The sequence below is a fragment of the Gobio gobio genome (genome assembly GCF_949357685.1).
Source record: "Gobio gobio genome assembly, contig: scaffold_104, whole genome shotgun sequence".
Lineage (NCBI taxonomy): Eukaryota > Metazoa > Chordata > Actinopteri > Cypriniformes > Gobionidae > Gobio > Gobio gobio.
In genome coordinates this window covers 43327-115415 of record NW_027645713.1, presented here as the reverse complement: position 1 = coordinate 115415, position 72089 = coordinate 43327, and the positions used below count along the sequence as shown (strand labels likewise).

General features: G+C 39.0%; 2 protein-coding genes and 1 long non-coding RNA gene across 3 annotated transcripts; 2 read left to right on the top strand and 1 right to left on the bottom strand.

Moving 5' to 3' along the window:
* Nucleotides 1-2210: 2210 nt before the first annotated feature.
* LOC307122390 lies at nt 2211-6300 on the top strand. The gene is made up of 3 exons (XR_013816037.1): nt 2211-3778; nt 4258-4350; nt 5260-6300. It is a non-coding gene; the product is annotated as an uncharacterized lncRNA (long non-coding RNA).
* A 23370-nt stretch (nt 6301-29670) lies between these two features.
* On the top strand, nt 29671-33760 carry LOC307122387 (uncharacterized protein). The gene is made up of 5 exons (XM_079846372.1): nt 29671-29689; nt 29822-29949; nt 30187-30349; nt 30533-30825; nt 32574-33760. The coding sequence occupies exons 2-5, from the start codon at nt 29823-29825 to the stop codon at nt 32663-32665; spliced, it is 675 nt and encodes a 224-aa protein (XP_079702498.1). The 5' UTR covers nt 29671-29689; nt 29822; the 3' UTR covers nt 32666-33760.
* A 6265-nt stretch (nt 33761-40025) lies between these two features.
* LOC307122389 (piwi-like protein 1) lies at nt 40026-57932 on the bottom strand (the record flags this gene model as incomplete). Its single annotated transcript, XM_079846376.1, has 20 exons — nt 57836-57932; nt 57653-57758; nt 57430-57558; nt 51445-51659; nt 51225-51346; nt 51060-51140; nt 50780-50977; nt 50309-50417; nt 50100-50226; nt 49233-49350; nt 49029-49143; nt 48750-48937; nt 48600-48672; nt 48321-48521; nt 48141-48244; nt 47766-47836; nt 43085-43238; nt 42874-42999; nt 40240-40387; nt 40026-40142 (listed from the first exon to the last, which is right to left on the bottom strand). Exons 1-20 carry the CDS (start codon nt 57902-57904, stop codon nt 40026-40028), a joined length of 2571 nt encoding a protein of 856 aa, XP_079702502.1. The 5' UTR covers nt 57905-57932.
* Nucleotides 57933-72089: the final 14157 nt, after the last annotated feature.

Sequence of the window (72089 nt, the reverse complement as noted above, 5' to 3'; positions counted from 1 at the left end):
GTTTATTCAACCTGAAGAAATGTTAGTTGCACTTTATTTTTGATATTAATATTGTATTTGTATTATTTTAATGTTGAAAAACAACAGCAAAAGTAGCAGGTAAACCTACTATTAATTAAACCTGAAGAGAAGTTAGTTGCACTTTATTTTTGATATTAATATTGTAATATTTTTATGTTGGAAAACAAAAGCAGAAGTAGCAGGTTAACCTACTGTTGAAATGTTGGTTGCACTTACTGTGCTTTTATTGAAAATGTATTGAATATTGAAAATGAGAGCAGAAAAGGTTAACTTCCTGTTAATTCAACCTAAACTGTTGGTTGCACTTTATTCAGATAAAATTTGAATGCATTTGCCATTAATTGTTGTTTACTTGTTTGTTTATATCCATAATTAATTGATACCTGATTCCCTTACAAGAAACAAAAGGAATCCAGGAAACTTCACCTGCACTGACCAGTATCCAGATATTTATTTCAGTCACACAATTTTTGACTAAAAAGTTACTGAATCGATTTCAAGTCACTGAATCGTTTTGGATCGTATCGTTCTAAATGAACCAATATCGTCCTTGAATCGTATCGACAACCTCAAATCGTGATACGAATCGAATCGTTGTTAAAACGAATCGTTACACCCCTAGTAGATACCCCATTAGCGACTGTTTCTATGGCGGCGCGTCGACGTGCCTGGAGCGGTCGAATGAGACATCTATGTGTACACATCTATGGGTTTAACTTGCAGCCGGCCTGTGACCGTGACGCCGGGGCGCGTCTTTTAATCACACAAATCAATCGTTTGACCTCGGAACAGTTGGAATACTTGAACTTTTTCAATAAAGTGTGCCCGTTGTCTGTAATATTCTGTGTTGTATCTCATATAACGCACATGGGCAGGTTTAGGGGCGGGGTTGGGCTACTGTTTGTGTCTGAATAGCATAAATAAAAATAAATAAATGTAAATAAAACTATGCTGGCTGATTAAATTGAGAATCATACTCCAACATGTCATAATGGAAAAATGATAACCCAATAAATAATTTAATCATGATAACATTCACGTTGATAGCAGCGATAGCAACCAAAACGTTACAATTTCACATTTTTCTGGAGAGATCTGAAAAATCTTCGCAACAACGAGCAAGCGAGTGATTATGTACATTCACTGAGTGAATATTATGAAAATAAAATATATATTTCTCGCTAGAAATGTAATCAAAACTTATTTTCATGCAGAAACTAACTCAAAATACTGATTTTTTCCACTAAAATGAGAGAAATGTCCGCCATGTTTTTTGTTCTCACGGCTGGAATCTTGAAAGTCACGTGACTTGGACGCAAAACAAGAGGAAAAGAATAGGCAAAAAAAATGTAACAGTCATACAATTCAAGGGCCATTATTGCAACCCCTCTAAGTTTTGCACTTTGGACCAATGTAGTCAGGGTACGTTTTTATATGAGACTGGGTTGTCATTTTATATATATTTTATGTTTTTCTCTAAATTGAGATTGTCAGCCAAAATGTATTCATTGTTAGCTCATGTGTTTCATTTAGTTCATATTGCACTCTAAAGGGAGATTGTTGTAACTAAAGCAATTCATAAATTCATATAGGTAATTCAGGCACTTTAAAAGAAATTTGTCAATTGTGCATTAAAGATTGCTACTGTCAATGTTAAAATTTATTCAGGCTTACTACAGAACAGTAATGCAAAGTTATTACATTAGCCTGTATATTAAAAATATGCTTATTGTCACACTATTTATGGTGTAGGCCTTCTAGATTGCAAATGTGTATTTATTAGTGTATAGGTTTATGGACATTTGTATACAATTTGCGCAGATGTCTAATGTGTGTTTGTTTGTTTGTTTTATTCAGCTCTTACGGTGTTTTTTCTGGAAATTAAACCCTTTACAAACATCAGTTCCTGAGAGTAATTGCATCTGTTCAGCCGGGAATGCTACAGTAAGAGCTTCACCCAGAAGAACAACAGCTTCACCTCATCCATCCTACCACACATCTGAAAGCTGTCTAATGTAATAAAAGAACTTGATGCTATGATTTAGTCTGTGGCACTCCTGTTAAGAAAATGGATGCATCTGAAAATAAAGACCCAGACCAGCAGGTAGAGGCTCCTCATAATGGAACGGAAGAGGAGGAGCTTCACCGTTCTGGTCGTCAACGGAACCTCACGGAGAAGATGCGTGCATATAAACAGGAGGAGGCACTGAAAAGGGAGAAAAGATTGATTCAGCTGTACGAACAATGGAAGGACCATGCTCGCAAGACAAGGGAAGAGCTAAAAACAGACATTAGTGAAAGCCAACTGGTAGTTCTTATTAATACACTTGAGAAGGCAAGGCAAAGGCAAGTTTATTTGTATAGCACATTTCATACTAGGGGTGTAACGATTCGTTTTAACAACGATTCGATTCGTATCACGATTTGAGGTTGTCGATACGATTCAAGGACGATATTGGTTCATTTAGAACGATACGATCCGAAACGATTCAGTGACTTGAAATCGATTCAGTAACTTTTTAGTCAAAAATTGTGTGACTGAAATAAATATCTGGATACTGCTCAGTGCAGGTGAAGTTTCCTGGATTCCTTTTGTTTCTTGTAAGGGAATCAGGTATCAATTAATTATGGATATAAACAAACAAGTAAACAACAATTAATGGCAAATGCATTCAAATTTTATCTGAATAAAGTGCAACCAACAGTTTAGGTTGAATTAACAGGAAGTTAACCTTTTCTGCTCTCATTTTCAATATTCAATACATTTTCAATAAAAGCACAGTAAGTGCAACCAACATTTCAACAGTAGGTTAACCTGCTACTTCTGCTTTTGTTTTCCAACATAAAAATATTACAATATTAATATCAAAAATAAAGTGCAACTAACTTCTCTTCAGGTTTAATTAATAGTAGGTTTACCTGCTACTTTTGCTGTTGTTTTTCAACATTAAAATAATACAAATACAATATTAATATCAAAAATAAAGTGCAACTAACATTTCTTCAGGTTGAATAAACTGGCTGAACCTGCTACTACTCTCAGTTTAATAAACAAACAATATTTAACAAAAGATAAAATGTAACCAACTACTCTTCAATGACTCTACAGATTTTTTTTTCAAAAATATCAACTGATCAACATGATCTGACCGCAGAACACTTCTCTGTGCGTTCACTATGTCTCCAGCTGTACTAAAACTCGCTCTGCTGGCACACTGCTGCCAGTAATGCACAGGTAACATTTAGCCAGGGTTGATAGTACAGGTAGCGCTTTCTCCTGGTGGCTTGATAATGTCTCGCTGGTTGGTTTCTCCTCTGCCATCCGCCATGCTATGTTTTGTTTTCTTAGCGCTGCTGCTGGTGCGTGGCGATGATGTCACAGATAGGCAGACTGAATCGAGTAACGTTTAACTCCTTTATTATTAAAAGTGCTAAGAAAAAACATCCATATAAAGTCTGACGTGCTTAAATCCAATGCGTTATTTCCTATTATCGATACAATCGATTGATTACCTTTTAAAACGATGTTAGATCGATATATGTCGTCCGGAAGGCCAACTTGCCGAGCACAGATCGATGTAGTTAGATCATAGGAATATAAATCGATACATCGATGTAGTAGATGAATCGTTACACCCCTAGTATCTACGTATACATTTCTATGGGCTTACCCCTCGGCGTCATGAAATCGCGCTGAAGAAGTCTCGTTCAGAACACATCGCGATGCTTGCCATCAGTTCACGTGTCCCACGTGTTGGTGAGTAGTCATAAATTATGTCCTAATGTTTGATATAAAGTATTTTCTGCTTGTTGTTATTGATCAGATTATGTTCAGTCACTGCATCATATCTTTCATCTCCACTCAGGCTTCACATTTCTTTGCTTTCTAAATCAACACACCTTAGGGTGATTAAACACTGTCACGTGACGTGCTATAGACCTTGCTATAAAACATATTTCATATTTTTAATATTTAATAATAACTACTTGTGTAGTTCCAACGTGGCATTTGTAGTAGAAGCACAATAAAAACACTTGCAATGCTTTTACCACAGTATTGGTAGTTTTAATGTGATGTTTGTTGTAAATAGACAGTAAACACAACACTTACCATGCTTGAAATGCCTTTTAATGTTAAATCCAAATATTGTAATGTAATAGTACTTTTTACTGTATATAATATATGTATTATATATTATGACTTTTTTTCTCTCTTTCTTTTTTTTACCTGGAAAGAACAAAAGGGCCTTTCGGACTCAGTCAGCCCATTCTTGTTCATGGAGAAGTAACAGAGAAGACCGAAAGAAGCAACAGCAAATATTTGCAATGGTAAGTAAGTGTTGGTTTGAACTCTTTATCAAGCATTTGTGGTTACTTAAACATATTCTTACAAACCGCATGGCTCAATCAGTAAGAACATATTCTCTAAGACTTAATAATTCACAAGATTTAACAAGTTGTCAAATTCATATGATACTCGTACATATACTCGTACATAATCCTGCAGCTTTTACTCCGACTTCTGCCATTGGCTACTGCCTCAATTCCTGTACATATTTATCATGATTTTTGTAAATCAGTTGCGCCCCTTCTTGGAAAGTAGTCGGATGTCCCACACACTGTCAGAAAGTTTATATTAAGTCCAATGTTTTCTTTAAAATTATTACAAATTGGGCCCTGTCTGTTCATGCAATATTAGATGTCTCTTCAGACCTCATAACCTACCTCTGTTTGCAAGAATGCTCACATGACATCAGATATTCGATTATTTTGTCATAATCAGATCAGTTGTACTGAAAAGTGTGAAGTGACGTGTGGCCAAGTATGGTGACCCATACTTGGAATTTGTGCTCTGCATTTAACCCATCCAAGTGCACACACACAGTAGTGAACACACACACACACACACACACACACACCGTGAACACACACCCAGAGCGCTGGTATTCACTCCCCCCACCGACAATTCCTGCCGGACCTGAGACTCGAACCCGCAACCTTTGGGTTGCAAGTCCAACTCTCTAAACATTAGGCCATGACTGCCCCATAGCGTACTGCTGATAATGTCCTGTTTGCATGTAAATCATTTACGTGATCAAAAGATCAAGTGAATAATCATGAATAATCAACATTTTTAAACAAATTCATATGTGCTATTAAAGATATACTTTCAATAATGGAAATGCACACATATCAGTGAACTGTATTTAACATTTAATTATGCAACACTTTTTACAGAAGGAAATCCTACAGTTATGTAAAGGGACATCATCATCATGTCCTGTCCTGGGCACACTGGGCAACATGTGTCCTCCAACATATTCGATCTGTGGCCACGTTCTTCACATCTTCTCATGGAACACCTGCATTCTTCAGGTCTTCACGAAACATCTGTCTCATGTCTTCCTTGGTCTTCCCTGTCTCCTGCGTCTTCCTGGTGGTGTCCACTTCATAACTGTTTTGGGGTGTTGTTGTTTGGGCATGCGTAGGATATGTCCAGTGAGGTGCACCCTTTGCTATGTCACAGTTTCTCAAAGTCTTCACGTGGAGTACCACTCCTCTTCATGATCTCTTCGATATATGCAGAACCAATATTCATAAACTGTACTTGATGTCTGCTTATGCCTTTATCAAAAAAGCATCAGTGCTCATCAGGAGTTTTAGTAAAGGACAAATGTATTGCCATCCACTAGTTCTAGTCATGCAGCGACTTCATGATGCTATAGTCCAATGTATATATCTGCATTTGTATATAGCGGGTGTTTGTTCGAACAAATGAAGATAGTGAGAGTGAATACCTTTTGAAATCAATGTTTATTCATTAAACCTTTTATTACAGTGGTCACTATAGTAAATCACTACCTTGTTAATGTAAATGTAATATTAATGTATTTTATAGAAGAATTTTCTTACTGAAAATGGTTAACATTTATAATAATCTTTAACTATTTGAATTGGCCTTTCATTTATTTACAATAAAAGTGAACAATAATCACAAGGAAATAGTATTAAAGTTGAGAATGTACATTTTTTTTTTTTGCCTATTTATTTTTTTAAGGGAAGAAACAAATATATTTTCAGATAATAAAGTCGCACCTCATGTCTTGGTTTGTACTTCATAATGGTTATTTTTTTGAAAAGTTATGTTTCAATATATTTCTCTCTCTCTCTCTGTATATATATATATATAAAACTGATCTTCTTTATACTGTTGTGGAGTAGTTTGGGCACTACATTTGTCTTTGAAATGATTGACATTAAATATTGGAATATGCTTATAAAATTGTGTGCATTCATTATGCTTTTGTTACATTTATTTTAATTCAGTTCAGATGAAGAATGGCATAAAGAAGTGATTCAATATACATATATATAATCACTTCTTATTTATTCACATATAATACACACACACACACACACACACACACAATAAATGTATATTAGTAGATGCATTTATCTTTAGTTACAAAAACTGCAACTACCCGTGCTGTTGTAGCTTATAAATATTTAAGAAATAAATATTTAGCAGCCTAAATAGTAAATATTTAAGGAATCTAGCCCTTCAGTTGAAACCGGATGAGATCTGTCATCATTTACCATAAATGGACAAGTAAGTGTGACGCCTCTGTTCTGCTGCGTTGTCATTGGCTGTGACTTTATCGCAGAACTCGCTGTGATTGGGCTGTCTTTTAACCCATATAAAACGGCGTTTCACGTTACAAAGTATGTTTTGATGTTTTTATTACGTTAATAATGCGTTAAGTTAATTATAAAGTGTCGCTATGTTGTGAGAAATTACTCCTTTACCGAGATCCCAACCCTAACCCTAAGCATTTCTGCACACTTCAATGAACTACAGCGCCATGTTTCCCATTGCATTTGTACAATGACAGAGATGTATGGGTAATGTAGTTTAAAACGTTTAATAATGAAACAATAAATGCTAAGTAAATGACATCTTTAATGGACAACTGGATATCTAAATATGTTCATTGTGTAAACCTTTATGACATATATGAGGGGCAGGTTGAAATTTTATATTTTACTGTGAGCACTTTTAGAAAACCTTTATGCCAGCTTTCCATATCTGTCTGAAAACTGTGCCCAACATTATTTAGAAAACATAGCATAAGCAGTTGTCCTGACAATTTTCTCTGTGATACAATAACCAGACTTTGAGTAACAGCCATTTGAAATGTGCTTTTTTTTGCTCTTCCAGGGGCCTCTACTGGGTCCCTGAGGGCGGAAGGGCAGTACAACATACACAGATCTATTTTCCTCATCATGGACAACAAACTTTGAGTCACATTTAAATATCAGAGTATTTTCTCTTTTCTATTCTAACATCATGCTTGTATTAGGTTTTGATGGGTATTGTGAGACCATCTGATGAAATGCAGAAATATTTGAAAGAAATGTTGTAATATAATTTATTAATATTTATTTTTTCTTTTATGGATAAACACCAATAAATATAATGTATGAACCCGCAACAATTTGCAATTATCCAGTTTCCAGTGTAAACAAAAACTATTCATATGTACACTTCACTATTATTATTAAATATAGGACAATGCACCAATAGCAAAAGAGACATTGCCAAAATTTCATGTATTTTCACATACCTGACATCGGTAATGTGCATGCTTTAATTTTTATTGCAGTACTAGATGTACCAGATTTATCAACATGGATCATCTTCAGTTAAGCTTGAAGTGTTTGTAATCCTGTCCTTTATTTCTGGCATTTAAAACTGGCATAATTGTCACAGCATGCAAGTATATGCAACTTTTTGGTGCATTGTACCAAATATAATATAACCAGATAAAAAAGGTTTATGTCTCAAGTAAAAGAATCTTGGTAATTAATTAGATAACCTAAATAAACTTGTGAAATGTGTATTTACTTTCCAAACACCATACACAATATTCACCATATTTTATCACTCAACTCTTTATTGGAGGATACAGTATACAGTTGATAAAGTAGCATAAAGACAAATGAGATTCAAGATAAATAAAAATGGGTCTTCAAAAATACATTAAGATCATATTAATCCATTCACAGCTGCTGAAGCCACACAAATAAGTGCCACAGAATCCAATACAGTCAACTATGATACAGAAAACAGATTTGATATTGTGTTGAAAAATAATGATTCATTATCACAGCTAGACTGGTTTCTTGCTCTTCCCTCTATCATGTTCATGTTCTATCTTGTTCTTCTTCTTCTAAACAATTAGCTTACTTGTACCCTACAGTGTATAATTGATAAACAGATGATGTGGTCACTGATGTGGTGTAGCCTTTTCTCAACCAGAGGAAGAAGTTCTAACATCCCATAGTCAGGCATTCTCCAGTCCTGGTCTAAAAGTAAAACAAAAACACAATTCAAAATAAGTTTAATGTACAGTCAGGTTAGCATATATTCTATATGATTTAAGCAGTGGTGGGCTACTCTGGCCCTCAGTGTCCACTGTCCTGCAGATTTAGCTCCAACCTCAAACCCCCCTGCCTATAATTATCTAGAAGTAAACATGAAGACTTTAGTTACAAATTTTCAGGCGTGCTCGATTAGGCTTGGAGGTAAACTCTCCATTTCAAAAGGGCCAGAGTTGCCCATTCCTGATTTAAATTTACAAAGCCGCAGTCAGTACATTATATAATATACACATTGAAGCATTATGTATATAATATTGCAGCACATAATATTAGCCAAGTACTGAACAAAAACTATTTTACCCATATCTACAGCAACCTTTTAAACAGCAGATCTTTAAAAATATATTTTAGAAAGGCATGGTCTCTACTTAGCCTTTGCCAGTGATGCTAGATTTCTTTTAAGACAACATACTCTTCTGTCACTTGTTTCAAGAGCATCACTTGTGATAGCCTGGACATTGTAAAATTGTTAAAATATAGCAATACAAATTTCATGGAAAAATTAAGAAATAGGTACAGAGGCACAAGACTTACCATGCTTATGAAGCACCCATGGCCATGCACAGTTCTCAGAGACTGGAGTTTTTGCCTCTTGTATTCCTCCTTGGCTGCACATTAGTCTTTTCCTGTAGAATCTTCTGAAGTGTGTGCCTTCTCTTGCTATCCATCTTAAAACACAAATGCAATGTGTTTTAGTCTGTGGAGTATAAGAAATAAGTATAAAAAAATTAATAATAATTCAAAGAACATCTACTATTTGATTCCTAATATATGCCACAACTCAATATCTTCCAAAGCTACCCAGAACCACCCATGGTCTACAAAACAGAGAAAACCCAGGGCCCGTATTCATAAAGATTCTAAGAGTCCTCTCAGAAAACTCCTAATTTAGCTTAAAAACTTTTACGTAGGAGTCTTAGCTTAAGAGCTATTCGGGACCGATCTGAGAGCAACTCTGAGCAAGGAGAATACAAAAACTTTTATCTTAATGAAGAGGCGGGGCTGACCCCGTTGCTACGTATGACACAGTCTTTTGAAGACTGTGATTGGTTGGTTGTCCAAAAAGGGGAAAAAAGGAGTGCTTTTAAGTATAGGGTCTATTCTAAGCCTTCACTTTGAAATTACAAGCGCAAATTGTCCTATTTTACCGTTCTCTCTCACTCACACACACACACACATACACACACACACACATTATATATATGTACACTGAAAAATTAAATTAAGCATAATTAATTTGTGCTCGTTTAAATAATTTAAATTTAGTTTTTTGATTTTAATTTTAAAAAATGAATTGGTTTTATGGGAATTGCATGTGTTTTTGTTTAAATTGAGATCAAATAAATTGATTGCGACCACTTACGATAACATTTTTTAGTAAATTCAACAAATCATTTTTTTCAGTGTATATAAATCCTTTTATTATTTACCATGCTGTTAATTTCCTATAAGGTATTTGATTGGCTTAGAGGTAAAAACATTGTTCCACTCTTTCCAGTTCCACTGATTGCTGGCATGTCTATTTAATTGGTGGTTTGAAAGTTGGATTTAATGCAACAAACATGATCCCTGCACGATCGAATCTATAGCGTCTTATTAAGTCACTGTCATCCATTGTCTGCAACACATTTCTTCTCCCTCTTCGTCTTTCTGCCATTTTCTCCGCTGCTAAAGAAACTCTAAAGCCTCTTAAAAGTCCTCGTCTGTGCTCCTAACAAATTTGACCTTAAGACCTCTTTTAAGGGTTAAGATGCTTTCTGAATTACTTTTTTCTTTACTAGGATTTTTTAGTTAATTTTAAGAGTAAACGCCCACATTTCTAAGAATTTTCTTAGAATTTTGTCACTAGGAGCTACTCTTTGCATTAAGATTCTTTATGAATACGGGCCCTGGAGTTTATATCAACTAAATGCTTTTTATCACACTTTAAGAATTGAAGGCCAAAAGTCCAGTTCCAGCCTTTATGCTAAAAGGCAATCATTGTAATAATAATTGTATCAAAAAGGGAAACAGATATTTACCATTTTAGATAAATCCAAGATACAGAACCTCATTTGCTCATTTTAGGATTTATAAAAAGATTTACACATGAATAATAGTGCATATTTTATCAGAGTAGAAAGAATGATCACTGCTGAAATAAATAGTTCTTTAAGAAATCAACATCAAATTCTGTACTACATATTACAGCATTGCTTCAATACAAGACATACCAATGGACTTGCGCACTTTTCTGTCGTCTTTGGGCACAAGATGGCCATGTTCCTTCCTCACCCTAAACAAAGGACTTATTCGATTAGCTTCCTTCGATATAAGGTCTGGTCTTTCTTCTCTGCTGTAAAACAAGAAAGCCTTACTTACTCTATGTGCAATTACTATTGTTTTTGAAACATATCAATTAAGACAGTTACAATACGATTCAGGGGAGCATTTGATGAGTAAATACTGATATAGTAAAATATTCTAGAAACTTTACCTGAAGGGCTGATTCGCTGCGACTCACTAGTAGCTCTTGTGAGGGTTGGCTCTTAAAAGAACTGTTGAGTTTGATATTGTAGAGATCTAAAAAAAAATAAAAAAATAAAAGTAATCTGCAAGTATTCCTGCAAGACAGAAAGAAAGGAAATTTCATTACATTGCATGCAAGTTGTGAGTTCATGCATAACTCTGTTTCTTTCTGTAAAAAGTGTTGCATAATAATGTTAAATACATTTATATAATAAGTTCACTGATATGTGTGCATTTCCATTTTTGAAAGTATATCTTTAATAGCACACATGAATTTGTTTAAAAATGTTGATTATTCTCTTGATTTTTTTGATCACATAAATGATTTACATTATCAGCAGTACAACTGATCTGATTATGACAAAATAAACGAATATGAAGAGACATCTAATATTGCATGAACAGACAGGGCCCAATTTGTAATAAATTTAAAGAAAACATTGGACTTAATATAAACTTTCTGACAGTGTGTGGGACATCCGACTACTTTCCAAGAAGGGGCGCAACTGATTTACAAAAATCATGATAAATATGTACAGGAATTGAGGCTGTAGCCAATGGCAGAAGTCGGAGTAAAAGCTGCAGGATTATGTACGAGTATATGTACGAGTATCATATGAATTTGACAACTTGTTAAATCTTGTGAATTATTAAGACTTAGAGAATATGTTCTTACTGATTGAGCCATGCGGTTTGTAAGAATATGTTTAAGTAACCACAAATGCTTGATAAAGAGTTCAAACCAACACTTACTTACCATTGCAAATATTTGCTGTTGCTTCTTTCGGTCTTCTCTGTTACTTCTCCATGAACAAGAATGGGCTGACTGAGTCCGAAAGGCCCTTTTGTTCTTTCCAGGTAAAAAAAAGAGAGAGAGAAAAAAAGTCATCATATATAATACATATATTATATACAGTAAAAAGTACTATTACATTACAATATTTGGATTTAACATTAAAAGGCATTTATAGCATGGTAAGTGTTGTGTTTATTGTCTATTTACAACAAACATCACATTAAAACTACCAATACTGTGGTAAAAGCATGGTAAGCATGATGTAATGTCCTTTTACTGCACCTGCATCACATTAAAACTACCAATACTGTGGTAAAAACATTGCTGTTTTTATTGTGCTTCTACTACAAATGCCACGTTGAAACTACACTAGTAGTTATTATTAAATATTAATAATATGATATAAAAATATGAAATATGTTTAACGGTCTATAGCACGTCACGTGACAGCACTCCCGGCGCTATGGGCGGGCCTTAGGGGGCCGGGCCCGCCCACAGAGCTCCTGTGCCCCCCCCTCCATCAAATTTACATTTAAAAATTATTTTAAAAATAATAATAATTTACGTGTAGTATGTATATATTTATTGATGTGTGTATTTAAGTGTAATATTTGACTCATAATCTTATTTAAAAAAACACCCGCGAAGTTTGACTGATTGTTTACAAAAAAGGGGTTTCCCACTGACCCGCTCTAACGGCAGCATCTCGGTAAAGTTATAGCGAAGTGACGTGCGCTCGGTTTTGCCTAAGCTAGCTAGCCAGGTTAAATTTAAATTAATCGTGAAAGTGAAAATGTTAAAATATGGATATACGAAGCTTTTTCAAATCGTCAGCTTCTGGAGGGAAGAAACTGACACCTGTGGCGCCTGAAACACCTGCTACAACGACAGAAGGTGGTGGAGCCTCGGCTAGCAGCACCAGTCATGATCCAAGCTATGTTTTTTTTGAATGAGATTCCACTCCCAAAAACGTCGACTTCAGCTGTATTAAGAACGTGAGTAGGGAAGTTGGTTTTATTACTCTTCTTAAGTTGCACCAGCTGTGGTGTAAATTATGCATTTGACACTAGCCGTGTTTACATTACCCTTCAAATTGCGCAAATTGAAATTGCGAATTGAAAATATTTCGAAATAGTTTTTTATCGATATTTAGATAATAGCGCAAAACAGCTGCGCAAATCTGTAATGGAAACGCAGCTACTGATATGCTATATGTGTGTGAGTGTGTCGTAGTTGATTATGCATGGTTGATTTAATACTTAACTTGAGATTTGTGACTATTAGGCTGTTATTAGGAAGTTGGCTTATAGCATGCTGTGTTCACGGAACAATGCAGACCAAGGCTCTAACTGTAACATGATATCTTCAGTAACCGAAATATGAGTGGGCAATAGGCTAATTGTAGTTAGGATATTGAAATCGCCGTGAAACTGTTGTAGCAATAGTTGGTTGTTGTCCTATAGAAAAATTTATTGGATGTCATAATTAGGCCCCCCCAAGAATATTAAATGCCCGTCCATTGATTTGTTTCTGCCGCCGGCTCTGCGTGACAGTGTTTAATCACCCTAAGGTGTGTTGATTTAGAAAGCAAAGAAATGTGAAGCCTGAGTGGAGATGAAAGATATGATGCAGTGACTGAACATAATCTGATCAATAACAACAAGCAGAAAATACTTTATATCAAACATTAGGACATAATTTATGACTACTCACCAACACGTGGGACACGTGAACTGATGGCAAACATCGCGATGTGTTCTGAACGAGACTTCTTCAGCGCGATTTCATGACGCCGAGGGGTAAGCCCATAGAAATGTATACGTAGATACCCCATTAGCGACTGTTTCTATAGTGGCGCGTCAACGTGCCTGGAGCGGTCGAATGAGGCATCTACGTATACACATCTATGGGTTTAACTTGCAGCCGGCCTGTGGCGTCTTCTTCATTGTGACACCGGGGCGCATCTTTTCTTCACACAAATCAATCGTTTGACCTCGGAACAGTTGGAATACTTGAACTTTTTCAATAAAGTGTGCCCGTTGTCTGTAATATTCTGTGTTGTATCTCATATAACGCACATGGGCAGGTTTAGGGGCGGGGTTGGGCTACTGTTTGTGTCTGAATAGCATAAATAAAAATAAATAAATGTAAACAAAACTATGATGGCTGATTAAATTGAGAATCATACTCCAACATGTCATAATGGAAAAATGATAACCCAATAAATAATTTCATCATGATAACATTCACATGTGTTGATAGCAGCGATAATAATAATAATAATAATAAATTTTATTTATATTGCACTTTACATTTAAAACAATCTCAAAGTGCTACAGAGTCAAGAGTTAAAATTAAGTTTAAACAAATTAAAAGTAAAAATTAAACATGTCAGTTGTATGCTTTTCTAAAGAGATGTGTTTTTAAGTCTTTTTTAAAAACATCTGTAGTCTGTGGGGCCCTCAGGTGGTCAGGGAGGGCGTTCCACAGCCTGGGGGCAGCAGAAGCAAAAGCCCTATCACCCATACTGCAGAGCTTGGTTCTGGGGGTTTGGAGGGTGTGTGAGGTTCCAGACCGGGTGCGTGAGGAGGTCTGGGGGGTGAGGAGTTCCTGTAGGTAAAGGGGGGCATGTCCATGAATGCACTGGTGAGTGAGGAGTGAGACCTTGTACTCAATTCTGAGTGGGACTGGGAGCCAGTGTAGGGATTTCAGAATGGGGGTGATGTGGTCATGCTTGCGCACCCTCATCAGGATCCTGGCAGCGCTGTTCTGTATGTACTGGAGTCTCTGGATGCTCCTGCCAGAGATCCCGATGAGGAGTGCATTACAGTAGTCCAGCCTGGAGGAGACAAAGGCATGGATGAGCTTCTCTGCATCTGGTAGGGTGAGTGTTGGACGGAGTTTGGCGATGTTCTTGAGGTGGTAAAATGATGTCTTACTGAGGTGTTTGATGTGGGTGTCAAAGGTGAGTTGTTGGTCCATTTTAACACCCAAGTTGGTGACAGATGTGGAGAGGGAGATGGTTTCGCCGTAGAAATTGATATTGGTGATGGTGGAAGAGCGGAGCTGATGTGGTGTGCCAACCAGGATGGCCTCCGTTTTGGAACTGTTGAGCTGTAGAAAGTTGAGCTTCATCCAAGCCTCTATCTCCTCCAGGCAGTTAGTCAGTGTAGAAGTTGGCAGAGGAGCAGAAGAAGTGGGGGTTGTCTTGAGGTAGAGCTGTGTGTCATCCGCATAGCAGTGAAATGCTATGCCATGGCTGCTAATGATATTGCCAAGGGGGAGCATGTAGAGAGAAAAGAGGGTGGGGCCCAGCACAGAGCCCTGAGGAACACCGCAGATGACGTTGTGGGTGTGTGATTTGGCTTTGCCCAGGGCGACATGCTCAGTTCTGTCGGTCAGGTAGGAGGTGAACCAGTTGTGAGCGTTTTCTGAGAGTCCAATGGTGTATTGCAGATGGTGGAGAAGGATGTTGTGGTCTACTGTATCAAAAGCAGCTGTGAGGTCCAGGAGGATGAGTAGTGATGGGGAACCAGTATCTGCTGCCATCAGGAGGTCGTTGGTGACTCTGACCAAGGCTGTTTCTGTGCTATGACCAGGGCGGAAACCAGACTGAAATTTTTCATACAGTTTATTGTGTTTGAGGTGATCATGGAGTTGAGCGATAGCAACCAAAACGTTACAATTTCACATTTTTCTGGAGAGATCTGAAAAATCTTTGCAACAACAAGCAAGCGAGTGATTATGTACATTCACTGAGTGAATATTATGAAAATAAAATACATATTTCTCGCTAGAAATGTAATCAAAACTTATTTTTATGCAGAAACTAACTCAAAATACTGATTTTTTCCACTAAAATGAGAGAAATGTCCGCCATGTTTTTTGTTCTCGCTAGCTGTGTCCCAATTCAAGGGCTGCGTCCTTTGAAGTGCGCGGCCGACGCAGCCTTCAAAGGACGCTCCGAGACTCTTTTACAGTGGAACGTGTAGAGGATTGCGTCACCGCGGCGCGACGAAGGCTGTCCCAATTCGTAGGTCCTTCGAAGGCTCCTTCAAAATACGGCCTGCAAATGCGTCCTTCTTTTCCCATGAAATGAAGGATACTCGGATGGATGCTTCGCAGCCTTGCCTACCCCAGAATTCCTTGCGCGCCGCGACGTCAGATTTTTGAAGAGAAATTGCCAGATTACACTTTTAAATGCAATTATTGGGTTTCAATTTACACCAGTAATCTAATGTATCTACAGATAAAAATAAAATGTTGACTAATATGTTACCAACATATGATTTTATATAGTTTATATTCTTTATTATGCACATAAATGGGCCGAGGTAAACATCTTTAGTTGTTTTGTTTTTAGGCAGTTGAATATAACTTTAAAGTCCAGTATAAATGTTCATTTCAGTTCTCTTCAACGGCAGCTGTCAACAGTTGCTAAATATTACAAATAATGTAACGAAATACATTTACTCTGTATTTGAGTATAATTGTGAAGTACCTCAGATTTTTATTCAACTTCATCTCAGAGGCAAATATTGTGGTTTTATGAAAAACTGACTTTTAACACATGGATATTACATTTTGATATTAGTTATAGTTTAAAAAAGAATCTAAAAATAAAATACACTAGAAATAGGTCTTATAGATCAGGGATAGGCACCGTTGGTCTTGGAGGACCACTGTCCTGCAGAATTCAGCTCATAGAACAGTTTTGCATGTTAAAATATTTTGTTGTTTGCTTTGAGGATGTGAGTTAATTTAATTTATTCTTCCCTCTTTCTGAAAACATCTTAGCGACATGGCAGCCGTCGAATAAGTCAGCACTGCAAACCTGTTGGTAGACAGTGGAAATATGCCCTGATCCCAGATGATGTCCCGAGGCTTCACCAGGGTCAATAAAGCCCAGCTCAATAAAAGACTACATTAAAACATTTTCTTCCATCTGTTTTATGTACTGTTAATTTTAAAATTTATTTAGTTTTTCTAATCTTAAACGTAACTTATGTAAATAGTTGTAAAAAGTACTGTAAATAAAAATGTATAGAACAATTTATTTTTTCATTTACAAATTAATTGACATGACAAAAATAAATGTACAGAATTATTTATTTTATTTACAAATTATAACTTGCATAACAAAAATAATGTGTAGAACGGTAATTATTCATTTACACATTTTAATTTACAAAACCAAAATTTTAGTTCTCAACAATCTCTCAAGAAGAGAAAACAATCAGTCCATTCTCTCCCTGCTCTCCTCTGTCTCTCGCTGAAACTTCCTGTCCTCCCTCAGTATCTCCATCAGCTCATCCTCTCATCTCCTCTGTCTGTCTCTCTCTTCCTGTCCTCCCTCAGTATCTCCATCAGCTCATCCTCTCATCTCCTCTGTCTGTCTCTCTCTTCCTGTCCTCCCTCAGTATCTCCATCAGCTCATCCTCTCATCTCCTCTGTCTGTCTCTCTCTTCCTGTCCTCCCTCAGTATCTCCATCAGCTCATCCTCTCTGTCTCGTTTCCTCTTGGCTGGAGTTGCTCCTCATCTTGGTCATCCACTGCTGAACTTGGCCCTGGTGTGTCCTCAGGGAAGGAGTGGGGTTGTCCCAACACCTCAATCATGAAGACAAACCATGGCCAAGTTCCCCACTCCCTCACCTGTCCCAGGACACTTTCAATCCTAAGGCAGAGAAAATAAACGAAATAAATGTCTGTCAACAACAAACACAACAGCACAATACATTTCAGTAAAGATGTGTCTATTAACTTGCATACTTTTTATTTATTTTTTAAGTTGTAATAAGTTTATTTTTTTTACCTTCAAGGCAGGGGGTGCAATCTTAAGAAAATTTAAAAATATGATGCATCAGTAGCCTACAAACATACAAAATACTCCAGAAATCATATTTATAGATACTCAAATTCTATATTCTCGATTTTTCCGGCCTGGTAAATAAATACTCATTTGCTGCCCTCATTTTAATAAAGCTGCTAAAAGTAACTTGATCCATAAAACAAAACGAAATATTACATCAGATCACCTAACGAATAAAGCTGTGCCGTAGTAACACAGAAATAAAGACCACCGGCTTTTAAAACGTTTCGTTGGTTATTTTAGTAAATTAAAACAAAATAGGCTACTTACATGTATAAGTGTTCCTCGGCCGCGGGATGGGTAACGTTAGAGGAATACACTGCAAAGGATCCACTTGTTCTGGTTGGTTCTATCCTTCGCGGCCGGGGAGAAGGACGGTGGGTAGGGTTGCCAGGTCTCTGCAACAAAAGTAGTCCAAAACTCCCAATGCGAATTTCTCCATCGAGCGGCCGAATTCTCCACTGCAGTTGTACGTTTGGGGATGTTGGATTGGCGAAATCGTACTTATGGGGTAGAAACAAACCCGCGGAAATAATTTTTCACCCGCGGCAACAACTTAAAAGTAGCCTAATTCGGCTGAATAAACGGGGACTTGGCAACACGGACGGCAGGCTGCAGTTGAAGGACCCTTCGAATTGAGACAGCCTTCGTCGCGCTGCGGTGACGCAATCGGCCTTCAAATGCGGCCTTTGAAGGATGCAGCCCCCGAATTGGGACACAGCTACGGCCGGAATCTTGAAAGTCACGTGACTTGGACGCAAAACAAGAGGAAAAGAATAAGCAAAAAAAAAAATGTAACAGTCATACAATTCAAGGGCCATTATTGTAACCCCTCTACGTTTTGCACTTTGGACCAATGTAGTCAGGGTACGTTTTTATATGAGACTGGGTTGAAAATGACCAAAAGGAGACTTGATTTACTGTAAACAATCATCCTGGAGTGCAAACCAAGAGAACCCATCCACTAACCGTTACAGATAGAAAATATAAACACTTCAAAGTCTCTCAAAGTTTACTACACAGAATCAAATTAAAACAGTACCTTGTGCCCTTCATCAGCCAGGAGCTAAGCGGTAGAAAGAAACCTTTTAAACATTATAAACGGTGAGTGCCCAAAATTAACCTTTCTTCTCTGGTAGCGCTAATCAGAATGACGATTCATGTAGAAAGTGCGCCAACATACACACAACGCGCCGCTGCACTTCCTTAACCACACTTCAAAATAAAGGTATGAGAGGTAAGAAATAAACACTCTTGAAAAACAAGAAATACTTAATGTGGACATGTACTCCATCTCAAGCATCATTTGACAACCAAAACATGAAAATAAAAAGTTATTTTATAACATATGGCTAAAGTTTAATAGTAAAGTCCTTTCTAGTAAAAGTCTTCCTCAAATATTCAATGCAACACTGCCCTCTATGGGAGGAGGTAAAGGTGACAGCCCACTTAACTGATTGGGGGTTTAATGGTCATTTACAACCTGACTCGACTTCTTTTTTAATCAGGTTGTCTACGACTTCGGGTTCAGCGAGAGCAGATTGGAGATTATTGCAGATGGTATTCTGGGAAAGCGGGCATTCGACGCCGGCTATATGAAGCCGTGTTCGAGGCCGGACAGCAAATAATCCGTAAATTCGGCGTCCGGGTGGTGAGCTAATTCGATGGACAGACGAGAAATATTTACAGGAGTTGATAAGTAATTATTTGTTTTTTTATTCAGTGATTTGAAAACGGGGCATACATATCGTGCGTGAGCACCACCACAGAAACTGCAGATATGCAAGTATTTACAGCGTTGTCTGCTGCAGTTCCCTGTATTAAATTTGTTGCAGGACTGCCTGTCTTCGAAGCGGGGGGGATCTCTTCTAAAATCGTTGTTTGCTGTGTAGGTTGCAGGTCGTGGCATATAACTGGTAGATCTAATCTGGGTTGTCTCCGGGCAGGGGGGGCAGGGGTTAATCTGAGGACATGATGTCGTAGAATGTGCCACTGACCTGCAAACAGCGCACGAAATGTTCCTGCAGCCTAGGAACACTCTGCTATGGAGATCCGTGTCGACAGCACCCCAGTAAGCACACTGATTCCACTGGGCAAGCCGCACGGCACATTTTGCTAGCGAAGAGTTTGTGATAAGTGTAAAAATGTCCTCCCCCATAGGACAGCGCGAGCTCGGCTATGATTACCAGATAATCATTTAGCTTGCGGCGCCTGTGGGGAAAAACTGAACAAATGATATCTGTGAATCGGGAAAAAGCAATCGAAAATTCGGGAAAAGAAAGTAAGCGGGATGAATGTGGGTTGGGGTTTTTTAAAGTGACTGAAAAATCCCTGCAGTCTATCTGGCGGTTTGTGTCTGACACGGGGAACATGGAGAGGAGAGATGACAAGTCAATGTCCACACCTGCCAGGATCTGTGCCCGGATGTTTTGCGCCACTGGAGGCGGCTCAGGGGAAACGGCGTTAGAAGGGACAGGCATCGGTGTTGCTGTGAGGAGAGAAAACTAAGATTTAGTTTGCAGAAGGGGGTTGGAAGAGAGAGGAGCCGGGGCTGCTTCTGGAGCTTGGAGGGAAAAGTTGTTGGGAGCATGAGGAAAAGGAGGATACATGTGAGACATAGAAGCTTGTGCTGCGGGTAGGGCCGGCGTTGCGTTTACTCGAGCTGCAGGCCACTGAAAAGAAGAAGTGTTAGCGAGTGTTGGAAAGGACTGTTGGTGATTTTGAGCTTGGACTGCTAGCAAGCTCGCGCTAGCATCTGCGATGGGAGCTGGAGGCCACTGAAAATGAAAAGGGTTAATAACTGTTGGAGGAGCGAGCTGAGAGGCTGAAGGCAGGCCGGCAGGCCCAGCCACAAGCATCGCTACAGCGGGAGAAGCCACGGTGCGAGGTTGGTCCTCGAGTGCAAGCCGATGAGGCCTTGACGCGGTAGAGTCTGGGGCGCGTCCCAGGCTTGCTGAAGGCCTGTTGCTGCGGCTCGTCACTCGAATCGAGCCGGATCTTGTACGGAGAAGAGAAGGTGTCGAACGAGGTGAATCCTGAGCCCTGCAAGCTCTATTCTGCCTGCTGTGGGCTGAAGTGGGCTTAGGAGAGCGGTAGGCTGGCTGCAAGCTGACATAAAGGTTGTACAGTTCCGCTTTGTTCAATTTCCGCGAGAACTGCACGTCGGAGTTTGCCAGCGCTTGCCTCAGACCTACTACCGTCCACTTCCCGATAGCTGGGATCGTCGGGACGGTCGAGATGTAAGAGGAAGCCGGGGAGGAAGTTGGCCGTCTCGCCGGTGGAGGCGAGGGTTGGCCTCGGCGTCTTGGTGAGCGTGAGGCGGATCGAGCAGGCTGGCGGCCACGCTGAGAAGCCTGGGGCTCTGGTGCGATATCCAGCGGCGGAGGAGTGGGCCTAGGGCCGGCAAATTGCGGCAGAGGGTCCCGAGGAGAGCTGGTTTCATGGCCAGAGGAGGATGATTGGATTTGCGACATAGTCATTATCAGACCAACAATGCTAAGAAACTGTCAACGAAAGGAAGGTGAGTCAGCTGTATATAAACACTCCTCCTGTTGTTGATTGAATTGATTAGTTCAGTATGCTCCACTCGTGTTTAATTAGGTTTTAATTATCTGGACGTGCTCCACTTGGGTTTGATTAGGTTACATTATCTGGCGTGCTCCATTATTTAGATAGGTTTAATTATCTGGACGTGCTCCTCCCGAAATTAGTTACTAAAACTTCACGTGATGTAGCTAAGGCTCATCTGTCTGTCGCGCAGTCGAAAATGAAGCAGCAGTTTGACAAAAAAAAGTGTCAGAAGAAATTTGCAGGTTGGTGATTCTGTCCTTGTGCTTTTGCCAGTGCCTAGAGCCACTGCCCCTCTGCCCTTATCAGCTGAGGTGCCCCTCTCGCTACCCATCCCCGCTAAAAGTGTTCTGTTTTCCCTCCGCTAAAGATCCACCGATTCTGCGAATCCGCTCCTGTGTTCTCCCGCTTACTCCCCAGCGTCACTCAGAGTCTGTGCGCGGAAATCTGGAAAGCGGAGACGACAGTTCCAGAATGTCATCGCATTAACAGTATGCGTTACAATCCGCGGAATTAGTATTTTGGCAGTTTGTTTTTGTATTTCTGTCGGTATTATCTTTTAATAGTGCTAACAACTTGTACAAAATACACGTTCTTGGAAGAGAATTATATTTCTTGTCTAATCAAGTTTTTGTACCCGAAGTGACACCAACTTTGCTGTTGATGGCACACTTTGTAGAATATATATAGGCCTAATTTCATATAATAACCCATAAACTGTTACAGAATTTATAAATTACTTTTGATATAATTCTTATTCCTAAATTTTTCAACTAAATATCCAAATAAATCTAATTATTAAAATAAATTAACCATATAAACTAAATTACTGATCTAAAGCCCACACTGTCACTGTATGATAATTGAAATGAACTGATACATCACCGTTTTCTCCAGAATGGCTATACAGCTGAATAAAATTATGTTGCATTATTTAACACTGTAAAGCTGCTTTAAAACAATCTGCATTGTTAAAAGCGCTATATAAATAAGGTTGACTTGACTTGACTTGACTTATTACTATTTAGGCTATATCTTCCGTGTCTTAATGTAAAATACTAAAAATATTCTACTTAATTTTATTTTGACAATTTAGTAGGATAATTGAATAACTGATAACAGAAAAATCTGAATCCCAGTAAAAGATAATCATCTGAAAGGTAATTTTGTATGACTTATGTACAAGCATATCAATATTTACTTATTTAATTGCCCATATTTTAATTGAAGATATGTCATAATAAAAAATAAAAAACATAGGCCTAATATATTTTGTCATAATAGAAATCACTCAATTAACCTATAGGTTTTAATGAAAGTGAAGATGCCTTAAATGTACATCTAATTCATGAAAATATTAAATAATAGCCCCGTTAATTACAGTAAGTATTACGTTTAAAAACAATAACACCAGTAACAACATGCCACTTGGGGCCTCCTGTGCCAAATATGGCTGGGTCATCTTACCCCAAGAGTCTAATTGTATCTTTTTTCTTCAAAATGAAAGCTATAACATTTACTCCACAAAGCCAAAAACATTGTGTCCACAAATCCTTCATTAACAAATAGACACAAAAACTTTGATATTTAACATAATACAATGTCATATATCACTATTTTCGATAGACACAAAATTAGATCAAAACTGTTTTGACTGACTAGTAAGAGTAAGATGGATAATTTGTATGGACAAGCACCCAATCCTCGCCCCCAATGCCACCCCACCCCAGTGCCCCTTTTTTTGGTTTGGGCCACTGCCCCTCAAAATGTCTGTGCGCGGCCCTGTTGAGGTGGGTAGTGCATCCCCGGTGAAACAACATCCGTATAGGGTGAATCCAAAAAAACGTGAAATTATGAAAGATGAGGTAGAATATCTTTTAAAACATGGGTTAGCCGTACCAAGTCAAAGTCCATGGAGCTCCCCATGTTTGCTAGTACCCAAACCAGACTCCGCGTATCGCTTTTGTACGAACTATCGGAAAGTTAATAATCTTTCAGTACCTGATTCGTTCCCTCTACCTCGTACTGAAGATTGTATCGATCGGGTGGGAACGGCAAGAAATGTGACGAAAATAGATCTGTTAAAAGGTACTGGCAGGTGCCTTTCACGCCACGGGCTCCGGAAATTTCTGCCTTTGTGACGCCTGACAACTTTATTCAATATACTGTCCTTGCGTTCGGGATGCGAAATGCACCTGCAACGTTTCAAAGGCTTATGCAGAGGGTTTTATCTGACGTACCGAAATGTGAGGCATATATAGATGATGTTGTGCTGTATTCAGACAGTTGGACAGAGCATATGAACAATCTTGAATTATTGTTTACTCGATTGTCAGACGCTTCTCTGACTGTAAACCTTGCAAAATGTGAATCTGCGAAAGCAGAGGTGACATACTTGGGAAAGAAGGTGGGTCAAGGAAGTGTGAGACCAGTAGAAGCGAAGGTTTCTGCGATAATAGACTACCCATCTCCATCTAATAAACGTGAGTTGAGACATTTTCTTGGAATGTGCGGTTACTATAGACATTTCTGTAAAAACTTTTCCAGTGGTGTGACCCCACTTACTGATCTACTTAGTGAATAAAGAACATTTGTATGGTCTAGTGAGTGTGAACGTGCTTTCTTGTCCGCTAAAGATCTTCTGTGTTACGCATCTCCGGAATTTCACCATCCGTTTAAGCTGCACGTGGATGCGAGTTCAGTTGGAGCAGGAGCAATCTTATTACAAGAGGACAATATGGGTATTGATCATCCGGTGTGGTATTTTTCTAAAACGTTTTCGAAGTGCCAAAGTAATTATAGCACAATTGAGAAGGAAGCTCTTGCCTTAGTGCTGGCGCTCCAACACTTAGTAGGTAGTAGTGGTAGTAGTGGAGGTAGTAGTGTGCCTATTATTGTTTTCACCGACCATAACCCTCTGACGTTTCTTTCCCGTATGTGCAATGCCAACCAGCGTTTGATGCAATGGGCGTTAATTGTACAGGAATACAATCTGGATATTAGGCATCAAAAAGGCACTGAAAATGTTGTAGCGGATGCGCTGTCCAGGGTGTAGTGCTGAAAAATAAGAAAGTTAGAATACGTTTTTTTCTATTTGGGGGTGGGGTATGTTACGTCCAAGGATGTATTCACGTTTCTGTTAAAGATTGTTATTCGAGTGTTTCTCTCTCTCTCTCTCTCTCTCTCTCTCTCTCTCTGTCTTTCTCCCCTCCTGTGTTTTCTTGCCTGATAGGTAAATGGCTGCCACCTGTGTTCATTCACTGATCTGGGCGTGGTCTGCGCATTGTTTGGTGCGTGTCCTGAGGAGTCCAATATAAAGCTGCAGAGAGACATGCAGCGTTTGAGGCTGATCCGTTCTCCAAACCCAGACGATGAGCGCTCGTCGCACTCTTTGTTGTTTTGTTAAAATGGGTGTCACAGAGTGTTAACGAGTTGATTTCAGTTATAATCAGTTAAGAGATTTTTGGGTTGCCATATACCCTCATTCACTATTCCCTACAATAGTCCACTACAATTATATTTTAGTGAATCACTACTATGTGGAAATTGCAGTAAATTACAAGCGACAATTTCTCACGTTGAGTACACGAGTGCGTGTCTCGTTTATTACGTGAAGCAGAAAACTCAGAATCAAAATGGTGCTGACAAGCGTCCCACATCAACGCGCGTTAAGCACATTTAAAGGGACCGCGGTCCCTGAACAGTCATGAACAAACACGCTAACAAAGTGCTGCATTTATACAGCAGTGTATAGAACAGTGTATAGAACTACGTTTAACCTCAAAGGTGAATTATGTAAGCCACATTCACTACATACGTCCCCCCAGAATTCACCATATCAGGAGAAGAACCAAACAGTCAACGGGGAGGTGGGCGTATCAAACGGCCACAACGGCTGCGCTGTATCGGGGGTCGGGGAGACCCCTCTGCAGCCGGTGTCTTGTCATGACACAAGTGTGGGGCATGGAGTGTGGGAGGCTTGGGAGGGAAAGGATCAAGGGGTGGGGGCAGAGCAGGAGGCCGTCCGCGTCGAGGGGGCTGGGCCAGATCAATGGGCCTCGCCACGTCCAAGTGAGCCGGTTTGAGACGGTCGATGGAGAGTCGCTCCGGTTTGCCGCCCCTGTCCACCACAAAATGTTTGCCCCCCGTCTCCAGAACACGGAATGGGCCCTCGTAGGGCGGGCGTAGCGGTCCCCTGTGGGCATCATGGCGAATGAAAACATTGTCAGCCGTCTGAAGTCCAGCGGGGATGTGTGACCGAGGGAGGCTGTGCCGGGAAGTAGGGACAGGTGCGAAAAGCTTTGCATTGTCCAGTAAAGTAGACCGCTGGAGAGTAGCAGACCAAGGAACCGTGGTGCTAGGAACAAAATCCCCTGGTACTCGCAGCGGCTGTCCATAAACAAGCTCTGCGGATGAGGACTGAAGGACCTCCTTTGGCGCAGTCCTGATGCCCAGCATCACCAACGGGAGCTTGTCGACCCAGTTGCTGTCTTTGAGGCTGGCACGCAGGGCAGCCTTCTTCGACCTATGAAAACGTTCACAGAGTCCGTTAGCCTGCGGGTGATATGCGGTCGTGCGGTGGAGTTTCACTCCGAGGCTCTGTGCGACAGCATCCCACAGCTCAGACGTAAACTGTGCGCCTCGGTCAGAGGATATGTCTGAAGGAGTGCCAAAACGGGCAACCCAGGTGCCAATAAATGCCCGTGTCATCTCGACAGACGCCACTGACGTCAGTGGCACAGCCTCAGGCCAGCGGGTGGTCCTGTCAACCATGGTTAACAGATATATGAAACCGTGAGATGACGGCAGAGAACCGACCAGGTCCACGTTTACATGGTCAAAACGTCTCTCTGGTACTGAGAACGACTCTAACGGGGCTTTAGTGTGGCGGTGTACTTTGGCCCATTGGCACTCAACACAAGTGTTAGCCCAGTCTCTAACGTCCTTCTTGAGGCCATGCCAAACAAACTTCGCTGCAACCAGTCTCTGTGAGGCTTTCGAACCTGGGTGGGAGAGACCATGGATGGCATCAAAAACTTGTCGTCTCTATCCCGAGGGTACGACCGGCCGTGGACTACCTGTGGAGACGTCACACAGGAGTGTGGTGCCGGCCTCACCAAAAACCACGTCCTCGATCTGCAGCCCTGTAGTCGAGGTCCTCAGGAGTTGCACTCCCGGGTCTGTGGTCTCGGTGCCATGCTGTTGTAATCCAAACCAAGGTGGACGGCCCCTGCCACAGCCCGTGATAGGCAGTCCGCCACGCGGTTGTTCTTACCAGCAATGTGCTGCAAGTCCGTGGTGAACTCTGAAATGTAGGACAGATGACGTTGCTGGCGAGCGGACCACGGCTCAGCTACCTTGGCCATGGCAAAAGTCAGCGGCTTGTGGTCCACAAAAGCAGTGAAATGCCGGCCTTCCAGCAGGGAACGAAAATGTCTGATAGCGAGGTAGAGACACAGAAGCTCCCAGTCGAAAGTGCTGTACTTCCGCTCACAGGGGCGCAGCTGACGGCTAAAGAAAGCCAGCGGTTGCCAGGCCCCGCTTACCCACTGCTCATAGACCGCACCAACAGCGTAATCCGAGGCATCAGAGGTGATGGCGATGGGGGCTGTAGGAGAAGGGTGCGCCAGCATGGTGGCGTTCGCTAGGGCTGCCGTAGTGGCAGCAAAAGCCCTGTCTCTGCTCTCAGTCCAGTCCACAGCGTGCTTGGGTTTACCTTTCAAGGCCTCGTGCAAGGGCCGCATGAGCTGAGCGGCTCTAGGGATGAAGCGGTGGTAAAAATTAACCATGCCGAGGAACTCCTGCAGGGATTTGACGGTGAGCGGGCGTGGGAACTGCGTGACCCCCTCCACCTTTGATGGGAGAGGGACTGCACCGTCCTTAGTGACTCTGTGTCCTAGGAAGTCAATGGTGGAGAGACCGAACTGGCACTTAGCGGGGTTGACAATTAAACCATGCTGGATAAGCCGCTCAAAAAGGGTTCGGAGGTGCGCCAGGTGCTGAGACTTGGATGTGCTTGCTACTAAGATGTCATCCAAGTACACGAAAAGGAATGGCAGGTCCCGCAACACAGAGTCCATGAGGCGTTGAAAAGATTGGGCGGCGTTTTTAAGGCCAAACGGCATGCGCAGGAACTCAAATAGCCCAAACGGTGTGATTACTGTGCCGTTTTGGGAATGTCCAGTGGTCGTACCGGCACCTGATGATATCCCCGGACGAGGTCAACTTTGGAAAAAATCACCTTGCCCGCCAGGTGTGCTGAAAAATCCTGTATGTTTGGGACTGGGTATCGGTCGGGTGCCGTTGCCTCATTAAGCCGCCGGTAGTCGCCACACGGCCGCCAGCCGCCGCCAGGTTTGGGGACGATGTGGAGGGGCGAAGCCCATGGACTGTCGGATCGGCGGACTATGCCCAGGCGTTCCATGTTTGCAAACTCAGCCTTTGCAACGGCGAGCTTGGTTGGGTCGAGGCGCTGAGCGCGGGCGTAGACGGGTGGACCAGTAGTGGTGAGATGATGCTCCACACCATGCTTCACGGCAGATGCAGAGAAAGTGGGCTGAGTGAGGGCTGGGAAACTGGCAAGTAGACGCATAAAGCATGCCGCATAAAGCCGGCCCCACTGAGCGTACATGTATAAGAGCAAAACGTGACAGCGTTAATCAAACGACGGTTTTTTACATCCACCAACAGTCCATGTGCACACAAAAAATCTGCACCGAGGAGGGGGACGGCAACCTTTGCAGTAACAAAGTCCCAGCCGAACTGCTGTCCTCCGAAACATAATTCGACGTACCTCGTTCCATATGTGCGGATGGGGCTACCATTGGCAGCTTCCATAGGAGGGCCGTGGCTGTCGGTCACCATGTCCAAACGGGATGCAGGCAGGACGCTCCTCTGTGCTCCCGTGTCGCACAGAAAACGCCGTCCAGAGATGCTGTCGCGGATGAAGAGCAGCCTGCCTACGCGGCCGACGCTCATGGCCACTACTGAGAACTGCATGGTGGGCGACATTTGGTTGCCTTGGTTCCAAACTTTGCATGGTAGAAACACAAGCCTGAAGGTTGTTGGGGGCCAGAAAACTGCTGCCGACGAGAAGTGGCTGCTGCGATGAGTGTGGAGTCGTCCTGTGTCACCGAAGCGATGTGTGTGGGAAAAAACGCGGGCGTACAATGTCCCTGACTCGCCAGGAAAAATTTATCAGCCTCTTCAGCCAGTCTCCGACAATCAGTGATTGTGGTGTTAGCTAGTGCAGCTCTCACTTGGGAAGGCAGCTGACGCAGGAAAAGCTGAGTGAAAAGAAAATCAGGTCTGTGTTCACCTAAAAGATCCAGCATACGGTCCATGAGCTCGGATGGTTTGCTGTCACCCAGTCCTTGAAGGGAGAAAAGCCTGCTGGCTCTCTCAGCGTCCGACAGTTCAAACGTTTTCAACAGGTGGGTTTTGAGTGCTGTATACTTCTCAGTTGCCGGATGATTTGTAAGAAGGCTCACTACTCTGGATGCCGTTGAATTTCCGAGAGCCGACACAACGTAGTAGTATTTCGTTGTATCCGCGGTGATCTCGCACAACGCAAACTGCGCTTCAGTCTGGGCGAACCACGCCGATGCCGACGATTCCCAGAATTCGGGGAGTTTAAGAGTGACGGCGTTCGCGGTCATGGTCGTTTCGTGTCTCTGAATACGTCCAGCAGACTAATGTCGGGGTCACCAGTGTGGAAATTGCAGTAAACAACAAGCGACAATTTCTCACGTTGAGTACACGAGCGCGTGTCTCGTTTATTCAGTGAAAACAGAAAACTCAGAATCAAAATGGTGCTGACAAGCGTCCCACATCAACGCGCGTTAAGCACATTTAAAGGGACCGCGGTCCCTGAACAGTCATGAACAAACACGCTAACAAAGTGCTGCATTTATACAGCAGTGTATAGAACAGTGTATAGAACTAAGTTTAACCTCAAAGGTGAATTATGTAAGCCACATTCACTACATATTATTAGTAGTTTGTCAAGAGTTCGGTGCGGCTGAGCACATGGTTAGCGTAGATGCTTTGCGATTTAGCGCACAAGCAGGCCGTAATAAATTTGTGCTGTCCTGCTGCATAGGAATGCTATTTTGTCCTTTTTTAAAACTGAGCCAGACAATGTTTACTACTTTGTTAATAAAAATTAAAAAACACTAATTACAACTATTTCATCCACATCCAGTCTATAAACGAATTGCTGGAGGTCTGTCATTTTGTAAATAGGTAGAGGATAGGTAGAGAAATGGACGGATGGATAAATAGATAGACAGAGAGATGGACAGATAGATAGATATGTGCTTTTATTGTTTTTGATTCTTAGTAAATTAATAAACAAACACAGGAAGCCATAACATCAGCATTCTTTCCGAACTGTACTACTCTTCTTTCCAGGCAAACTACAATGGCGCAGAGACAGTTTCTTTCTGATTGTAATAGGGCATTTCGAGAGTGCACCCAATTACAAGGTAAGTGATCTTGCTTTGTGGCACTGTGGACACCCAGTATTTCCCCTAACGTTTCCTGACCTTAAGATGTTTGGTGTTTATAGATGACTAGTTAACATTGATTTCCCTGTTTTCTTGTTAAATTTTGTCTAGAATGGAAACAATGTCGCGGAGTCTTGAATGGGCAAGAGGGAGACTTGTAGAATCCCAATTAGCCAACGAACTGTTAAATTTAATTGGCGATTTTGTGGCAGACGTTCGGCAGCAGCAACAACCTGGTGGTATGTTTTTTAATATGAGATATGCAGAAGTGGATAGGCTGGACTATTATCGAAAATCTGATGGATGCAGAAATAAATGTTTCGTATTAGAGGTTTTAATGTTCACTGTAAAGAAAGGAAAAATATAAATAATGCAGTTCTAACATAAAATAATCTTACTTGGATAAAGTGAACTGTCAAAGTAAAGTGAATGTCAAACCACTAACTATTGTTGTATCTAATTGTTTTCTATTGCAGCCTCCCTTGGTTATCAAGCTCCACACGTTAGGGGACATAATGGGCGTCCACAGTGTCACATCACCACTGAACAGTTGCGGTTTTTATTGTCTCTTCAGTTCACAATTCCTCAGATAGCAGACATACTGGGCACTTCAAGTCGCACTGTGAAACGACGTCTTAGGTAAATATAGATCTTCCTTTTGTACACAAGTGCACTGTCATCATTTAGTTTAATTGCACAATGATAATTGTCAGCCTGACTTCTCTCCTTACAAACTGAAACATGAAATTCTGTTTTTAAAATATAAAATAAATCAATGTTACACTTAGAATAATTTTAAAAAATGTTTCTTGGCCTTCACAGATCATTCAATCTATCTCTGCGTGGCCGCTTCACAAACATCTCTGATGAGGAGTTGGATGAAAGAGTTCATCAGGTGGTCTGCAGCAATGACTTACTGGGTCCAGAGGCTGTACGAGCAAGACTTTTTGGAGAAGGCTTACTGGTGCAACGAAGGCGCGTGCGTCAAAGTATGCTCCGGACCAACCCCGAAGGGGCTGCACGCAGAGCCATGTCTTCCAGGCTACGTAGGCGGACATACCGAGTTGCAGGGCCAATTCCTTATGGCATCTGGATGGCAACCACAAGCTCATTAGGTGAGTTATGAGTTTATTTCATTATTCATTTTACTTGGAAGCTAAAACCAAGCATGATGGGCACATTTAGTTAAAGGGGTGGTAAACCACGATTTCACTATTCTAACTTTAGCTAGCGTGTAATGTTGCTGCTTGAGCATAAACAACATCTGCAAAGTTACAACGTTCAAAGTTTAAAGCAAAGGGAGATATTTGCTTTTAAAGAAATCAGTTTCTAAGGACTACAGCAAACGGCCAGTAGGCGACTACACACATTTCTCCAGGGCTTGCTGACATCAGCAGGCCCAATATTTACATAAACCCCTCCTCCTCGAATATTAAATAAGGGGGGGGGGGGGGGGGGGTGTTGTTGCCGCGATGCCGAGGAAACGCTGTTATATTCATCCGGATTGCAGGTCTGGGGTAGGACTTGCTCTGTTCAGCCTTCATAGGGACGGGGGTGCGTTGCAGAGCGTTTAACACACAGCATGTTATATGCACGTGTGTTTGAGTCAGCGGGGAATCAGGCGTGCGCGGGGCTCCTGCAGCACAACAGAGGAAAACATCCACCGTCTTCGCGATTTCAATGCCAGATTTGCACAACGTCAGCTGCGTGAAAAAAACACTGCCGGTGCGTGGATGCACGACGCGCGCGCTGCACATTTCACGGAGGACAACACAAACTTCCACAAACTTCGCGAGTTCAATACAGGATATGCACAACGGCTTGTCCTGAAAGCTGGATTTACAAACAGAAGCTGTTCACGGGCCACAACCTGTAAGTCTGATTTATTTTTCATCGATGTGTTTTCCTGTAATAGGTTGTAGCAAGGAAGTAAACAGATGACAACGCTGTTCTGCAAACCAGTCTGTTAAATGCTCATTCATACTTAACGTTATCCGACGAACACCTAACATTACAAACACTAACGTTAAAATCTCAACAGCGAACCTGGCATTAGTGTAAATGATTCTTTGATTAGAGCTTTTATGTATTGTTTATCTTCAGGCATGCTAAACATGGTTCTGTGTGTGATTTGGCTAACTTACTAGTTAAAGCCAGTGCTTAGTGTTCGTTTTGGGTTAGTTCTTGCGACAGATATTTGGCTATAATCGTTCTAAAAATACAAAAGTTAAAGTGCCATTCAGTAGCGATCATTATAGATCCGTAGTCTTTACTCTTGAGGACTGAAGAGGTTCTGCTCGATCATCTTCTCTCAAATGTTCTGGGTCTGATTCGGGCTCATATGGTTTTATTGACGCCGACCAAAGCACAGCCTCCGGTAAGGGGCGTGACGTTTCCGACATACGTACACTGCGGTTAGCGAATCAGAACACACTAGGCCAGCCAACCAATCAGAGCCCACTGCGTATTTTTGAGGGACTGGCTTCATACAACCCGGAAAGCATCAGACCGTTTTACAAGGAGGGACAGGGCAGTGTAGAATAAAGGTCAAATATATGAAAAATAAGGCAATTTTTTTTACAACGAAGCATGAACACATGTTACAGTGCACCCCACAAACACAGTCAAGCCTTCAAAAGAATGTGGTTTACCACCCCTTTAGTTAATACTTGGAAATTATTCATTTCGATTTCAGTCAGATGTAGTTTTGTTTTCAGCCCATTATGTCTTTTTATGGTTGTTGAAAGCCAGCTTGTTGATTGTTCAAAAACATGTTACTTCTGAATTTTATTTTTGAATAATTTCTCTTGTATATATGCATTCCATACATTCTTATGTCAGAGTATTAATATTTCATTTTCAGGTGGAGAATTGTTATTCACGGGGCTATTGATGGCTTTAGCAGACTGGTCACATTTTTGGAAGCTTCAAACAACAACAGAAGCAGCACTGTGATGCAGAAGTTTGTTGAGGCTGTCGACCAGTATGGTGTGCCATCAAGAGTCCGCTGTGACCAAGGTGGAGAGAACAATGCTGTTTGCCTTTTCATGGAGGTTTTTCGAGGTTCTGCCAGGGGGAGTGCTTTGAGGGGAAGGAGCACCCATAACCAACGGATTGAGAGACTGTGGGGAGATGTTTGGAGAGGTGTTGTTAATGTGTACCATTCGCTGTTCACCCTTTTAGAAGATGATGGAACAGTACATTGCAACAACGAGAGGCATCTTTGGGCACTCCATTACATCTACCTTCCTCGAATAAACCGGGACTTGCATCTTTTTATTAACCAGTGGAACCATCACCGCCTGAGAACTGCAAGGTACATGTCGCCATATCAGATGTTTGTGCGTGGCTGTCTTCGCCTACAGGCTCAAACTCTGACTGGGATCCAGGGAGTGTTTGGTGCTGATGAGCAGCCAGCTCAACTGGACACAGAAATGCCTCACACATCACAGGTACCAGCTTTTAACTGGCCAGACAGCGTTGAAGTCCCCTTGACTGAATATGCCCTGAACAACGACCACTTGGCTGAACTTCAGCAGCTTGTTGACCCCTTGGGAGGACCAAGAGAAAACCTTGGAGTGGACCTCTTGAGAGAGGTTATTAGGTTCCTCGACTCCCTGTGATATGCTTTTATTGTTGTTTGAACATTGTATGAATGTACAGTACCTCTCTCTCCTTCCCCATTTCTATCACTCATTCATCTTACTCAGGTTTGGTTTTGCTTGATGTCTAACATGTTCAGGTTTCCTGGTTTATTTGATTTCCTTGAAATGTTCATAATTTGTCTCCTATAGAATCCTAGTTATTATCCAATCAGTTTAATCATCTTGTGGTTACAGCTTAGATTTTTTGGTTTCATCTCACATGCAGTTTACTTAATATCTGCAACATTTATAAGACAGTGACTTCAAAACTATAGACTTCAAAAATTATTTCGGCGTATTTATTGTGTGTAACTCATTGAATATAAAACAGTGACTAAACTAAACAGTGAAACTTAAAGGAATGGGCAGTTCAGGCCAGATTTTTTTGGGACTTTCACCGTATCCCCCAGAGTTAGATAAGTCCATACATACCATTCTCATCTCCGTGCCATAACTCTGTCTGACGCACCCACCGCTAGCCTAGCTTAGCACAAAGACTGGAGGTAAACGGCTCCAGCTAGCCTACTGCTCAATAAGTGACTAAATAACGCCAACATTTACTATTTACATGTTGTGATGTGTATAGTCACATCGTGTACTAAGACCGACGGAAAATGAGAAGTTGTGATTTTCTAGGCCAATATGGCAGGAACTATTATATGAAAATCGTAACTTTTAATTTTCCGTCGGTCTTAGTACACGATGTGACTATACACATCACAGCATGTAAATAGTAAAATGTTGGCGTTATTTTGTCACTTATTGAGCAGTAGGCTAGCTGGAGCCGTTGACCTCCAGTCTTTGTGCTAAGCTAGGCTAGCTGGAGCCGTTTACCTCCAGTCTTTGTGCTAAGCTAGGCTAGCTGGAGCCGTTGACCTCCAGTCTTTGTGCTAAGCTAGGCTAGCTGGAGCCGTTTACCTCCAGTCTTTGTGCTAAGCTAGGCTAGCTGGAGCCGTTTACCTCCAGTCTTTGTGCTAAGCTAGGCTAGCTGGAGCCGTTTACCTCCAGTCTTTGTGCTAAGCTAGGCTAGCGGTGGGTGTGTCAGACAGAGTTATGGCACGGAGATGAGAGTGGTATGTATGGACTTATCTAACTCTGGGGGATACGGTGAATAAGCTAAATTCCCAAAAAGTCAGTGTGTTCCTTTAAATGAACAGTGAAACATTTGTGTTAATTTCAGTGAAAACATTGAATATAAAATAGCAACTTGTTAGAAAGGAACTCAATAGAAAATACAACTTAACAAAAATTAAACATTTAGGCCTACTGTAAACCAAACTGGCCTGAACTGCCCATTCCCATTTCCATGGCACTTTTAAATGCTGCATAGGTGTTTTTCACAGGAATTCTACAAATTAATGAACATGTGTTGGCAGTTGGGAACATTGCTAGTTCATCATCATGTTCATGAAGGAAGGACAGCTCTGGCTGTGTTTGAAATCCCATTGCTGGAATCCTCTCCAATCCTGTGGCAAATATTAAAACGTGCTGCAGGGAAATTGGAGCTGCATCTCCACCTGTCCAGAAGTGATAAGACATATTTATGAATATAAACTCTTTTCTTTAAGTACTTTGTAAAGCCGCATGATTCTGGACATTTTTTTGTTTCAAATAGAGATCACAATTCTGAACAGACAATTAAAAAAATGTTTGTTGCTGCAGTCTATTTTAAAAATGTTAAATTAATTTCAATGAACTAATAAAAAAATATGGGTTGAGTGAATGATTCAATGATTAACTCATAAAGACTTGTTTCATTACTGTATTAATTTGAATGACTATCTTTAATAGTTCAATGACAAATACATTTTCAAGTCACTTGTCGCCACCTGCTGGTGTAATGATGCAATCATTATTTGAAGCACCCAGTTACTTTCAAAAGGTGATTTACTCTATTTTGATCACTACTGTAGACATCAGTGTTTCTATCCAAACTATGTTCTTTGTGAACGAACGTACTTTTCCAAGGTGTAACAGACAGATAAATCTTTGTCAAATAGGAATGATATCATGTGGGTGTTTGAAGCAAGATAACAATTTTTTAGCGATTAATCGTGCACCTCTAGTACTTAGTAGTTAACAAGTAAATATTTCAAATAGTTTTTTGTGATTCTGAGTTTGAAGACTGTCTTACCCTCGACCTCCAGAAGCCAGTCCCGCCAGAATGCAACTGCCCTAGACTCTTGTCTCCTTTTGTGGGAGCCTCTTGGTGAGGTGAACTGTGGCTTGTTTTAAACTACAGTTAGCAAATGTGTATATTTATTTTTATTTGCTGTTATATTTAATTAATTGGCCAAATGGTGTTTTGTGGTGTGGGCAAAGGCCTGAAAGTTTCAACCCGGAGAGCAGATTTGTACTCTTTTTAAAACCAATTATTGTTTGATATTTAGTTTGCTTTATAGTTTATTATATTTGTATCCAGAATTACAGTTTGAAGGTAAAATTACACCTAAACTGTAAAACAGAAAATTAAAGTAAAATATCTTAATTAGTATCTTAACAGTGTTTTCTATAAAACTTTTAATGTAAATTTCTGTGAAGTTTTTGAACTTTATTTGACTTAAGATATTTTACTTTAATTTTACGTTTTTTGTTTTGGCAGCCGTAGCTGCCAGTCATTTGACCGTTTTTTTAGGTTTTTATTTTTTACAGTGTAAATATAAAACTAATAAGATTTACTTTAAAATTCCAAAGAATAATGTTAAATTGTTAGTATGGACATAAACCTTTAATACAATGAGCTAAATATTTTATTACAGATTATTTCTGTCATTTTACATACATTTGTATGTAATTTATGAAAACAGAAAAATAATACAGTGATGTTCCTGTATAAAAAAACGAGAATTACTGTAATTTGTCATTAATGATATAATCCTTAAAATAACAGTCAAGTTGTTTATTTACATTTATTGTTTGTATAGATACTGTATAAATAATACAGTGAAATAATCATGTATAAAAAACAGAATTACTCTAATTTGTCATTAATGATAAAATAATGGTCAAGTTCTTAATTTACAGACATTGTTTGTAATTTTACATGAATTTGTATGTAATTTATGAAAACAGAAAACTACTGTATAAATAATAGGGTAATTCCCTGTATAAAAAAATGAGAATTAGGCTACTGTAATTTGTCATTAATGATAAAATAATGGTCAAGTTCTTAATTTACAGACATTGTTTGTAATTTTACATGAATTTGTATGTAATTTATGAAAACAGAAAACTACTGTATAAATAATAGGGTAATTCCCTGTATAAAAAAATGAGAATTAGGCTACTGTAATTTGTCATTAATGATAAAATAATAGTCAAGTTGTTAATTTACAGACATTGTTTGTAATTTTACATGAATTTGTATGTAATTTATGAAAACAGAAAACTACTGTATAAATAATAGGGTAATTCCCTGTATAAAAAAATGAGAATTAGGCTACTGTAATTTGTCATTAATGATAAAATAATGGTCAAGTTCTTAATTTACAGACATTGTTTGTAATTTTACATGAATTTGTATGTAATTTATGAAAACAGAAAACTACTGTATAAATAATAGGGTAATTCCCTGTATAAAAAAATGAGAATTAGGCTACTGTAATTTGTCATTAATGATAAAATAATAGTCAAGTTGTTAATTTACAGATATTGTTTGTAATTTTACATGAATTTGTATGTTATTTATGAAAACAGAAAAATAATACAGTGATGTTCCTGTATAAAAAAACGAGAATTACTGTAATTTGTCATTAAAGGGGCTATATGCAACTTTTCCCCCAAAATAAACGTAACAATAGCCTTTTTATTTTACCATTTATGACTCAAACATCTCCTGATGAGCATACTGACACCTTGTCCGCTCACAGTGGGTGCACCTATAAGCCTGTATCCTATTTTTCCTATTTTCTGGCGGGTCGTTTTTTCCCGCGCTGTCTGCGGATGTGACGTCACCACCGCTGCGAGAGCGAGCAGAAAATAAGAGCAGTTCTGTTTTTTGGCCACAGGTGTCAGTCGCGAGTTTAAATTTCAGAAAAACGCATATAGCCCCTTTAATGATATAATCCTTAAAATAACAGTCAAGTTGTTTATTTAGATATTGTTTGTAATTGTACATCATTTTAAACATAATTCTAAATTACAAGAAAATACTGTAAAAAAACCTGAAGTTTTTTCTGTAAAATAAGGATTTGTTTTTTACAGTGTAACCTTATTGGTTGCACCTCCAATGCGTCACACACATCTATTGTGAGTGGTGGATTTCAAACCTCAAAACGCCCCTTTTTTGCATCTTGTGAAAACGATATACCCAAATGAAAATGTCTACAGCTCTTAAACCCTATGGTCTATAATCTTAAAACTGGTCTCATTTTAAACTAGACACTTGAAATGTTGCTACCCAAGAGTCATAATAACTCAAAGTAATATGGGAACAGAGTAATATACATGTAAATATACATGTAAGTGACTCACGTTTTTTTTTTTTTTTTCACTTAGGGAAAAAAATATGATAATTTAATGTTAAGAGCCTGAAAATAACTTAAATATAAAACTGAATGTCTAATCATGACATGATTCAAATATGAGGATGATTCTCTCAGTAATGTAGCTTCTGTAAGCTTTTATGTCAAGAAAAGTCTAGGCGTCCTTTCAAAAAGGCCATTTATTTCAGAACATTTGCAATTGTAAAGAGTAGTTTTTCATTCAAATAAATCTGCAATAAACTGCTAATTATAATGGATAAACAGTTACGACGCATGCGCGAGAATATGACGTAGCGCCAGCGTTCGGGAATCGATGAAATGCACGCTTTAGTCCGATTTTGAGAACTACACCGAGACCTAAAGCACGATCAGTGTAGAATTCAACAGCTTAGACACGCGCGTTTTACTCTGCCTGTAAACAAATCGCTTCTGGGTCATCTGTCCGAACGCCGGATCTGCGTCATATTCTCGCGCATGCGTCGTGGAGGCACACACGGAAGACAAGAAAAAGTTGGATAAAGGTGTTATTTTGATTTTTTTTTGCGCACAAAAACTATTGTCGTCGCATCGTAAAGTTATTGTAGAGCCACTGTGGTGAGATGGACTTTGTAACGACGGTTTAAGTGCCTTTTAAGCGTCTTGGGAGTGTAAATGTACTGAATGCCAATGGAGGCCTATCTGAAGCCTTTCTCAGCATCAGCTTTACACTAAAATATCTTCATTTGTGTTCCGAAGATGAACGGAGGTCTTACGGGTCTCGAACGACATGAGGGTGAGGAATTAATGACAGAATTTTCATTTTTGGGTGAACTAACCCTTTAAGCCTTGTTTATACTCGCCGCGGCCGCAAGAGCGCGAGGGTGCGCGCGGCAAAAATGACGTCAACGCGGAGGGGGCGGTCTCGCGCGTTGGCTCCGCAAGACCCCCCCATTTCGCCTGCCGGTGCGCAGCGCATTTAGAGACAGCGTGCTGGTGTTATGAAAGCCTACGCAGTAAGCACTAGTAGTAGTCACCAAAGCCTGCTTACGTAAACTGCGCAAGATAATGCCTTTTGATTGGTTACTAAGTCCGTCAATCAAACCTTTGTTGGAAAGGCATTGGCTGGACACCGAGTGCCTTTATCCAACGAAAACCATGGGCGCAATGATTGACAGCTCACCAAGCCTGTAAGGCACTTCCTCTATATGATGCATCACAGGAGAGACTCTGATTGAAGGAGAGAGACGAGGGTTGAACCATTTCACGTGGAAGAGACTATTCTAGCAGGGGGAGTTTTCCAGAAACGGATTAGAATCGATATTTCATTGAAAATGGACATGATTGATTATGCTAACTCAAAACTCCCTTGCAAACATTTTTTCCCTATTTTTTGTTGTTGTTTTGGATTAAAAAGTGGGATGCATTTTGAAGGTGGACCCTTACACAGAGATGTATGCGGGTGTTTATTGGATTCGTCCGATCTGATCTGAACAACAGGAGATGAAAGATGAGTACGGCTAATATTATGCTAATGTTTACATGGCCGGTCCTTTAGCATTTCATTTAACCCTTTCTTCTCTGGTGTATGTATTGCAAAAACAAGTTCAGAACATGAATCTTGAGTGTTTTGGCTTTCAAATGATGCATAATTTGTGATAGTTGATTGAATATTTTGTATAAAACAAAAGTAAATAAAAGTACAGACATGCCCACTTCCCACAAACCGGTGTTGTGCGAAATTGTGTGAAACATGAAAACCAGACATGAATGCATGCAAACCATGAACGCTGAAGACATTCACAACATGTGTAACTACTCATCTTTTATATTGGAAAACGAGAAAAATGTTTAATTCAATTAACATTGAGCCTCTAAACAATCCAAGAAATGTTATTCAGAGCCTCTAAACACAATCCAAGAAATGTTATTCAGAGCCTCTAAACACAATCCAAGAAATGTTTTTTGAACCGTCCCTTCACATAAAAGAAAACCAGAACAAATGAAGAGAATATTTTAAAGAAAAAAGTAGGACCATAAGCATTTCTCCTTACAAACACAAACATTTTTGTACCTGCTTCTCAATCAAAACACTATATGTAGGTAAACAAACAAATGTTCTCCAGATACTTTTTAATTCAACTTGGGAAAGAAACTTGTAAAAATGGCCCATTTATTCTACCAGACTCTCCATCTTGTCCTTCAGGCAGTCTACAGGTAGAACAAGAAGTCATCCAGGTTCATGTTGGGCTCCTTGTGAATGCTCTGACCAACCAGGAAGGCCAGTTTGTGGGCATACTGACATGGTGCAGGCACTCGGATAATCCCCTTAAAGACGAAAGAGAGCCATGAAGAATACACGAGACGGCACATAGTATTGTAGAGCTGTTAGCAGTAGAAGGATACTGATCTGCATGGTTGTTACCTGCCAGTTGTAGTACATGTGGCAGAGTTTGTAGGTGAGTCTCTGCATGTGATCTGGTTTGAGGTCGCTGTTGTCATACACTACATTGTAGTGTGTAGGTGAAACGCAACCAAAGCGCACAGCCTGACTTATTATGAAGAAATCGTACCTGAAAGCAGAAGTAGCATTAAGAGGAGCGGTTTGAATCATTTTACTAATACAAAATGGCTAATATTAGGGTATCTGGAGAGTTTTTATAACCTTTATGATCCGCAACAAATGTCCATTCACAACAAACCCATATAATCTCAAAATAAATCATGCATCTCATATCCTTTACCTAATAAATAGTGCTGGGGCCTCAAGACATTTTGTTCAATATACATGTGCATATCTATTAAAATTGATTTATGTACCAACATGTTGTTAAAGGGATAGTTCACCCAAAAATGAAAATTCTGTCATCATTTACTCACCCTCAAGTTGTTCCAAACCTGTACGAGTTTCTTTGTTCTGCTGAACACAAAAGAAGATATTTAGAAGAATGTTTGTAACCAAGCAGGTAGAGCAACCATTGACTACCATAGTAGGGGAAAAATACTATGGTAGTCAATAGTTGCTCTCTGTTACAAACATTCTTCTAAATATCTTCTTTTGTGTTCAGCAGAACAAAGAAACTCATACAGGTTTGGAACAACTTGAGGGTGAGTAAATGATGACAGAATTTTCATTTTTGGGTGAACTATCCCTTTAAATATGAGGTTGACCAATATTGGATTTTTCTGACACAATGTTTAAATAAAAGGCAATAAACAGATTATTGTAACGATACAGGTACAAACTACATATTGAATGTGTTAATGTTCTTAAGTCTTTCTTTTAATGTGAGGAGGCAGCCTAGAGAGAAGCCGCAAAGGTTTAAATTTAATTAAAAAGCAGATAGTTTATAATGTAATCAAAATACAACAACAAAAAAGTTATGCGTAATGTAGGACTTTTAATTATAAATAAGCTCAAAATACATTTGGAGTCTTATGTTGAAATGTCTTCACTACAACCAGGTGCTCATTTAAGAAGATGGTGATAAAATATGCATTCTTACCACCATCTATACCATATTCCAATATAAAAACCATAAGGTAAATATTAGCTATGTTTACATGGGGCTGAAACGATTCCTCGAGTAACTCGAATTCAAAAAATAATCAAGGCAAAGTCCAAAACTTAATTTAGTCCATTTAACTACACACACTCATGTTGCATAAAGACAATTTTTGTGTAAGGACTCGGAGTATGCGCGGATTGAGGTTATATCCGCGGGTCAGGTGGGTAAAGTAATAAAAAGTAACATTCCAAAAATTGCGGGTGGATGAGAAATACGCATCAGCTGAAGAGATACGAGCACTTGAAACGCATGAAGCAACCAGCATGAATGGAGTTTGCACATGCATCACCATAGGCCTATGTGAAATGTTTAATGGGACTTTATATATACTTGATATCTCTGAAATACACCATTAAAATGTCGTCAAAGCTAAGCACAACAAATAGCAGAACAAGCTGTAACTGTTGTGTGCGCGTGTTGCGCAACACTCCTGCATTCAGAGCTGCGCGCTTTCATTGATTTGCTTAATTTAAATCTCACACTTTAATGATATTTATAGCTCCTAACTTAATAAAAACAAGCTGTGTTACTATGATTAATGATTAGCTCAAAATGTAGATATGCATGTGCGATGTAGGCTATTTTATCTATAATAATAAATTTTATTTGTAACGCACATTACATTAAACAAAATCTCAAATATTAATATATAATTATCTGAATTAAATACAAACACCTCTCGCTTTTGCTCACGTTCCAGCAATTACTCCTCAGTGTGCTGTATAGGTTGTGGACCCTGGTTTAGGTTTTTTAAGAAATGTGATTTTTTTTTTAAAGCAACCTACTTCAGTGTAGCTAATGTTACGACAGCATCACGCTTAACACTGAGAATTTGAATAATTGTAATGTGACGATCGGGTGTGGATATCTAAATCAGAGAAAATCACGTGCGGGTGGATGGTTTGTTTTTAACAGCGGATTCGGTGACATTAGAGCTGATCCGCGCATCTCTAGTATGCCCATCTCTACTCTTGTTCTTGTTCCAAGTTAGCTTCAATATTTTTTGCTTCTTACAAAAGTGTGATCACTTCCGCTGCTTGCGGAAACTACGCCAGATCGTGTACAGACCTTGCGCACCGGAAGTGATCGCACGCTCAAGGCTGTTGGAAATAGTGGTGTATTAGAGGTAAAAATTATATAAATACTGTTTGGTTTCTCGCACAAACCGATCGTTTAATGTCTTAAGACATCAATGTGTCGTCACGAGCCGCGGGATTTAATTTGGATTTGTCTGTGCATGTTTTTTTACTCTCATAGATTTTGTTACCATTCACATGCATTATACGACTGACAGACTGCAACGGTTAGAGTTAAATTTTCATTTGTGTTCTACTGAAGAAACAAAGACACCTACATCTTGGATGCCTTGGGGGTAAGCAGATAAACATCAAATTTTCATTTTTGGGTGAACTATCCCTTTAAGGCTAACGATTAATTTATATTTAATTTAAACGGCTGTATTTGTTTAAATTGACACCCCTAATACGCACCACTCTGGACGAGTGACCTCAGAGTCGATGACTGTTCCAGGAGGAGGGTTGGCAATTTTGCCATCAATCCGGGCAAAGAATCTGGAGCTAATGCGCTTTTTCACCACCACAACTGTCAGCTTGGGCCTGTATGCAAAACATAAATGTGAATACAACCAAGGGAATTCAACATCCCCATAGTGTGAATGTGTCGGCATGAAGTGTGGCTTACTCATAATCTTGCCCCATGGTCTTGATGGACTGCATGATCTGAGAAACTTCGTCGTCCACCACGCTCTGCAGCATGCCATCTCCAACTCCATCTCGGTACACGATGATGCGTGAGGGCAGAGAACTGTTGTACTTCAGATAGGCCTTCAGAGCAGCTAAAGAGAGACACAGATTTAGTATAGAGTGCTGCAGGGATGATGTATTTTGTAGGCCAACTTGCAAGTTTGCATCACCCTGGTTCCCATGACATTTTTCCATTGGCCCCTATTGCGGAATGCAAGACATGTGGCCAATAGGGGTGTAACTATATATTAGGGCTGAACGATATGGACAAAATTTCATATCTCGATTTTCATGCCAGATATCTCGATATCGATACAATACGATATGACTACGTGTTCGGTGAAAACCAGAATCTGAATTAAAATGTGTTTGATTTAAGCCTACATTTCAAAAATTTGTGTCAGAAAATGTATTGTTTTTAAGCCTTTGGCACGTACGATCACACAGGTGTAATCAGTCTAGGCTGGTCCCTGGAGCGGATGATCAAGAGCATCACATGATCAACAGAGACAGGCGCGCTCAGAGCGGTCATATAGCACAACTTTTCAGTGTTTTCAACCACATACTGTTTATTTTAGGTTTCAAACATATAAATTCACATAAGTACTAAAAAAAACAATACATTTAGAGTTTGTAAAATACACACTGATGTCTATGGAAGAGGTAATAATAATCCTTTCCATTATAATTCGACACGTTTTATTCATATCAGATACACATTGTAAGTAACTTCAATGTTTACTCTATTCTATTCCCAGTTCACCAGCCACTTACTTTGAAGTATTTCGGGAGAAGTGGATGAATTCACGTGTTGTAAACATAGAGGTTGTAAATCCAACAGATCCGATTCTCTGAACTGCGTCCGCGGCACAAACTAATGCTGCCTTCACGTGCTATCGGAAATTTGATGATTCCGACTTCTGAAATCGTGATTCAAAATGTGAGGGCGTTCATGTGCAATGTTTACCTAGGAAACTCATATTTACGATAATTCCGAGAGCACGTGAAGGCAGCATTACACGCGATCGTTATAAAGGTGTTTAAACAACAATATACTTCCACTTGCATGTATTTGACAATCGGAATATCAGATATTTCATGCCATAGCTAACACATTTGTGAATATTCTGAATAAAAAAGGAAAAAATGACAAAAGCAGATCATCATTCATTCAGCGCTGTTGCTGCTGCGGTGTGTCACGTGACAAGCAATGACGTGTCACCATGGAAACCCCCCCCCCCCCCTCTCAAGTCCCTGAAGTGCGCGCGCGCGCGCGCTGGCTTTAGCGGTGCATTCAAGGGCACTCAAACTGATGTTTGTTGTGACTGCCAGAGTTGTATGCAGGGCGAGCGCGGAGAGGGGAAATCTATATCGTCTATATCGTTGCTTTTTTCGATAGTAATATCTTGAAAGTTCATATCTAGATATAGATACGATAACGATATATCGTTCAGCCCTACTATATATCGTGTCACAATATATCGCAATACAAAAACTCAACAATATGTATCGTGGATAGTGACAATTAAAAAATTTTCAGAGTTTTAGGCCACATCCACACGAAGCCAGAGCTTTCCCTAGCCAACCTTTTTTCCCTTGTCTCAAAAAAAACGGCATATACATGAAACCACTGAAACCGACACAAAACGACCATGCCAGACCAGTATGTGCTGCTGTGATTCTGCTACAGAGATACACTAAAAACAGAGAAGACTTAGGGTGATGACATCATCGTTTCACAGATTGGCTGTACACACGAAAACGCAAGGGTGTAATTTTCATATTTATCCACTCTGGGACCCGATTAAAAAAAATTGCGGTTTCAGGCTCCCAAAACGCTGGGTCCATAAAGACGAAACGCTGATACGATACAAAATTGTTTACATATACAGCTAAACGCGTCTGCGTGTGTACAAGGCATTAAGTGTCAGTACTACTGGCATTTTGGCAACATTCTCTGTTGTTGTTATTGTTTGTTCAAGAGTGAAAGAGAACTCGATGTGTGCACGAGACTGGCGCAACTAGGGATCTGATTGAGATGCAGCCACACAGACAGGACACTGACATACAGCGCGTTCTCTTGTGTCTTGTCATGCCAAGATGGTTTAAAAGCATTTACATAAATAATACCCCTTTTCCACCAAGGCAGTGCTAGTGCTAGTTCAGAGCCAGAGCTAGTCCCAGTTCATAGTTGGTTCGACTGAGGAGCTTCTAAGAACCGGTTTGCTTTTCCACCTGCTGAGAGCCACAACAGAGCCATGTCTTACGTCACTGTATACGCCTCATCTTTCTCAGCAACGCTAGCGAGGCAGCGGCAGTGTTGCCAAGTTGGGCTACTTCATCACTGTTGCCGCGGCTGTTTTTCATGTCCGCGGGTTGAGGCGACCCCAATTATGTGATATTTAGCCCCGGGAATGCGAATTTAAGTAGGCAACCATGCCAAAAAAACACATATTTTACCCCCAAATGTGCTTTTTACCGGGGAAGCCCCCCTGAAACGCGATTGGGCTTGTTTTGAGTAGCAATTGGGTGGGTTTTGTTGTGAAAACCTGGCACAAACACACCAGGCTTGTTCGAGATGCATCGGCGCTGCGTAGACCGATCCACGTATGATATAAAAAAAAACGCATCAGTGAATCAAAAGGAGTCGTGTGCTCTCGCTGGACTCGTTATCATACGGCGATCGGTCTCTGCACAGCTGCGAACAAGCCTTCCATCAACAATGCAAACGTTGCGTTACTATTCATTCACATGGCTTTACGATCCTACATCGGCATCAAAACACAACGAAAACACAGCGAATCCAACGCATTCATGCAGTTCGCCGTAATTTGTATAGACGGAGATTACAAACGAGCAGCAGCTGTTAGCTCCATTAGCTGCTATTTCAACAATGGCGGATCTCAAGTTTGTGTTGGTCTTGTTGACACCGCCCCCAGCGCCTGACGGAATCGGTTCCTACTTCTAGCCCTGTTCTAGCCCAGCAATGTTTTGGTGCTACTTAAAGGGTTAGTTCACCCAAAAATGAAAATACTGTCATTAATTACTTACCCTCATGTCGTTCGACACCCGTAAGACCTCCGTTCATATTCGGAACACAAATGAAGATATTTTAGTGTAAAGCTGATGCTGAGAAAGGCTTCAGATCGGCCTCCATTGGCATTCAGTACATTTACACTCCCAAGACCCATAAAAGGCACTTAAAACGTCGTTACAAAGTCCATCTCACCACAGTGGCTCTACAATAATTTTACGATGTGACGACAATAGTTTTTGTGCGCAAAAAAAATCTAAATAACACCTTTATCCAGCTTGTTATTGTCTTCCGTGTGTGCCTCCATCACGCATGCGCGAGAATATGACGTAGCGCCAGCGTTCGGGAATCCATGAAATGCGCACTTTAGCCCGATTTTGAGAACTACGCCGAGACCTAAAGCATGATCAATGTAGAATTCAACAGCTTAGACACGCGCGTCTTCCATGACCCAGAAGCAAAACAAATCGCTTCTGGGTCATGTGTCCGAACGCCGGATCTGCGTCATATTCTCGCGCATGCGTCGTGAAACTAGGCTCTGGCTCCGATCTAGCTCTAGCACTGCCTTGGTGGAAAAGGGGTATAAGAGCGTGATCATATAATGTAACGCTAGGCAAAAAATTATATAAAAACGAACGCTGCGTTAATTGCATTAAATATTTTTAATGCGTTAAAATGAATCGCCCGCGTTAACTTGCCCAGCACTAATATTAATATATATATATATATATTGTTGAATACAATGTAAAATAATGCAATAGGGTAATATTTGGGGGTCCTGATAATGCCAAATCTTTTATGTTACCAGTAAAAAGTGGCCAACATTATTTAAAATGTATCTAGTCAGTGACAGATGCAAGCATATTAGTCTAAAATAATTCTGTAGTTTCAGCTTCAGAATCAATCGTTTTTTTTAAATTCTGGTGTCACCAATTTAGAATTTCAATCAACAGTACATTTTTTGTTAACCTTTTACCATTTGTCTTGGATTATCGCAATAATATTGTATTGTGATATGTATCGAATCGTGACATGAGTGTATCGTTACACCCCCAGTGGCCAACAAAATTTTAATTCTTGCACATTTTTTTCCAAGATAATTGTCACAAATTAACAACTTTCATGAACTTTAAAACCTAAATACAATAAGCAGAAGTAAAAAGCTAAAGTTAGTCTATGAATTAAGCTTTTAGAAATGAACACCCACTAAGTTTCCAAAAACTCTTTCAATCTTATTTCAAATCTACAAGTTGGAATGTTTGAGAGAATAGTTTGTAAAAGCATAATTATAAATGAGGCTGTGAAAGTGGACTAGCAAGTAGATGAGTTTTCCTCTTCTGCGGGATGACGTTTAATATCACCAACAAACAAACTCTGTAGTGCCATTCAGCTACTTGTTAGCAACTGCATTTATCAGGAAAAGAAAAGAAAAAACGTATTTAATATCTTGAAATTGTTAACTAAAGATATGGAATGACACGGTAAGTTAATTAAATTATTTTCTTTCTTTTTTTTTTTTAAAGAAAAGGCAAAGCAGCAAGATGAAACTAAAAACCAAAATAATTTTGGTTGCAACATTTCTCACCTTGCATCAACCCTTTCAGTGCATCAATGATCTCCTGACCACAGTTTTGCAAGACGCACTTGGAGAACCACCTGAAAAGATAACAAAATCATTATAAAACAATTAAGTACAACCACATAATCTAAGATTCTGAACTCTATTAACTGTAGTTTTAATTGATGACAACAACAGTATTTTCACTAAATCCTATCAACTACTTAGTCCACCAGTAACCAGAAAGCAAGATTCCCTTCTAACTCAAAACTTAACTTTCATTTACTTCAAATGTTTTGCAGTTTCTTGAAAAACATCCACAGTAAGTCTAACATAATGTTGAAGACAGAATTTTAAGATTATCTTTGTTTAAACAGTGCTATCTTCAATTCATTATATTACCTGGACATGCCCTGGTTCAGACTGGCCACCAGTGCTCCAATGGATCTCTTCCCAGCAACAGTGTCATGGTAACAGTCTATGCCTACAATCATCAGCTGTCTGAGCTAAAAGACAAAGATTCAATTTGTGATCTGACACTTGGCACAAGCCAACAGAACAGCAGTCATTTGAGAGTCTTACTGGGATTTGTACACTCCACAGCTCTCCTCCCATTTTGCAGTTCATCTGCAAAGCAATCTTGGTGGCCACAGTCATAAGCATTTGAGGTTTGCTGATGGTGCGAGCCACCACACACTGGCTGGGAGTGGGGCAGTCCACACACAGGTACTTTTTCACACAGTCGTACTTGTCCTTTCGATTGGTAGACAGGATCACCACCACCTGTGGAAGGCACAGAAGCAGTTTGAAACAAAAGCTCTGGATATTCAAATTGTGCATGAATGCAATTACTGGTCTCACCATCTGTGTTTCACGTGTTACGTTCTGTTGCAGGGCTCTCAGGACAGATTCCAGACAATCCTCATACTCAATCCTGCTTGGGCAGGAAATGCTTATTAACATGAAAATGGAATGGAGAGTTTTTGACAATCAAAGGTTCAAACAACTCACATAATGGCCCTCTGCATGCGGATTCCCATGGGCCCAGCCACTCTGTTGAGAGTTTGAAGCAGAGATTGGGCAACGTCTGCATTCCGGCGTGGGTAAAACATCAGCCAGTTGTTCAGATTCATGCAGCTTTGCAGAGGGAGACCTCTCATCTCTTTAGACCAGTCAGCTGCCCGTGGGTTATACTCATACTAAGGGATGAAAACAAAAGAGAATAATCAAGCCCTCAATGAAACGGTTACATTATGAATGCCTTCTGTGATATGACGCTGTCTGTCTTACCGCTCTGCCTCCCTGTATAATCCTCTCAGAGGGCAGGACTCTTCCATTCAGACTCAGCAGTCGGTTCTCAAAGCTCAGACCCCAAGTTGTAAGCTCATTCTGCACATCTGCATTTCTAGTGTATGTGAGAGCCGATAAGATATACAAATATCCATAATTAAGAAACGGAACACCCTATCAGTAGGGTTGGTGTAGAACCTGTACCTGTTGATGTTGGAGATTAAGCGGTTAATTCTGCTCTCTCTCTGTTCAGGACTCAGTCTTGTGTGAGAGGCAAGATCCTTCATGATGGTGAAATCAGCGCGCATCTTATCTGTCAAACCTTCAAGGCAAACAAATGTATGCAGGTCAGATAGTTGTTTACATCTGAAAACAAAACTTAAACGCGTTCTATTTCATATTTCACTCCATGTCTATTAGTTTTGAGGTCATCTATATGTTAATGTCCACACCTCACCTTTCACGTTGAGGTGTAAACAAAGTTTTGTACAATAAAACGGTCTAAAAATCAAAAATGTCCCATTCACCTTAATTACCACCTGTCATTGACTTTAAGCAAGTAGCAAATCATTAACTGAGTAGGTACTGAAATTTGATAAGGAACAAACTTTATAACATAAAAATAATAGGTTCTATATAGTATGAATGATATCTGGATGCACTGCATTAGCCATGTTATCGCAGTCACATAGGGTAGTCAATATAGGGTCATATTGCTTTACTGCCCTTTACAAATCCTCTCGTTACTTATGGGAGAGAAAAGAATCAGATGAGTACTTCACAGCAGAAGTAGTAGGTCATCCGGGGGCTTTTTGCTTGCTGTTGTATGAATACTTTGACTTTAGACATACTACTGATTTTACATACTGACTTTTACCTACTATATAATAGACTAGTAGCAGCCATATTCAACTGCATGGAAGGTTTTGTCAGTGTCTTGAATTGCACTAAGGATTGTGGCTATTAAAAAAGGACAAGTCTTTTTTTTATCACCAATGCAGTGCATTCAGATACATCACATGACAGAAAGTGGCACTCTTCAAACCATTAATGGGTCTTCAAAAGACTTGCCTGTGAGGTAGCAGAACTCTGGAACGAGCATGGCAGGTCCCGGTGGAGGACGTCCTGCAGGGCCGGGTCTCTTCACACGACTAACCAGAAGAGCCTGGTTGCCATCTGTTACGTCCAGACCATATTGCTGGAGACGAGGAGAATGAATTGAGTATGACCATAAAATTCTGCAACTGATGTCAAAATAATTCCCTGTATCATTAGGCTACCGTTTTGAAATAGTTCGTAAAGGAGATCTCTGCATCTCCCTTCTTGAATGTGTTGTTAGGGGTATGATCCCAGGCAATGTCATCAATCCTGTACGTCTTGTTATTGTACCTATAAATAATAATTTATTAAACACCATTAGTTTGTACATTCTCACGTTAAACCACTTTACCAATTAAATACTTTTCCAAGAAAAACTCACGTTACTGTTCAAAAGCTTGGGGTCAGTATGAATGTATTAATAAAGAAATTAACACTTTTATTTAGCAAAAACACATTAAACTGATCAAAAATGACAATAAAAGACATTTTACATTGTTACTAGAAATTTCTATTTCAAATAAATGCTGTTTTGAATGATAATTGACATGGAATTGTGATGAAATATTGATCGTATTGTATTTCTGATCAAATAAATGCTGCCTTGGTGAGGATAAGAGACGTTTGAGTATATGTCAATGTTCTCATTTTACTTGGTCAGAATGATCAGGCCCACAAGTTCCTTCGTGCAGGCTTCAGCGAAGCGCTTCTCTCCACACTGCTGCCTCAGACTGTACATGAAGTCAAGGACTGTCTCACAGCGCAGAACCTTGTGGCTCACATCGGAGCACAGCATGATGCTTGACTCGTACTCTAGGATGGAGGTCTCAAAGCCAGGCCAAATTGTCAACCTGCAAACACATACGGCCCATTGTTCAATCATTTTCCAGCACCAGGTACTGTATGTGTGCACAGACACATTTCTGTCAATACCTGTGCTGGGGAATGTTGAATGGATCATCAGGATTGTAGTAATGGCGTCCAATCTGCTGCATGTTAAGCATCCTCAGGATTCTACAACACAAAGTAAACAGGACTAGAAGTTAAACACATCATAAATATCAACTATATTTCAAACAGAGTGCATTCTGTTATTACTTCCTGAAGAGGATGTTGTAAAACTGCAGGCATACAGTAGAGGATGGTGGGAGTTCATTGGTCAGTGTGACAGTGATCTCAACCTTCTCTCCATTTCTGGTCTCACTGAGCAGGATTGTCTCCTACAGGCAAATCAACTTATCATTGACCATCAAACTCCAAAGCCTCACAAAAAGCAATTAAATGAAATCATGAGCATGTTGAGGACGTAGAAACATACAGGATTGTGCAGTTTGTTTGGGAGGAAGAGAATTGCTCCATCAAAGGTGTGTGCTTTGCCAAGAGTCTCCTCGTGCTGGAAAAGCAGAGCCGAGCGCAAGCGTCGGGACTCCATAGGTGGCTTATACTCCACGTAGTACTGATATAGAGCCCACAGAGGACGTGAAATCAGCCGAATGAAATTGGCCCTCAGCTCAATGGCAGTGCCTGAAGCGCCTGTGGTCACAAGAGTTTCAAATTTAGTATCATGCATTAACACAACTGTGTACACCAGAACAGGGATGTGGGAAATATACACTACCATTCAATGGTCAAAGTTAAGTTAAGTTATTGCTTTTGAATAAAAAAAAATACAGCAAAAACAGTAACGCTGTTAAATTTTTTACAATATAAAAATGTTTTCTATTTGATTCATTTTAAATATGCAATTTTGTCCTGTGTTGGAAATAGGGCTGGGCGATATGGCCAAAAATGTATTTCGATAAAACTTTTCATATCAGTCCATATCGATAATCATCACGATATTATTTCTTTCTTTCAAATTTAAAGGCAGATTTTTGCTCCTAAGTGAAGGTTGTATTTCTTAATAGAAAAATAGAAATAAATAGAACTAATAGAAAAAATGAATGTTTTAGTTTCTCCATGTTCTAATAGGTGATACTGTTTCTAGTCATGAAACAGGTTTGTGTCGCCTGACTTTGGCATATATCTTCAGCTGCAGTATTAATAATATTACATGTTTTGTAATATGCACATTTGACAGTGAGTTGACAGTAGTAGTTGCTTGAGTTAGGAGGATGCAGATGTAAATTTATGTGCATTAACAAAAACACGGACATCTGTAAAAATTGTAACAACTTATAGTAAAATATATTATGACTGATTTTTATTAAAATTAAGCATTGGTCTTCCATAGTATCGTAGATTTAGATCATGATATTCACTCGAGATGCTCCGATCAGCATTTTTGGGGCCTTTTAGATCATGATAACCACTAGAGATGCTCCGATCAGCATTTTTGGGGCCGATCACCGATTACCGATCACCAAGATCATGATCTGCCGATTGCCGATCACAGAATGACAGGGGAATGGGAATCTTTTATCTATAATCTTGCAGAGTTTGCACCATTTGTAGAAATGAAACTAACTCTAAATTAACTGTATTGAGAAAAAAAAAACTGTAGAAATAGGCTAGAGTCAAGATCTTGAAGAACCACCAAGTGTTTATTTTAGAAAATGAGATAACTTAAGGCTACTGTAGGCCATCTTTCCCAAATAAATGTATATAATTATCACCTAAATATTTGATCATGCAGTGCATTTTTGTTTTTAAAGACAAATTTTCAGGTAGGTCTAACATTAGTATTAAGGTAAGAAATACTAAAGACATTTAATAAGAAATCAAATGTAAATTAATATTGGTCTTCCCTGAATAAATTAAATTAGATTAATCCTTACACTTAAGGTTGCAAAAGTTAGTCATTGAAGAGCAGTGAGTGTCATAAAGGTTCATCAAACAACACAAGACAGAGAAACTCAGAGACAGCAGCAGTTTATTCGACTGCTGTCACTTTAAGAGCGAACACGGATAGGTTACAAGCAGCTGCACAAACGTTCACTCGCGAGTCACGACGGGGTTTACGTGAATACTCGTCAAGACGGTCATTTAGTACATACATTTGTGTGTATCTGACCATTTCAGCGCAATTTGTACTCGCAAGCTTTTTGTGAGATGGCCTGTGTGTGTGTGACTCACGGTCTGGAGAGCGCGCGAGTGCTGAGCGGTTTGAACACAGTGACGATGCGACACTGCCTCGATTGTGCAAGTGGCAAATCCTGTGTCAACTGTGCAGCTCGATTTTAGTGCACATGCGATGCGCTGATGTGAAGCCATTTGAGCATTTTGAAAGGGAGAGAGAGCGCGCGCACGACGTGATTCACGCTTTTTGTGAACTTACGTCTCACAGAAAGTTTTCAAATGACTGCGCAAGTTATTTAGTACAGAAATAGGAATTGTACCTCACCTTCAGCATTATAATTATTTTACCCGCGCTGGAAAGAGAATGAGACGGTGTCGCTGCATATCATGCCCTAGCTCTCACGGCAGGTGCGGGGTTTATGTGTCGTCAGCTGCGATCGGTTCATGAGATCGGCCTTTTTGGAGACCGCCGATCAATCATCCCAAAGGGATGCCTTGGTCACTGCCTTGGTCAAATGTATCTATATGGTTTCTATGGTATTTGTATAAAAAAACAGTAGACATAGCCTAAAAACATTTAGCATAAATGCACAAATTCTATAGCTCAATCACAAAAAAAATACTGTAATAATATTCCATTACTCCTTTAATACATTTAATACATGTCTACATTAATAATATAATATAATTCTATATGAATATCCCACATTTCTGTAAATTATGGATAAGATGGAAAAGCCTTCTGACTGTATCATTGCACACAGTGTTTCTCCTGTTTGTCAGCGCTGTTACATCTGGCATTAAACTAGCTTAAATCACCGAGACATTTGTGTTTTTCGTTGAATGCACGCGCTTCTGGATCTCACAACGCACTTTAGAGTTCACGTGACTGTTCAGAGTGGATCTCTTCTAGTGAGTGAGCGCGCTGCCGTTTGGACTTTAACCAGAGCGGATGGTCTGTGTGATGCGGTTCAAATGAGTAACAATTCGTGCTACCTTTTATCAACAAATTCATCGTCTTTGGAAGATGACTCAAGGTTAGTTTCACTTTTGAATTAACGTTTGTCGCCGCATCCACTCATTTCCACTTGTGTACTTTTGATTGTGCACGTTAAAAGCTGCACGCTGACTGGCTCTGACTGGCTGTTGTCACGTTTATTTCTGTTGCGCAATTGGGTAATCTATAGAGTAAAAATGTCCAGAGCTTATAATCGTTATCGACATGAATTTTATCGCGATTCGATATGATATCGTTTATCGGCCCAGCCCTAGTTGGATATATAATTTCCTTCAGAAATGATTCGAATGTGCTGATTTGCTGCACAAGAAACTATTTTCTTTTCATCAATGTTAAAACAGTTGCTGCTTGATACTTTTGTGGAAACTTGATTTGTTTAAAGATTCTTTGATAAATATATAAAAAGTTATTTTTTATAGAAATATATAGAAAGTTTATTTGAAATATAATTTTTTGTTATTGTAATTTTAATGGAAAATTCCAATTTAAAGGATTAATCTAACTTAAAGGTTTAGTTCACTTCAAAATGAAAATGTCCTGATATTTTGCTCACCCCCGTCTCATCCAAGATGTTCATGTCTTTCTTTCTTCAGTCGAAAATTACGTTTTCAGTATTTTTCTTCACATAATGGTTTTCAATTGCAACCAAAATGTTGAAGGTCCAAATCAATGCAGTTTCAAAGCACTTCAGATGCTCTGCGCGATCCCAGACGAGGAACAGGGTCTTATATAGCGAAACGATCAGTCATTTAAAAAAAAAAAACGTTTTAACATAAATTGCTTATCTTGCGCTGCGCTGCGACGTGCTAGTGATTGAAAACGTCACACTAGACGTAGACAGAAGTACCGCCCCAAGCGACCGTGCGAGGACCAATACAAACTCCCTTTACCAAAAAACATCACATTTTCAACGTGATTGCCCAATCACTAGCACGTTGCAGAGCAGCGCAAGATGAGCAATTTAAGTTAAAAAGTATATTCATTTTTATTAATTTTTTTTAAAATGACCGATTGTTTCGCTAGATAAGACCCTGTTCCGCGTCTGGGATCACGTAGAGCGTCTTAAGGCCATCAAAGCGTTTTGAAACTGCATTGATTTGGACCTTGAAAATTTTGGTTGCAATTGAAAACCATTACGTGAAGAAAAATCCTGGAATGTTTTCCTCAAAAAAACATATTTTCTTTTCGACTGAATTCATTTTCATTTTGAAGTGAACTAATCCTTTAATCTAATTTATAACCAAATAGAAATTATAAAAAAATTTCAAATTAGTAGTAGTGATTGGCCGATAATTGCGGGGTTTTTTTCGTGTATCGGCAGATACAAGGCTGCTGCGTTCCCCTGAAATGTTTTCCCCGGCATTATTTACAGACAGGCGTCCACAGGCAGCTCTAAACTTTCAACGCATCTTTTAACTGTTTTACTTAGTTGAAATATTACCATACACTTTGAAAGTGAAAACATGTTTCTCTATATGTGCTTGCAACTATAGCCAAGCAAGTTTGCTAAATTAAATGAAATGCTAAATGCTAGGGGTGTAACGATTCATCTACTACATCGATGTATCGATTTATTTTCCTATGATCTAACTACATCGATCTGTGCTCGGCAAGTTGGCCTTCCGGACGACATATATCGATCTAACATCGTTTTAAAAGGTAATCAATCGATTGTATCGATCATAGGAAATAACGCATTGGATTTAAGCACGTCAGACTTTATATGGATGTTTTTTCTTAGCACTTTTAATGATAAAGGCATTAAACGTTACTCGATTCAGTCTGCCTATCTGTGACATCATCGCAACGCACCAGCAGCAGCAGCGCTCATTGAAATGAATGGGATCGTGTCGATTTGTCGCTGCGTGTCGCTGGCTGTGTGAACGGGGCTTGAGAAATCAAAACATAGTATGGCGCATGGGAGAGGAGAAGCCAACGAGCGAGAAATGAACAAGCCACCAGGAGAAAGCGCTACCTGTACTTTCAACCCTTGCTTGTTACCTGTGCATTCCTGACACCAGTGTGCCAGCAGAGCGAGTTTTAGTACAGCTGGCGACATAGTGAACGCACAGAGAAGTGTTCTGCGGTCAGATCATGGTGATATTTTTGAAAAAGAAATCTGTAGAGTCATTGAAGAGTAGTTGGTTACATTTTATCTTTTGTTAAATATTGTTTGTTTATTAAACTGAGAGTAGTAGCAGGTTCAGCCAGTTTATTCAATCTGAAGAAATGTTGGTTGCACTTTATTTTTGATATTAATATTGTATTTGTATTATTTTAATGTTGAAAAACAACAGCAAAAGTAGCAGGTAAACCTACTATTAATTAAACCTGAAGAGAAGTTAGTTGCACTTTATTTTTGATATTAATATTGGAATATTTTTATGTTGGAAAACAAAAGCAGAAGTAGCAGGTTAACCTACTGTTGAAATGTTGGTTGCACTTACTGTGCTTTTATTGAAAATGTATTGAATATTGAAAATGAGAGCAGAAAAGGTTAACTTCCTGTTAATTCAACCTAAACTGTTGGTTGCACTTTATTCAAATAAAATTTGAATGCATTTGCCATTAATTGTTGTTTACTTGTTTGTTTATATCCATAATTAATTGATATACCGGATTCCCTTACAAGAAACAACAGGAATCTAGGAAACTTCACCTGCACTGACCAGTATCCAGATAATTATTTCAGTCACACAATTTTTGGCTAAAAAGTTACTGAATCGATTTCAAGTCACTGAATCGTTTCGGATCGTATCGTTCTAAATTAACCAATATCGTCCTTGAATCGTATCGACAACCTCAAATCGTGATACGAATCGTATCGTTGTTAAAACGAATCGTTACACCCCTACTAAATGCCTCTTCTATAAAACTGCTTGCCATTGTATTTAGGGAGCTGCAAATATAGACTAGAATGTCAAGCACTTTTCCAGCTAATCCTAAACTAACTTTTCTACACGGAATAGTAAGAAAAGCCCTCTTTGTTCTCTTTATATGTATCTGTGCAAGAGAGCTGTGAGAGAGCGAATGACACCACACAACATCTCCATAAATTTGTGCATGTAGCAATTTAATGTTTATATATTTTAAAGCACTGAATCGCTATTGAATCACGATTAATTAGATTCTTAGCATTTTAAATCGATTATTGACTGAAATCAATAATTCACGATTCAGAAATACATGTTTCAAGATCAATGTATCCGCGATGCATATTGCAAAACAGCAAAAATCAATTCATGCTCATTAACATTTTGGTGTTACCTGTTTTGCACTCTTTCACATGTTCCATGAGTTGGCGAGTGTGGACACCAGAATCATGGAAATCCCGCCTGCGCCCACCTCTCTCCCCTATCTTTACCTGCTGAAAGCCTGCAGAAATCGTGAGCATTGCTACAGGGAGATATAAAGAAAAGAGTAAGATTCAGGATTTGTGAATGTTATAGTATATAATAGTGCAGTATATATTTCCACTAATTGCACTTACCTTCTTCAGACATCGCTCCAGGTGCAGGTCTCCCTCTGCCCACCAGCTGTCCTTCAGGTGCAGTGGGCATAACTGGCTTTGCAGCCTCTTGTGATAATGGTGGTTGCTGCAGAGGAATTGGAATACTAAAAAGCTTATTTCAATAAAGATATATCATATTCAACTAATTATAAATAAACTCACCGCGCCAGAAGCAGCAGGCTCCTGACCACGACCTCTGCCTCTTGATCTCTCTCTTGCTCGTCCCGTCATTTTGGTGCTTTTTCAAATTGCTTTGACTTATTCCCATTCATGCTGTACACACAAGTAAAGTTAGTCGCTTATAATTTGCGTTTGAAAACTCAGTTTGGAACAAACTAGTAATGTGAAGCGTTCATAAACCAACAAAATACGTTTAATAACATGTTTTAACTCATTTCATATAGTCGGTCAAGTTGTGAGCTGACGTGGCTTCTTATCACAGAATGAGGCTGACAATGTAGTTATTGGATAGTATTCTATACAGTGATAAAGTCTACGTCAATCAGCACTGCTTTATTATTATTAAAATACCAGAGAAGGCTTGAAGAACTCAAATACACCATATCTTGATGCGGTCGTGTTTATTGTCTTCATGTTTACTCAGTCAAAGCGTTTCTATCTTTCTTTTATTCAGACTACAGCGCTAGCTACCCACCCAGCAAAAATACGTTGAAAAGACGTCGAAAAGACGACATTGCCAGACGTTTAAACAACGTTCAAATGTGGTTGAAAAGTGAAAGGTGAAAAGACGTCTTTTTAGGTCGTTGAAAAGACGTCTATACAAGGACGTCCCAATTACGTCTAAATTTGGTTGAAAAGTGAAAGGTGAAAAGACGTCCTTTTCATGTCGTTGAAAAGACGTTTATTAAAGCCTAAATTTGGCTACAATGTGACGTCTTTTTCAGGCTTGACAATCATAAATGTATTATTATTCATTATGTAATATTTTCATTATATACTACTAATATTATATTATTATACTCTCAAAATAGGACAACTGACAAAAAGGTAACAATAAAACATTTATTCATACGTCAAATACATCATTAAAAACTCATCACGAAAAACTAATTAAGTGGTTATTGCAGTATATATATCCCTATATAGTACTAATACAGTAATTTTATTTTATATATATATATATATATATATATATAGAAAGCAGTGTTTCCCCTACAATGTATTCACAGCGGCGCAGCGCCGCCGCTGGATTTTCAGCGCCACTGCAAAATTTCAGTAATATCACATTCACTTACACACCGTAAAGGAGAGAGAGAGATTGACGATGACCAGAGAACTAAACAAAAATGTAGTCTGCTTACACTTTCACGATATCACAGGGCTGTGATATTAATCTTATTTTATTTTCGCTTCCAAGGATTAAAAAAAAGATGATATGAGGTAAAACTATTATAAACTATGCTCGCGCATCGTCTAGCACAACTTCCTTCCCTTCACAGCGCGCGCTGTCATTTCTCCCCAAACATGCATTTAACGTCAGATTCAGCACAATCCGTGATTGTTGTCAAATGCACTCTCCACTTTGGCTAAATTGCAGAACGTGTTTGATTAAATGAAAAGCAAAATAATCCGTGCAATAGACGCTGTTTCCAAGTTCAAGGCGGGGGTGTGTGTGTGCGCGCGACCGCTGCGAAACGGACAGACTTGCACATAGCTTCGTGTGCGCGACTAAACCATCAAATACACAACAAAATAGCCTATATCTCAAAATGACAGGCTTGGAGAGTATTCACTTAAACACAGTTTAGCTTAAATGGTTGTAAAAGGGAGAATGATATTAGATCTGCGTCTTAAAGGGGCAGCATCTAATCAAATTGGTGACGATTGAGCCATTAATGTGAATCAAACAACAAAAGGCAAAGAGAAAATTACTTGCAGTTTTTTTTTTTTTTTTACCTTTTTATTAATCATATGATTAATAAAAAGGTTAAAAAATACATCATGTAATAATATTTCACAATATTAGGCTACTGTTTTTTTCCAGTATTTTTGTTTAAATAAATGCAGTCTTGATAAGCATGAGACTTTTTGCAAAAACATAAAATAGTATCCAAACACTTTTTTATTTTTTTACATTTTTTTTTTTACATTTTTCTTACATTTGAGCCCTTGCCCATTAGGAACTTTCTGCACGTCCCTGCAGGTTATTGAAGTAAAATAGGCTATAAGCTAGTCACCTTAAACTAATGAAAAGCTTAATATGGATTTTAATGTTCAAAATGTCTATTTCTATCCACAAAACTTGCCAGAAGTCATGGTTTAAGGTTTTTATTTTATTTTATTTATTCCGGAGGTGCATGCCTCCGGACCCCACGACGAGCGGCTTGGCAACAACCTCCGGCACGTAACAGCACCGCTGCTGGAAAAAATTCTAAGGGAAACACTGGAAAGCATTAAGTGGCATTACGTATGTATTGAAAACGGTAAAAGTGGCACTGTTATATATTAACGCATTTCATTTTTTGTGGCATTGTCAACAACTTAGTGCCTGCACTGTAACCCTGTACTGTAAATTTACAGAGAATTTCTAACAGTATTATACTGTATTTCCATAAAGCAGTAATATACTGTATCTTTTACAGCACATCTGTAAATATACAGCACATTTCTGTTTTCAGCCTGCTAAATTCGTAATACAGTATCACACTGTAAAAACATTGAATTGTGGGATTGATTTCGTTGGCGCTCATTTCAGATCAGATGCAAACAGAACAAACAGCAAACTCGACTTGTCAGCGGCACTCAATATAACAGAATCATTATTCATATCTTGTTTAAACAGTGTAACTTATGTGCATTTGTGAGCAGTGTTTAAGCTTTCTGTGCTTCGGTTGATTCAGTTTGCGTTTCAAAACGTTAACGTTACGTTAGTTGCCTGTGACGCATCAGAAATGGAGGACGTTACACGAAGATGGAGGAAGAATTTGTCACCTGTAGAAGACGATGAGGAGTTTAAGATGGAAAATTGTTCGACTCAGTATTGATACGGTAAGCCAATCTATGTTTTGCGTTCGCATTTCGACATTGTTTACATGAATAGTTTGATTTTGTGAACGCAGTTTGCTACCGCGAAAACAATCTGTTCTCACCTCTTTACCAAGATTATGCGATATTTCACAGGCTAATATTAAACATTTACCATGTTTTTTGCATGACCTGCTTTTGATCTAACAGTTATATATATATTTTTTCGTTTCAGGCTTGTATTATAAACCGAAGACGGCCAGTACATGTAAACAAACAACGTAAGTGATTTACTAGTTAACATGTGTTAGTTTTAGTCCATTTGTTAACAAAAATGCTATGGTGTAAGTTCTGTGATCGTGCTTTTGAATCTTTGTCAGCATTTTGCCAGCACATGAAAATCCATAGTCATGTTCCTAATACTTTTTTCAAATGTGGTATTCCTGATTGCTCCAGAACATTTAAAAAGTTCACTGCTTTCAAGGCTCATGTATTCAGGGATCACAAAGAGAGGCCCTCAAAGACATCTGTTGAGCAGTTAGGAATTGATGCTTTAGTCTGTGACATTGGTGTCTGTCAAGAAAAGTGCAGTGATTTGAAAAACTTTGTTTTACACTTGAAATCTCATATCAAAGAAGGTACCAGAGTGCCATGTCCATTTACATGTAATAAAAGCTTTTCTGTAGCATCTACATTGACCTCACATATATCCAGGAATCATCGAAACTCTTCAGCAGAAAGGTTGCGTCATAATTTACTGCAGTCAAATGTTTCAGTACAGAGGCTGCATGGTGAGGTATCCAACATAGTTGAACACTCAAATCCACAGTCTGAATCATTTGATTGTTGTGATGGAGGAGAACAATTGAATATTGCACTAGTGCCAGATAATGCAGATGAATCTCTTTTTTTAAAGAACATGGCTCTGTTTTATCTCAAATTACAGGCAAAGCATATTCTCCCATCATCTGTGATTCAGTCTGTAATTGATGGGGTGCAGGACATCCATGATATTAGCCAGTGTCATTTGCTGCACAAGCTAACTGAAAAATTGACTGCGCTTGGTATTTCTGAAAATGATATAAAGAGCATTATTGATGTCTTGCAAACTGATGATCTTTTTCGGAAGTCAAATATCAATGCACTTAGCACTGATAAGAGGAGAAAATCCTTTTATAAAGACAATTTTAAGTTTGTGGATCCGGTCCCAATCTGTCTTGGTCAAAATGAATCTGGCAAGGAAAGTTTTGCTCAATATATTCCTATTAAGCAAAGCTTAGAAGCACTGTTCTGCTGTAAATCAGTGATAGAACAACATAAGAATTCAAGAACTGAAGTCAGAGCAAAAGATATCCTCTCTGATGTATGGGATGGCAAAAATATTGATGAAAATGTGCTGTTTAAAGCTGATACAGATTCATTAGGTGTAATCTTGTATGAAGATGCTTTTGAAGTTGCCAATCCACTTGGGTCTGGTAAGAAAAAACACAAAATTCTTGCCGTTTATATGACACTTGCAAACCTGTTGCCTCACTGTCGGTCAGGCATCGACCCTATGCAGCTAGTTCTGCTGTGTAGGGAACAAGATTTTAGATTTTTTGGACAAGATTTGGTCTTTGCCACTCTGATAAAAGACCTTAAAGACCTTGAGGAAAATGGTGTTGAATTAGCTGATGGAAAGGTGCACAAAGGTACATTGTGTGCTATAGCTGGAGACAACCTTGGATCGCATTACATTGGTGGCTTTCTTGAAAATTTCAGTAAAAGTACATACTTTTGCAGATTTTGTGAAATTGACCGCCAGACATTTCACTCCGCTCCCCTAACAAAGGCAGTAACAAGAACTATGGAGTCGTATGAGCAAAATCTTAAGGATTTGGATGCTGGTCGAGCTGAAAGTGTAACTGGTGTCAAACGTAATTCTCCCTTTAATGACCTGAATTATTTTCACGTTTGCCAGCCAGGATTACCTCCCTGTCTTGGACACGACCTTTTTGAAGGTGTTGTGTCATTTGACCTTGCTTTGTATATTGATCATCTTGTGAATCAGGAGAAACAGTTCACATACACTGAACTAAATCGTCGCATTGACCAGTTTAAGTATCTTGGGAATGATGCACGTGATAAACCAGTTGAGGTGACTCCTGGTACTGGAAAATTAAGTGGACATGCAGTTCAGAATTGGTGCCTGCTCCGGCTTTTACCTCTTTTGGTAGGGGAAAAGATTGTCAGTCCAACTGAAAATGAGGTATGGCAGTTAATACTTCAACTCAGACAGGTAACAGAGCTCATCTGTGCTCCTTCCATTAATATTGGTCAGATTGCTTATTTATCAGTTTTAATAGAGGAGTATATTGAGACTCGAAAGGTGGCTTTTCCAAATCATCCACTTAAGCCAAAGCACCACTACCTGTGTCATTATCCTGAGCTCATTGATCGTTTTGGTCCACTAATTCGCCTATGGACGCTACGCTTTGAAAGTAAGCACTCATATTTTAAACAGTGTGCAAGAAAATTGCACAATTTCAAGAACCTGAGTGCTACATTGGCAGAAAGGCATCAACTTCTGCAGGCTTACCTACATGCTGGAAGCCCTTTCCCTGAAAATGTTGTGGCAGAGAGGGGAATAGAGTTTCATGTTAATGACTACAATGATGACATTCAAGGATCTGTTGCCTGTCTTAATTTTCAACCAGTGAATACAGTGGCATCCAATGAAGTGACTGTAAAGGGAACACTTTACAAAAAAAACATGCTCATTGTTTTGCAGAAAAATGATGACGGAATAGTATTTGGGAAAATTCAGTTAATTCTTGTACATGACAATTGCAATGTGTATTTTGTCACAAAAATTGTCATTAATTACGCACCCTCATGTCATTCCGCATACTGCATATACTGTCTATAGAGGGACAGAAATCTCTAGTTCATAAAAATAATAATAATAATATGTTTACCATAGTTGAACAAAAATCGAATGGGTTTGGAATGACGTGAGGATGAATAATTAATAACAGAATGTAAATTTTTGGGCAAATTAACCCTTTTAAACTGCATTACAATGCATTTCAGTACTGTTTATGGTGTGATCCTTGAGACAATAACTGATTATATATATATATAATCCACAGAACATCAAAACTACACAGTGGTACTACAGCCTGCCGAGGTTCTCCCCTTGGTTCCCCCCGAAACAAACGCTACTCTTGGTTCACCTCCATCAAGCTCCTCAACGCCAACATCAAGCATTGTTGCATCAACCAGTGCATCACATTCATGGCCTGAAAATTTCAAAGTTCCGTGGAACTTAATGCCAGCCGGTATAAAGAGTGCTACTGAGAATGGCCTGAGACCTTCTCCTTCTGACCGACGACAAATGATAAGAATTCTTGCCGATGAAATTAGAAAAATCGAAACAAACCCCAGCAGATCACAGTGCCTTACTATTGCTCGTCAAATTGTGAGCCAATATCCCAAGTCTTTTGCAGACATGATGGGTGACAAGCAGGTTGGGGGTGGATACGAATCTTTTCTTTCACAGCTGAAAGTGCGGATAGAGCATCTTAATCGAACAAGTACACTAAGTCAGCATAGGACCCTTAGAAGTGACATTGGAACTACTAGAAAACGAAATTCAACTGACTCGTATGGTTGCACAAGATGGCAGCCTGCTCTTCCACCTGGTGAGAGTCACGACAGTCTTGAAATTAAACGTCAGAAGATGGAGGAGATCCACCTTCATGAAGGAATTTCTGGAGTTGAGAGAGGAGACGTTTACAAGCTCATGGAGGAGACCTATTGGCTTCAGCGTTACATGATAAATGCAACCCCGTCCCCTACAATTTCAGATCTAAAATCCAAATGGCCATATCTCTTCACACAGAGGCATGTATATGGACATTTTGAACAGCTTACGGACAAAAAAGTGCTCAGACTTTTGGAATTGTCTATCCAGGAGTGTGGAAAAATCATAATTGAGTTTTTCAAAAGCAAACCAACCAACGATGACGTTCGGAGCATACTCTCCAGTGGTGAAAAGGATGTGGGTGCCATGGTACTACAACTACTTCTTGCACACTTCAAAGAGAAGTTAGATGGTGTTATCCTTCAAGCAGATGTAAGTAGAGATTATTAAACAAATCTCATTCATCTATAATGTTTTGTTTTGGTTCTTTTTATCATAGTTGTGCTGTCCTTCTTAAAAATTGTTTCAGGAATTTGCTACTCCATCTGATGTCCAGGAATCGGTACATTTGCCAGAGAGTCCACGCCTTATATTTCTCGGTATGTAAACATTACAGTGGTAGTTTCACCCTAAATTGAAAAGCAAGTTATCATTTACTCACCCCTCTGCAAACATTTTTTGGTATAAAATATTAATTTTGTCTTGTTTCCAGTCCAGATATCTAAAAATTCAAGTAAAGTATTGTCTTTTTTTCTTTTTGTAAGATTTTTTTTAGATTTTAGCTGGGAAATAAAATACTTAGTAAGAAAAGCATTTTTTTGCAGTTCTTTTTTCTCTCTATACAAAAAATGTTTCCTGCTTGTGTTCCTCTAGTCTATAATATCAGTGAATAGTGAGCAGCATCAAGATTTTTAAAAAAAGATGCAAGAGTATCATAGAATGATCCCATGCAAGGTGCCATAAGTGTGGGTATACAATAGGGTTTAATAAAAAAAAAGAAACTGTAATGTAATGTATTTTTTTTAATGAAAATCCTGACATTGACTGTTAGTCTTCGGTGCTTGGATGCATGTTCATGAGACTAATAGTACTGCAGTTGCGAGAACTTTAAATTCACAAAAAAATAAATACAATCCATGTACATTCTTCTATTAGATTAAAATATACATTGTGTTTGTTGTAACAATAATTTTTCACATTCTCATCTGTCAAATACAGAAGACCAATAGCCAAGGTCAGGATTTTCATTAAATATATAACGTTACATTTTGTTTTTATATTTTCCAAACCCTATGGTATACCCCCCAGAACATTTGAAATATATGGCATGTGTTACATACCATCCATTCTGTGATAATTTTGCAAATTCTTTTAGAAGCTTGATGCTGGTTCCTATTCACTGCCTTTTATATGGATGAGCGCAAGCTTTTTTGTGGTCCAAAAAAAGGAAAAAGAGCGATATACTGCATTAGAACAACAGCATATGAGTAAACTAATATGTAATAAAAAAAATTGTGAACTTACTATGGGTGACCTGCTTTAAAGGGTTAGTTCACCCAAATATAAAAAATAATGTAATTAATTCCTCACCCTCATGCCATTCCACACCCGTAAGACCTCCGTTCATCTTCGGAACACAAATGAAGATATTTTTGTTGAAATCTGAAGGCTCAGTGAGGCTTCAATAGGGGGCAATACAATTTACACTCGCAAGATCCATTAATGTACTAAAAACATATTTAAATCAGTTTATGTGAGTACAGTGGGTCAATATTAATATTATTAAGCAAGAATAATATTTTTGGTGCGCCAAAAAAACTAAATAAAGACTTATTTCGAAAATAAAGATTTTCAAAACACTGCTTCATTAAGCTTCGGAGAATATCGAATCAGCAAGTCGAATCATGATTTGGATCGTGTGTCAAACCGCCAAACTGCTGAAATCACGTGACTTTAGCGCTCCGAACCACTGAGTCGACTCGCTGATTCGATGTGCTCCAAAGCTTCATGAAGCAGTGTTTTGAAATCAGTTTCATCACTATATAAGTTGTTATTTAGTTTTTTTTTTGGCGCACCAAAAGTATTCTCGTCGCTTTATAATATTATTATTGAACCACTGTCCTCACATGAACTGATTTAAATATGTTTTTAGTGCATTAATGGATCTTGAGAAAGGAAATGTCATTCCTGGCTATGCAGGCCTCACTGAGCCTTCAGATTTCAACAAAAATATCTTCATTTGTGTTCCGGAGATGAACGGGGGTGTTACGGGTGTGGAACGGCATGAGGGTGAGTCATTAATAACAGAATTGACATTTTTGGGTGAACTAACCTTTTAAGGGTGTTCATCTGTCTCAGCCCAATGCATGTATGCAGTCGTTTAAAGTAGTTACAAAGAGTTCTTTTTTTTTTTTGAACGAATGATCATTCGTGACGAATGTCACAATCATCCAGGAGTGCATTCTCATGCTGTACAAGCCTGTCCTGGTTTATAAAAATGTGCAGTTTACTACACACATTCATGAAATGCCATAGAATTCTTAATCATAAATTTAAGTGGTTTACAAGCAGAAAGTTCCGTGGTCTGCATTGTCTGAAATTTAAATTGTTTGCAAATATTTACAGCACATTACTGCAATCCTGGGTTATTGTGTGTGATTAGACAGGTGCTTAGTCACAAACAGACAGGCAGGCAGAAATTGGTTATGGTTCAAGAAATATAAAATAGACTACACTACTAGACTACACTACTTTCATTTCACAAGGTAGAGTATTCCTTTAATTAGGAAATTGCTCATTGCAATAAATGAAAAATAAAGTATTCCTGTATTGATGAACGCTACCCAAAAATATTACTAAAACAGAACTAAATGGTGAACCCTGTGAAGGGTGTTTCAGAGTTCTTTTAATAGTTATGTTGAACTGTGAAGAGACAACTACATAAACTGTGAAACCCACAATAGTTAATTTTAATTATTATTATTATTATTTATTTTATTTTTCATTTACAGGTCAATCTCTAAGCAACCAGCGCTGGATGTTAAGCTTGGAAGGTCAAGTTGTGTGTGAAGGAGCACAGCCTAACTTCATCACTGGCCTGGCAGCGCTGTTTGCCTCCTTCTATAACTTCAACTTGCAGTACCAGGAAGAAGCAGCATGCACCCTTGAGTTTGTTCAGAGGTTAGTTATTAGCATATATGCCATTAATATATTTTAGACTGAATTGTCACTAACCTTGTCTTGATAGCATTTTTTAAGGACTTCATTTTTTGTTCACAAACGTTTTGTACAGCTGACTACAGGGATGAACAACATGGCCCTGGTTTCACAGACATGTCTTAGTTTAAAGGGATAGTTCAACCAAAAGTTTTAATCCACCCATGATTTACTCACACTTATGCCATAGTGTATTTGACTTTCTACTTGCAGACAAAAACAATCATAGTTAAATTAAATAATGTCCTGGCAAATCCAAGCTTTATAATGGCAGCGAATGGCTGGTTCAAAGTTGACACTGCCATTGTGCTTGTAAGAATATTATTTAAATTTAACTCTGATTGTATTAATCTAAAAGAAGTCATATACACATAGGATGTCTTGAGGGTGAGTAAATCATGGTCTCATTTTCAGTTTTGACTGACCTATTATTTTATGCCAGTTGTAGGCTTCAGTAAAATTAGGGTATTTAAGCAGCTTTCATAAAAATGTCTTGTAAAAAAAAAAAAAAAAGGCTAAACAATGGCACTGACATATTTGGAGATATGTTTTCAGTTAAGACAGCTCAAACACATTTTAAATTATATTTAACATTATCATGCAGTCATAATCACATTGCAAGGCTTGCAATTGACTTAAAGTATTGAAGTCATAAGGGTTTGGACTGGATTCTGGCAATGTGCTGCATTTTTTATGTACTGCATTTCCACTGATACGCAGATTGGACCTGATTTAGGACCTGATGAAGGGATGATATTGTTAAGCTGTACAGTGTAACCGATGCAGAAAAAATGTTAATCACAACAGCAAACATTTTTCTGTAACATTTAATTTTATTTTTATTTTTCTTCTGTTTTTTAGACGCTTTCTTGACATCAATCCAGAACGTGGATCAAAAACAAAGAAAGGAAAAGTGACATCAAAGAAAACTGGCCAAGTTGTGCAAAAAAAGAACACCACTGTAAACCCACAGGTTTCCTCACTTCTGCGAAAACTTGCAGACTTTGAATGGGATTTTGTTTAGATCCCATTTTTCAGACTCTTTGTGGGTAACTTGGAAGAAGCTTTCCATTTGTTGTACGTAAGTACATTAAAAGTAAATGCGATTACAGCATTGTTAATGTTCTGTTAATTGATAATTGCATTTATAAAAATACAACTGGCATTTCAGCCAACATGTTTATAGGGCATTTTTGTGTTTTCATTTTTTTTTATTACTCTTTCTGGGTCACTTTACATTTCTGAAAAAAACGTGACATTTTTTTCAAATTATACAAGATTACTGCACTGTTAAGTGCTAATTGTCAACTGTTTGTAAACTTGCATTTTACATGTTTTAAAAAAATACAGCTGCCATTTCAGGCAATTTTCTATTGTTTTCTTTTAACTAAAATAAATGTTTTAAAACCTAGAGAATGTTGGTTTCTTTTTCCTATTGTGACTACTATGCAACTTAAAGTATAACATTTCTAATTATGTAATATTTTTTTATTGCTGTAGAGAACAGTTTAATACTGTTAAATTGCATGATATAACAGTAGGATACTGCATTTGATAATTACAGCACAGTACTGTAAACGCTGTTTACAGTAGTTGTCCTGTAAAAATACAGTAAGTGGCTGGCAACCCAGCTGCCAGTATTTTACTGTAAATTTACAGCCCAACATTTTACAGTACAGTACTGTAAATAATGTTTACAGAATTAGTTCTGTAAAAATACAGTAAGTGGCTGGCAACCCAGCTGCCAGTATTTTACTGTAAATTTACAGCGAAAAGTTTTACAGTGTGAGTGTTTTTTGTCTTGTTGCGCACATTGCAAACAATAATGCAGTCTTTTTTCGTTATTGCGGTGCAATGCGGGATATAATGAGTGCACTCAATAACATCTACTGGTTTCGGACACCACTACAGATGACTGTCCCCACAAATAATGCCCTATTTGAGGTTGTAGGGGGAGATTTTATGTTCAGCCCTTGATTTTCAGCGTAGAATTCAAACTACACGCGGCGCGCGCGAGAGAGCGGTTTCTGCGTGGAGCGCCGCGATGAGATTAACAACGCTCACCACATGGATCATATTATAGCATATAGACCGGAGCGAGCGCGTTAAGTTTTTTATGGACATATTTAATATACTCTAGGTCTCTAAAAATGAACCGGCAGCATATTTCATAATGTCTTCTTCAAATGAAATGTAGCCATACGCAAAGGACACTGAACTGTAGGCCTACGTCTGATCACGACCGCAATGACACGATGGGTTATTCTGCTACACAGAAGATAATGATGTAAGTTATTAAATAGACTGACAATTCAAAGAAGAATGGGCAAAAATATAACCGCTTCTTTCTGTGTTAAACTGACGTGTGTCGTTTGTTCAGAGACTCTTAAATGTTATGAAAATATCCTTTTAGATAGACAGTTTAAATGTTCTTCCAAGTTTCTCCCTCGTTTTGTCAGTTTGTTGTTATATAGGGTTAGAAGGTGCCCTCAACTCTTTTGTTTCTCCCCATGGTCATATTTTAATTTAATATGCATGTGTCTGTAATGTGTGTTTTATTGGTGGTTGTCTCCCCACAGCATTTTGTGGGGCTTTGTAAACCTGTATTAATTCTAGTGTGGAGTTTTTCTACAATATTCACTCATCATGACAGTAAAACAGGGCATTCTAGTCATTAATTATTAGTCATTAATCTCCTGCAGTATTTCTTCCTTCAATTAGTAGAAAATGTGGTTAACACCCAGTCATGCATAGGGGAAAAAGATACCGTCATATACCGCAAAACCGATATAATTTAGAAAAATACCTTGATATACATTTTTGGTCATACCGCACAGCACTACTTGGCCCAAAAAATTATAATTTACAAAGGATTAAATTCATCACAGTTAATGAATGAAGCACACAAATGTATAATAAAGTCTACTACATCGATGTATCGATTTATATTCCTATGATCTAACTACATCGATCTGTGCTCGGCAAGTTGGCCTTCCGGACGACATATATCGATCTCTCATCGTTTTAAAAGGTAATCAATCGATTGTATCGATAATAGGAAATAACGCATTGGATTTAAGCACGTCAGACTTTATATGGATGTTTTTTCTTAGCACTTTTAATGATAAAGGCGTTAAACGTTACTCGATTCAGTCTGCCTATCTGTGACATCATCGCCACGCACCAGCAGCAGCGCTAAGAAAACAAAACCTAGCATGGCGGAGAAATTATCAAGCCACCAGGAGAAAGAGTACTTTCAACCCTTGCTAAATGTTACCTGTGCATTCCTGACACCAGTGTGCCAGCAGAGTGAATTTTAGCACTGCTGGCGACATAGTGAACGCACAGAGAAGTGTTCTGCGGTCAGATCATGTTGAACAGTTGATGTTTTGGAAAAGAAAATCTGTAGAGTCATTGAAGAGTAGTTGGTTACATTTTATCTTTTGTTAAATATTGTTTGTTTATTAAACTGAGAGTTAAACAGGTTCAGCCAGTTTATTCAACCTGAAGAAATGTTGGTTGCACTTTATTTTTGATATTAATATTGTAATATTTTTATGTTGGAAAACAAAAGCAGAAGTAGCAGGTTAACCTACTGTTGAAATGTTGGTTGCACTTACTGTGCTTTTATTGAAAATGTATTGAATATTTAAAATGAGAGCAGAAAAGGTTAACTTCCTGTTAATTCAACCTAAACTGTTGGTTGCACTTTATTTAAAAAAAATTTGAATGCATTTGCCATTAATTGTTGTTTACTTGTTTGTTTATATCCATAATTAATTGATACCTGTTTCCCTTAAAATAAACAACAGGAATCTAGGAAACTTCACCTGCACTGACCAGTATCCAGATATTTATTTCAGTCACACATTTTTTGGCTAAAAAGTTACTGAATCGATTTCAAGTCACTGAATCGTTTCGGATCGTATCGTTCTACATGAACCAATATCGTCCTTGAATCGTATCGACAACCTCAAATCGTGATACGAATCAAATCGTTGTTAAATCGAATCGTTACACCGCTAATGGTAATGCAAGGTGTGAACAGAGCAATTGTGTGACTACACAATCATTTTAACATATTGGTTCCTGAGAGATATAGTTGTCATTAATTATGCTGTCACTGTGTCTTTTTTTTTGTTTTTTTGGGGTAAGATGTCAGCCAAGTTCCTGGCTTCTCCCAAAACCTCCAAGGACCTGATTAACTGTGGAATCAACTGTGAAGGAGGATGAAACTGATGATTCAGGTTAGACTATAGTTCATAATGAGATTACTATACATATATTTATTTAAATCAATGAACAGCACAGGACCAATAAGTAAAACCTAATATATCGCAAATTTACAGACACTAGTATATATTGCGATTTAATTTAAGTGTACTGACCTACGTTTTATTTAATCATCAAAACTTTGACAAATTCTGCGACATTCTGTGTTATGCAGTAAATTCAATTTTTATGACTTTACTTTACTTTACTTTACTTTATTTTATAAAAGGACCATGTACAATTTTTAACATAAATGTT

Coding starts and splice junctions, on each gene's coding strand:
- LOC307122387 (XM_079846372.1), top strand. CDS start 29,823: ATGGAAACAATGTCGCGGAGTCTTGAATGGGCAAGAGGGAGACTTGTA. Junction 29,950..30,186: donor GCAGCAGCAACAACCTGGTG/GTATGTTTTTTA, acceptor TTTCTATTGCAG/CCTCCCTTGGTTATCAAGCT. Junction 30,350..30,532: donor ACTGTGAAACGACGTCTTAG/GTAAATATAGAT, acceptor TGGCCTTCACAG/ATCATTCAATCTATCTCTGC.